Below are 61345 nucleotides of genomic sequence, written 5' to 3' on the forward strand. Positions count from 1 at the left end.
ATTGTGAATGTGCTGGTCTAATGAAACACAACCACTGGACATTAGTTGAAGTTTTCTTTTTGATTTTTCTTCTATGTCTAATTCTGATATCAAAGCTTGTGTATTATTTGGAGAAAGTCAACTTCACGACAACATTTGGTGATCAAGTGTCATTTGATGAGAATGGTGATGCCTTGCCAATATATGACATCATGAACTGGGAGTGGCTCCCTGATGGAAGAACTAAAGTTCAGAGAGTGGGTGAGGTTAAGAGGTCAGCCTTCAAAGGTGAAGAACTCACACTGGATGAAGACAAAATCTTCTGGAACTTTGAGTCCAAACAGGTACTTTTCATATTGTTTTAGACTTCACTACCCTACTCTGGGCTAAATATTTACTTTTCCTTGATACATTTGTAGAGCTTTGCTATGGTCAATCTGATGTGGTTGTTGTGACCCACCCATGTCCATGATGGTGCACTTAAACCCTAAATGAACACATGCATAAATCCTACATGTTGTGATAAAATGCTCATGCATCACATGCACAACACTTTCCATTACAGCGTATGGAGTTTAGTATCCTGACATCCTGATACATACAAAAGGGCGTAGGCTTCTAGCAAGAAATGGCTGCGACTGAGTGTGTTGAACATAAGACTGTCACAGACCTTCATTTTATAATGAATGGCACTGTGGACATGTATGCAAGCAAACATGAATAGTGACTCTCTGCAGATAAAGAATATGGAAAAGTATGAAGGAATATTTGAATATAATAGCAGCTGCTGATTTTTCTCCACACAGCCTCCTCTGTCAGTGTGCAGTGAGAGTTGTCCTCCAGGTACCCGCATGGCCAGAAAGAAGGGGGAACCTGAGTGTTGTTTTGACTGTGTCCCTTGTTCTGAGGGAAAGATCAGCAATACAACTGGTGAGTGTAAACTTTTAAACACCACAGTTCAGATATGTTGTTTAAACATGAATCTCATCACTTCTCCTCTTTTCTCAGACTCCATGGAGTGCACCAGTTGTCCAGAAGATTTCTGGTCCAGCCCCCAGCGTGACCACTGTGTTCCTAAGAAAACAGAGTTCCTCTCCTACCATGAGCCTCTGGGTATCTGCTTGACAACCACCTCACTGTTGGGCACATTTATCTGTGTTGTTGTTCTGGGCATCTTCATCCATCATCACAGCACACCTATAGTTCGTGCCAACAATTCAGAACTCAGTTTCCTTCTCTTGGTGTCACTTAAGTTCTGTTTCCTCTGCTCGTTGCTCTTCATTGGACGACCCAGATTATGGACTTGCCAACTAAGACATGCAGCATTTGGCATCAGCTTTGTGCTTTGTGTCTCATGTATCCTGGTGAAAACCATGGTGGTTCTGGCTGTGTTCAGGGCCTCCAAACCAGGAGGTGAATCCAGTCTGAAGTGGTTTGGTGCTGTACAGCAGAGAGGGACAGTTCTGTTTCTAACTTCTATTCAAGCAGCAATCTGCACTGTCTGGCTTGTCTCTGCTTCACCAATGCCTCATAAAAACACCCAGTATCACAGTGACAAGATAGTTTATGAGTGTGTAGTTGGGTCCACAGTTGGTTTTGCAGTTTTACTTGGTTATATTGGTCTACTGGCTGTCCTCAGTTTTTTGTTTGCTTTTCTAGCGAAAAATCTTCCAGACAGTTTCAATGAAGCCAAACTCATCACTTTCAGCATGCTGATCTTCTGTGCAGTGTGGGTGGCCTTTGTCCCTGCTTACATCAGCTCACCAGGCAAATATGCAGATGCGGTGGAGGTATTTGCCATCCTGGCCTCCAGTTTTGGCCTCTTGGTGGCACTGTTTGGACCCAAATGTTACATAATCCTGTTGAGACCAGAGAGAAACACAAAGAAAGCCATCATGAGTCGAGGCACAAAGTAACATCGTCAATATAGACAATAAGGATTTGTAGATTGAAAAAAAAAAAAAGCATGCCCTTTTCAAACCCATTTTTTTTTCATTTGCATTCACCGTATATGAACAGAGTTGAAAATTATGAGATTGAAAGCAATAAATAAACTTGTTTCATTGACAACATTTTTTCTAAAATGTGCTTAAGAAGAAGATTCAGTCGTAATCAACAGGTGCATTCAGCAGGACATACAAAACATCAGATAGAATATATTATTAATCATACTTCAGTCATTTACATTTTTCAGCCTTCATTTCATTAATAATTCAAAGTTCACTTCACTCAAACTAAATTAATAAAACAACCAAAACTAGTTCCAAATATTGAAAATCAAACTAATAACAACATTATAACTTAAAACAAATTAAAATGTATAATTTCAATTATACAAGATAAAAATCTAAATTAGCACCAGCGACAACTGCTGCTGAGAATACTGCTTATGTGTAGCAGCACAGGTGAAAATTGGCAATTAAATTGATGGGCCAACTCACTCCTTCTCATTTCCATGTGTATACATATGCTGTCTCCTTGGGTGCCGAAAAACCTTTTCACTACCTTCACTACATCATTTGTATTTGGCCAAGGCTTTTCTATTCATCACCCTTATCCTCAGGGCACACAAATAATGATATCTCTGGTAGATCAAGAGAGGCTTCTGAATGAACAATGATGAAGTTTATTTTCCCTTTGGTGACACTGTGTGCAACTCGGTTACATCATTTCTCACACAACTTGGCATGAACTCTCTACAGTGTGTTTAAACGTACAGGTAACAAATTGACTTAAGGTGCCACATAAACCCGCCCATATAACTGTCAACTCGCATTTACCACATCCCTCCCCTCCTAAGTAGGGACCTATAACTCTCACAGGAACATTACATCTGTCTTTCTTTTCTATACATATATTACACATGTATACCAACCAACACAACCAAGGAACATCTTTTTTTTTTAGTTCAACTGGAATTATTTACGGGCATCTGAGTCTCCCATTGTGTTTCCTCACTGGAGTTTCATATGCTACAGTACTTTGTTCAGTCTCTGAGGTTATTACAGCTTCAGTAGCTGCTGGCTCCTCCCACTTGTCACCACTGAGCACCACATCCTCAACTTCCAGTCATGCTTAATTATTAGTGTCAACCCGACTTAGCTGAGTTGAGGTGGTCTGTTGGTTCTCATTGCAGTTGTGTGGACGTTTGGTGGTGAGCATGAATATGGTCCACATGTCTCCTCACTATCTCCTCACCATTTGGGTCCTTGACTGTAGACTGCCGTTCGTCCCTTTGCCTTTTTGTCATGATCTTTTATTTGTCTTGTATGGTTTTTCTTTACTTTTCTGCCTAGTTCGGGATGGATTGCATCCAGTGTGCAATGCAGCTTTATCCCTTGAAGTAGCTATGATGGTGATAGACCTGTTGTAGTGTGTGAGGAGTCACTCTGTAACTAAATAGCCCTCAGGCTACCTTAACTGTCAGTCTGAACATTCTTTTCATCATTCTCTTGAATGTTTGTACCCCTCTCTCTGCTAACCCATTACTGACGGCATGGTAAGGTGCAGAGGTCACATGACAGATACCATTTTTTACTCAGAAAGTCTTTTTGTAAGTCATTATAAGAGGTCAATTGTGGTGGATGAAGTGGGAGAGTTCACTGGATACACATCCATCCATTTTGAATCTGCATCAATGAGCACAAAAAACACTTTTCCCATAAGCAGTCTGGCATAATCCACATGGATACAACTGCAAGGGCTTGTCGGACCATTCCCAGGGGTGTCAAGGAGCCAGGGCAGGGATGTAGCAGAGTTCTTGTGAGAGCAGAGTGTCTTCCACCTCTTTGTCCAACTTTGGCCACCGTACATAACTCCTTGCCAATGCTTTCATTCTGGGCACCCCCAGGTGGCGCTGATGAAGCGGTCTCTTCTTGGCCTGGTACAATCACTCTCAGTTCCCATAAAACACACCCATTCTGGATACTGAGTTCATGTTTCCTGATCTCATGGGGGCAAACCCCTCCCCTTTTGGTTTTGATGACCGGTCATTGAGTACCATCTCCTGCACCTTTGGGAGAACTGGATCTTTGTCTGTCCATGCTCTCACCTGATCAACTGTCACCAGTGTGATGTCTGAGCTCTCCAGCATGAGAACTCGGCCCTTCCACTTCAGGTTTCTCTGGGAGAGGAAGGCGTGTCTGTATTCCAATGATTGTTTCCTTCTTTATACACTATTTATACACTATTATGTATTCGTAGGCTCTCAGGATTGCTACCCACCTTTTGATTCTGGGTGAGGCCATTTGTGGTATGGCTTGCACTGAAAAGTGACAATAATGGCTTGAGCTTGTTCACTATTGTGAATTTCTCTCCATAAATGTATTTGTGTCCAGCCATGGAAGAACCAGAAACAAGTCTTCAGGGGGCATTTTGAGTTATTTATAGATTCTGAAAGTGTAGTTTCTAAGCTTTCCATCGATGTCTAAAAATATTTGAAGATGTGGCTACAACAATGTTGTCACTCCTCAAAATAGTTTTAGTGATAGTGTGTGGGGATTGTGATGCATCAAATTGGGTAGTGAAAATTAAGCTAACGGACTGGGTCAAAATTGGTAAATCATAATTGACTATTAATTGGTAAATAATCACATAATTGGTGCTTTCCACGGAAAGAGCTATTTTAACATCCATGTACATGCAGGCGAATCTCTTCACACTGAAACAAGGGTCTGTATCAGTCTAGCGTTCTACGCATAAATACTTGTATTCTTTGAGCGTTGATTTTTACATTTGTGAGTAGATAAGATAAAATAAACCTCCTCATCATCTCCAGCAAGTTTCCATGGTTACATTTACAAGTAGCATTTTATGCCCTGCCCCTACAGTTTCTGTCTGCCCTGGTAGGCGGTGTGCAAGACTAAACTATATTGTCATAAGTCAATAAAATTGGTGATGTGGTGATGGAACTGAACTCAGAAAAAGGATGAACCAGGTGGAAGTCATGAGGGTACATTCAGACACCAGCTACCTCATGCTTGTGTTGTCCTCCTGCTTTTCCTCCACTGTGTCTTCTTTTTATTCCTCCTCTTGTCAGTCACAGGGTCAGTTTCATTTAAATGGAATACACAAAACTGGAGATGTCATCCTCGGTGGAATTTTTCAAATCCACTTCTTTGCTGCCTATCCTGACCTGTCCTTTACCTCAGAGCCACATCAGCCGACCTGCTATGGGTGAGTCTAAGAGGGTAACAGAAAAATGAAGGTGTTGGAACTGTAACAATTTAGCAGGATTTTTTGTTCTGATTTTCTTATTATTAATGTGTAATAATTATCAAATCTTTTTGATGTGTTACAGTCACACTTTGGGTGCTGATTTTGTTATTATTTAATAATAACAAAATCAGCACCCAAAGTGTGACTGTAATGTGATTGTAATGAATCGCATAATGCGACTGTAATGACATAACAATTTAAAATACATTTCAAAGCTACAGATAGTAGCTGTGAAATTGCAGTATCTGTAGCTTTGAAACATGTAGCTTTGCTCAATTACAGTATAAAACATTTTAAATCGTAAACAGTTATTTTTTTGTCAGTTTTGATGTAACAGGATTCAAACAGGCTCAGACCATGGCCTTTGCTATTGATGAGATCAACAGAAACTCCAACCTACTGCCGAATGTGACTCTGGGATACAGTCTGTATGATAACTGCCTCCAAATAGGAATTGGTACAGCACTGACCTTAGTCAGTGGTCAAGAAGAGCAATTTGCATTAGAGGACAACTGTGTAGGAACTCCTCCAGTCCTAGGGATTGTGGGAGATTCTTCCTCTACTCGTACTATTGCTATATCCACAGTCATAGGTTTGTACAGAGTGCCTCTGGTAAGTTTCAACTCAGTTGTTGTTTAACATAAATTCAATTTGCTGATTAGAAAAATGAGAAAAAAACAAAGTTTTAGGAATTCAATACAGGAAAGTGAGTCAGGAAGGTGAGTCAGAAGACTATGACTTTTTGTTTTCTTCGACATATAATCTGATTTTTTGCAGGTGAGTTATTTTGCCACATGTTCCTGTCTGAGTGATCGACAAAAGTTCCCATCTTTCTTTAGGACGATCCCAAGTGATGCTTTTCAGGTGAAAATCTATCCGTAGGAAAGTTGTGTATCACTGTATCTTATGTTACATAATTTAGTTGTTGTGTGGTGTCAGATATACAACACTTAAAGTCAGTGATTGAACATGAGTCTTTGATGAACCTGTTTAGCAGGATTTCTAGTGAAAGATGACTCCAGTCTGTGCACTAATCCCTCTGCTCTGTGTCCACATAGGTGAATGCTATGATTCAGATTCTAAAACACTTTGGTTGGACTTGGGCAGGTCTGCTCATCAGTGATGATGATTATGGAGTCCACGCTGCCCGATCCTTTCACTCTGATCTGGGTCCAGCTGGTGGAGGTTGTCTGGCTTACACAGAGATTTTGCCCTGGGGTGACGACCCTGTTGAACTAAGGAGAATAGTGGATGTGATGAGGAAATCTACAGCTCGAGTGGTGATTGTGTTTGCACATGAGAGTCACATGATTAACCTCATGAAAGAGGTCAGTCCTGACACAGTATTGTTGGAAAAACCTTTTAGCCTGTAAACAATAGGTTTCATTGATGATGGTGCACATGCACTTTGCTAAAACTGCAAGTTTTAGAGTGGGACAAGTTCAATTTCCCTGTAATACTCTGGAAAACACACATTTGTATATGACATCAACTGTGGAAACTACACTTGACTTTACTGGTATAAAAGTAAATATTTATATACTTGTTATAATGCAATGTACAGGTGGTGAGGCAGAATGTGACAGGCCTGCAGTGGATGGCCAGTGAAGGCTGTTCATCAGTTGATGTGCTCCAGACTCCTCACCTCATGCCGTACCTGGGTGGAACACTGGGCATCTCCATCCGTCGAGGAGAAATACCAGGACTGAGAGACTTCCTGTTACAAATACATCCTGACCTACGTCACAACAACATACATGGACAGAGTGTAGTGAGAATTGACCTTTCAATCAGATCAGATATTTGCAAAACTAATATTAATAACAAATCAAAAATATAAAACCTTAAATATTTTCCAGGTGAATCAGTTTTGGGAACACACATTTCAGTGTAGATTTGCACCACCTCCAGCAGGTTGGGTGGAAGCTGGAGAAGAATTATGCACTGGACAGGAAGTTCTAGAGAATACGGAGAATGAGTTCTTGGATGTTTCAAACCTCAGGTCAGAGTATAATGTGTATAAGGCTGTGTATGCTCTGGCATATGCTCTTGATGACATGCTGCAGTGTGAGCCAGGGAGAGGACCTTTCAGCAACAACACCTGTGCTCATTTACAAAGACTGGAGCCATGGCAGGTGAGATAACAGTTTATACGCCATCACTTAATTTCACTTAATCCTTTGTATATCTTTTATAACTGAATTAAAGCATGCCTCTTTACAACTGGGTGAACATTTGGCCAAAGTTTGTATTCAATGCTAATGAGACTTAAATTGTGTGTATAGGCTAAATCTGAATATATAAATAAATTAGAAAATTAATTCATAATCATATTGGCGGTGGGAAAGACACAGCATTGACACACGACGCATGCAAATGGGCTTTGTGTTTTTTTTCGCTAGGTATCGCTATTTTCACAAAATACTTCAGTCCTAATGTGGCTTTAAGCACTGTTTTCTTGTCTGTCCATTCATATGTCCATCTGTTTTTCCTTTAGTCAACATGTTATCAACGAAAATTGTGACTCTGTTGGTCAGCCGAGGTAAAAAATTCACGTTGCCTTTTTGTTTTTCCTTACATGTCTAATACTATTATCCAAAGCTTTTGTATTACTTGAAACAAGTTAACTTCAAAACAACATTTGGTGATCAAGTGTCATTTGATGAGAATGGTGATACTCTACCAATATATGACATAATGAACTGGGTGTGGCTCCCTGATGGAAGAACTAAAATTCAGAGAGTGGGTGATGTTAAGAGGTCAGCCTTCAAAGGTGAAGAACTCACACTGGATGAAGACAAAATCTTCTGGAACTTTGAATCCAAACAGGTACTTTTCTTATTTTTAAGACTTTGTTGCTGCACTGATTGGGCTGAATTCATACTTCATACTGTTTCTAAAAGTCAGCAGAGGTCTACTTTTGTCCGTCAACTTGAATGTCATCATCTAGCCATGTCCATGGATGTTTGTGCTGACTTTTTGCTTCATGTAAAACAATGCAGGGATAAAACTCTAAACATGGGGGTTAACCAGGTAACCGCATTAATGTCCATTATAAGAGACGTCTGTTTCTGTGTCTTAAAAGAAAAGTCTTAAAAGCTTGTCAGACCGGGAGAATTGGGTCAAATGAGGAGGAGGGGTCCAGAGGCGGAGACTCGCGGCTGCGTCAGGTCTCTCTGGTGCCTCGGCTATTCCAGCGTCCTGGAAGCCACCTGGAGGAGACAAAAACACTGCCAGTACGGCCCTCCGGTAGCACAGCGCCCTAACATAGGGATGCACACGCCAGAGTGTTACTAATGCATACATATATTGAGTATGACGCTCTGCTGACATGGAACGTAAGAGGTATGAAGGGGCCTGCATGAAGGCTAGAATAACACATTTTAATATTTCTCCACACAGCCTCCTCGGTCAGTGTGCAGTGAGAGCTGTCCTCCAGGTACCCGCATAGCAAGAAAGAAGGGGGAACCTGAGTGTTGTTTTGACTGTGTCCCTTGTTCTGAGGGAAAGATCAGCAATATGACTAGTGAGTGAAGTTTTAAACGCCACAGTTCAGAGATGTTTTATAAACATGTATCTCATAATTTTCCATCTTTTTTCAGACTCCATGGAGTGCACCACGTGTCCAGAGGATTTCTGGTCCAGCCCCCAGCGTTACCACTGTGTTCCTAAGAAAACAGAGTTCCTCTCCTACCATGAGCCTCTGGGTATCTGCTTAACAACCACCTCACTGTTGGGCACATTTATCTGTGTTGTTGTTCTGGGCATCTTCATCCATCATCACAGCACACCTATAGTTCGTGCCAACAATTCAGAACTCAGTTTTCTTCTCCTGGTTTCGCTCAAATTGTGTTTCTTGTGTTCGTTGCTCTTCATTGGCCGACCCAGATTATGGACTTGCCAACTAAGACATGCAGCATTTGGCATCAGCTTTGTGCTTTGTGTCTCATGTATCCTGGTGAAAACCATGGTGGTTCTGGCTGTGTTCAGGGCCTCCAAACCAGGAGGTGAATCCAGTCTGAAGTGGTTTGGCACTGTGCAGCAGAGAGGGACAATTCTGGTTCTGACTTCTATTCAAGCAGCAATCTGCACTGCCTGGCTTGTCTCTGCTTCACCAGTGCCTTATAAAAACACCCAGTATCACAGTGACAAGATAGTTTATGAGTGTGCAGTTGGGTCCACAGTTGGTTTTGCAGTTCTACTTGGTTATATTGGTTTACTGGCCGTCCTCAGTTGTGTGTTAGCTTTTCTTGCAAGGAATCTTCCAGACAGTTTCAATGAAGCGAAATTTATCACTTTCAGCATGCTGATCTTCTGTGCAGTGTGGGTTGCCTTTGTCCCTGCTTACATTAATTCTCCAGGCAAATATTCAGATGCAGTGGAGGTATTTGCCATCCTAGCCTCCAGTTTTGGCCTCTTGGTGGCGCTGTTTGGACCCAAATGTTACATAATCCTGTTGAGACCGGAGAGAAACACAAAGAAAGCCATCATGGGTCGAGGCACCACAAATTAAAACCGTGAACACTGTTGTCTCTCTGTCTGATCGTCTGTATTTTTGAAGTCATAATTAACAGATCACAATACAGTTTAGAAGCGTGTCTCCAGACCATAGAGGCTAAGTCGATCCCTGTAGCTCCTTTACTTCAATCAGCTAATTTTTATTTACAAACAAAAAACATAAAACTATTTAAAACAAACACAAAAACGAAAAGGAGCAGTAAGAAGAATAATCTTATTTACTTTGCCCCTTTATTCCAATTAAACAATATACATAGTATTTAAAACAAAATTACAATAATTCAGTTTTTTGCTGTTCAGGGCAAAAAGAATCGTCCTAAGTAGAAGACACCAGTTCACCATGACAGTTCGCCAGTCCATCGCAGGGCAACATATAGAGACCATTCAACAACCATTCACTCTCACACCTAAGGTCAATTTAGAGTGACCAATTTACCTAATCCTCATATTGCATGTTTTTGGACTATGGGAGGAAGCCAGATAACCTGGAGAAAACCCACACAACTAGGGCTCGAACCTGGGTCTTCTTTCTTCAAAGACAAGAGTGTTAACGACACCAACTGTGTGGCCCATAAGCATAAATATGGTCAAAGTAAATGTCGGTATGTGCTAAAGACAGAGGTAAAGACAATGTCAGCCTCTCGAATTTTCTCTGGGTCCCTACCTAATGTAACCACTGACGACATGTATTGCCCCATGTTATCATTTAGCTGCTGGTTGTTGGTGTCCAGAAAACGATGTTTCCTTTGCAGATAACTGGAATAACTTCTGGGAAAAGCTGGTCTTATGAGGAGAGACATCCAGATTTGAGACCAGGAAACAGAGATGCAGTCCTACATGTTCCTCTGTGCTTTTTCTGCAGCAGTCACCCCCCCTCCCCCAACCACCCACATTATTTATAGTCAGAGAATAAGTATAAGAGAAGTGATTTACACAAACCTAATAAAAATCAATACCACCACTAAAAGTGAAATTCAAAATACTTCAATAAAATGAGAACTATTAAATATCAGGTCACTCTCCTCAAAGTCACTCTTAGTCACTCAACAGTCACTCCCCCTACTCATATTAATCCACATATTCCACAAAGCACAGACCAAGGAGGAGGGGTTGCAGCAATTTATAATGGGCTGGGCTGTTAGCCTGTCCTCTTAGCCTATAGCTTTTACCCACAGGGCATCAGGCTGGTGATCAGCTCGCTCATCAAGACCCCCGCCCCCCTCACATCCCTGAACTGACTCACACATCACAAATTGTGAAAGAGTGGTTCAGGGAGCTTGAGACATAATTTTCACACATGGATTGGCCACCACAGAGTCCAGACCTTAACCCCAATGAGAATCTTTGGGATGTGCTGGAGAAGGCTTTGCAAGATCTTGGTGAAAAATGAATGCAACACTGGATGGAAATAAATATTGTGACATTGCAGTAGCTTATGGAAACAATGCCACAGTGAATGAGTTCCGTAATCAAAGCTAAAGGCAGTCCAACAATGTGACCTTTTCTTTTTAGTTTTTTTTTTTTTGGTCAGGCAGTGTATATATATATATGAATATAAAAAGGGAGGGGGAGTGTCCACAGCTGCAATCCGCCCCCTAAATAGCAAGACAAGGAAGGACGCATTCCCTTTGCCTTGCATTGAGGCAAGCTTGGATGCACTTTTTGGGGCCTTACTGCTCCATCTGGACAACTTTGTTGTCTACTCTAGACTAGCAACATCTTCAGCGGCTGGAGATGGTGCTTGGCCGGCTCCAAAAGCAGGGCCTTTGAGAAGTGTGCCTTTTTCCAACAGGAGGTTGGCTATTTGGGCCTTTTCGAATCAGGGAGTTGTCATGGACCCCAAGAAGATTGAGGCTGTGGCTAACTGGCAATGCCCCACTCACGTTTCTGAGTTGCGTTCCTTTCTGGGTTTCACCAGCTACTACCGGCGTTTTGTAAGTGGCTTTGCCAAGCTGGCAGGTCCTCTGCATCAGCTGGTGGCTGAGTTAGCAGGCACAAGGTCAAAGAAAGGGCCAGGCTTGGCTCTGGGTGCTGCATGGACACCTCAGTGTGAGGAGAGCTTTGAGGGTTTGAAATCAAGGTCCAGTCCACCTACACTGACCTTTCACGGAGATTGCCACCAGCCACTGTGGCCTAGGGGCTGTCCTCTCACAGGAGACAGACAGCGGTGTGAGACCAGTGGCCTACGCCAGCAGAGGGCCATAACAGAGAAGTTCCGAGAGTATCTGTTGAGGCATAAGTGTATCGTCTTTACTGACAATAACCCATTGAGCTATCTCAAGTCTGCCAAACTGGGAGCCACTGAGCACAGGTGGGCTGCCCAACTTCCCGCTTTTGATTTTGATATCAAATATCGTTCAGGCTGTAGCAAAAGAAATGCGGATGCACTGTCGCAGCAGTATACACCCAGTTCCCACCAACTTTCAAACTCCTTGCTGGGTACTTCGATCCCCAGCAGCCTCCAGCAGCAGCTCTTTTGGCATCAGCCACCCAGTCTGTGGTCTTAGTTCTCCCCCTTCAGTCTGCTGCTGACCTTCATTCGCAGGGTTTTCCGTTCAGATGGGGGTGAAGAGTCTCTCCAGCTCATCTTGCCTGCCGCCCTTATGCAGGAAACTTTGCGTCAGCTTCATCAAGAACATGGCCATCAGGGGATAGAGCGGACTACAGAGTTAGTCCAGCAACGTTGCTATTGGCCAGGAATATCTTCGAACATAAAGCAGTGGGTCTTGGGCTGCCAGCGCTGCCAAGTCGCTAAGGACTGGGCACGGGTCACATAGCTTTATGGGCCACTTGCTTGTTTCCCGACCTAATGAGCTCTTGGCCATTGATTTCACATCGTTGGAGTCCTGGTCATGGCGGACATGTTCAGTAAATTTACAATGGCCATCCCCACTCGGGATCAATGGGCCTCCACCATGGCTCAGGTCTTGATCTCTGAATGGTTTTACGAGTTTGGTGTCCCGAGACGCCTGCACTCAGACCAAGGAGTTTTGAGAGTTTGCTGATTCATCAGCTCTACCTTTTGTACGGTGTTGTTAAATCCCATACCACCCCCTACCATCCGGTGGGTAATGGACAGTGCGAGTGGTTTAATCGAACTCTGCATAACCTTCTTCGGACCGTTCTGGTCTCCCGGATTGGGCTGCCTGTTTGCCACAGGTGCTCTATTGTTATAACAACAATTTGTACATTGCCTATTCATAATGTAGTGGTATGAGGCACCACTGACTTAGTTTGTTTGACTGCACTCCGGCCGCTCTGACTTATTAGCCAATCACTGCGCTTACCGAGGGGAGAAAAGTAGGCTGTGTCCCTCCTCCTGATCTCTCGCTCCCGCGTCGTTGTATGTGCCGCTAGCATCCGAGCACAGGTAAGCACATATTGCTGTGCTGTTTTGTGTATATTCGTCCGTGTTTCATTCAATTAAAACCGTTGCCTGATAGATCCAGTTTTTAAGAATAAATTGTTAGACATGATCATTGAACTCCGTCTCATTCCCTCCCTGAGTAAACGAACCTGAGTGTCTTTTTGTTCTGAAGGTATTAGTCAACCTTTACTATTGGTCCTTGGGCCATAACCCAAGGTGGCGTTGTCGGTATTTGGTGTATAACATAGTAATAACCCTTGTGTCGCCACAGTAACATAACACACATTATCTCAAGGCACTTTACATGTTAAGGTCAAGACCTTAAAATTATTACAGAGAAACCCAACAGTTCACACAATGAACAAACAGTTGGTGTCAGTGGAGAAAAAAAACTTCTGACAGAACCAGTCTCAAAGATGTGCAGCATCTGCCTTGACCAATTAGAGTGAAAGGAAAAATAGTCTATGTGATGAAAGCTTTACAATTAGGGATCATACCTACTCCCAAGGGAATCAAAAAAGTTAACTGCTCCTTTGCAAGAACTCATACATAGTACCTAATGGCAGCTCAGGATAAAACGGGCAAACCTGTAAAAAGCTGACCAGTTCATGTGTTTAAGCCGAAAACCAAAACCTGTGTGGTGAAAATTAGGCTAAAGGACTGAGTCACAATTGGTGCTTTGCACCGAGGGCTGCTTTGGATTTCAACATCCCTATACATGTCTGCGGATTTCTTTATACTGAAACAAGGGTCTGTGTCAGTGTTCCATGCATGAATATTCGTACATATTTGTGTATGTCCTTGTATTCTTTGAGACATAATTTCTACATTTGTGAGTAAAGATAAACCTCATATCATCTCCAACAAGTTTCCATGGTTACATTTACAAGTAGCATTTTATGCCCTGCCCCTACAGTTTCTGTCTGCCCAGGTAGGCAGTGTGCAAGACTAAACAATATTGTCATAAGTCAATAAAATTGGTGATGAACTAGACTCAGAAAAAGGATGAACCAGGTGGAAGTCATGAGGGTACATTTAGACACCAGCTACCTCATGCTTGTGTTGTCCTCCTGTTTTTCCTCCACTGTGTCTTCTTTTTATTCCTCCTCTTGTCAGTCACAGGGTCGGTTTCATTTAAATGGAATACACGAAACTGGAGATGTCATCCTAGGTGGAATTTTTCAAGTCCACTTCTTTGCTTCCTATCCTGACCTGTCCTTTACCTCAGAGCCACGTCAGCCGACCTGCTATGGGTGAGTCTAAGAGGGTAACAGAAAAATGAAGGTGTTGGAAATGTAACAATTTATTGTTCTGATTTTCTTATTATTAATGTGTAATAATTATCAAATCTTTTGGATGTGTTACAGTCACACTCTGGGTGCTGATTTTGTTATTATTTAATAATAACAAAATCAAAATGACTGTAATGCGATTGTAATGAATCGCATAATGCAATGTAATGACTTAACGATTTAAAATACAGCTACAGATAGTAGCTGTGAAATTGCAGTATCTGTAGCTTTGAAACGTGTAGCTTTGCTCAATTACAGTATAATACATTTTAAATCGTAAACAGTTATTTTTATGTCAGATTTGATTATTTAGGATTCAGACACGCTCAGTCCATGGCCTTTGCTATTGATGAGATCAACAGAAACTCCAACCTACTGCCGAATGTGACTCTGGGATACAGTCTGTATGATAACTGCCTCGAAATAGGAATTGGTACAGCACTGACCTTAGTCAGTGGTCAAGAAAAGCAAGTTGCATTAGAGGACAACTGTGTAGGAACTCCTCCAGTCCTAGGGATTGTGGGAGATTCTTCCTCTACTCGTACTATTGCTATATCCACAGTCATAGGTTTGTACAGAGTGCCTTTGGTAAGTTTTTATGTCATTCATTCATGGTTGTTTAAAATAAATTCCATTTGATTTTAATGCAGTATTTTTTAAAGTTGGTAAATATGAGGAATTTAATACAGGAAAGTTGCGAGATTCAGCAGAATACAACCATTTTAGTTTTTGTGCATACATGAACAGATTTGTTTTGCAGGTGAGTTATTTTGCCACATGTTCCTGCCTGAGTGATCGACAAAAGTTCCCATCTTTCTTTAGGACGATCCCGAATGATGCTTTTCAGGCGAAAATCTATCTGTACAAAAGCTGTGTATCTCTATACCTCAAGTTACATAATTTAATTTGAGAACCAATCAGCAGAATCACAATGCATGCAATAAATACTCTATAAGAACACTCCTGAATTTATTTCAGTAAGAGATATACAATATATTGCGTATCACTGGTCAAGTTATCTGTTTTATGAGTTTTGTGGTGTCAGATATTCAACACTTAAAGATTGTGATTAAACATGAGTCTTTGATGAACATGTTTAGCAGGATTTCAGCCTGTGCACTAATCCCTCTGCTCTGTGTCCACACAGGTGAATGCTATGATTCAGATTCTAAAACACTTTGGTTGGACTTGGGCAGGACTGCTCATCAGTGATGATGATTATGGAGTCCACGCTGCCCGATCCTTTCACTCTGATCTGGGTCCAGCTAGTGGAGGTTGTCTGGCTTACACAGAGATTTTGCCCAGTGGTGACAACCCTGCTGAACTAAGGAGAATAGTGGATGTGATGAGGAAATCTACAGCTCGAGTGGTGATTGTGTTTTCAAACATAAGTCGTATGATTATCCTCATGAAAGAGGTCAGTCCTTTAAGAGATATGTTGTAAAAATCCTTATAGCCTATGAAAAACAGATTTAGTTACTAATTGCTGCAAAGAAGGTTTTAAAGTAATTTGATTGACCTGGACAAATTCAAATGTGCCTGTAATAATGTGTAAAACACTTTTTTTGTGTATGACATCAACTGTGGAAACTACATTTTACTTTACTGGTATGAATTTATATACTCCTTTTAATGCAATGTACAGGTGGTGAGGCAGAATGTGACAGGCCTGCAGTGGATGGGAAGTGAAGCCTGGACATCAGTTGAAGTGCTCCAGACTCCTCAATTTATGCCGTACCTGGGTGGAACACTGGGCATCTCCATCCGTCGAGGAGAAATGCCAGGACTCAGAGACTTCCTGTTACAAATACGTCCTGACCTACATCACAACAACACAGAGGAGAATAGCATGGTGAGAGTTTCCCTCTGACTTGGTATTTGTGAGAATAATATACTGGCATTAATTCCAAAATGAATTGCGTTGCAGGTGAATCAGTTTTGGGAACACACATTTCAGTGTAGATTTGCACCACCTCCAGCAGGTTGGGTGGAAGCTGGAGGAGAATTATGCACTGGACAGGAAGTTATAGAGAATGTGGAGAATGAATTGGTGGATGTTTCAGACCTCAGACCAGAGTATAATGTGTATAAGGCTGTGTACGCTCTGGCTTATGCTCTTGATGACATGCTGCAGTGTGAGCCAGGGAGAGGACCTTTCAGCAACAACACCTGTGCTCATTTACAAAGACTGGAGCCATGGCAGGTGAGATATCAGTTTACACCCAACTCTTAATTTCATTTCATCCTTGTTCTCTGTTCATCCTTATGTAAATCGGACTTTCCATTTCTTGTTTGAAATCTCTGGTCATTTTTGGTTCAAATGTTTACTTTTACTCACCATGCAAATGTTATTAGAGAAATTGTGAATGTGCTGGTCTAATGAAACACAACCACTGGACATTAGTTGAAGTTTTCTTTTTGATTTTTCTTCTATGTCTAATTCTGATATCAAAGCTTGTGTATTATTTGGAGAAAGTCAACTTCACGACAACATTTGGTGATCAAGTGTCATTTGATGAGAATGGTGATGCCTTACCAATATATGACATCATGAACTGGGAGTGGCTCCCTGATGGAAGAACTAAAGTTCAGAGAGTGGGTGAGGTTAAGAGGTCGGCCTTCAAAGGTGAAGAACTCACACTGGATGAAGACAAAATCTTCTGGAACTTTGAGTCCAAACAGGTACTTTTCATATTTTTTTAGACTTCACTACCCTACTCTGGGCTAAATGTATACTTTTCCGTGATACATCTGTAGAGCTTTGCTATGGTCAGTCTGATGTGGTTGTTGTGACCCACCCATGTCCATGATGGTGCAGGTAAACCCTAAATGAACATGTGGCGAGCGTAAGGAGGAAACCTAACTAAGTGATAAATGTTGTTAAAGTTAAAGAGCCGACAACGCCACTTTGGGACTTTCACCCAAAGATTGATTTTACCCCAATTGAAGGACACGCAAGTAAATTCTACTCAAAAATGCAGGAGACGTGATTCAAAATGTTAAATAATGCACACTTTAATAAATCTTTTAAAAGCACAATGTGTTCATTCAAACCAAAAAAATAAATCTGTTCGGGCTTAGGCTTGTGGTGAAATGAAGCTAGTGAGAGGAGGAGTCTAAATTAAAAATTCTCAAATCACCAGGTTATGTGAAAGGCACACACACACAGTGAATACCCAAATCCCAGGGTACACAGCACACAGGAAAAACGGACACCTCCATCCAGGTCACCAGCACCACCACCGGCCTTGGAACTAAAACAAGATACAGAAATGAATTACAAAAATGTTATATTCAAACTAAACAAAATATAAATTGCCCAGAATAGGAAAAAAACATAGAAAATACCACGAATAACTCAGTCATCATGTACCGCTTTATCCTCCACCAGAGGGTCGCAGGGGGTGCTGTGCCGATCTCAGCTACATCGGGCGATTGGCGGGGTACACCCTGGACAGTTCGCCAGGCCATCGCAGGGCCACACACACACAGATAGAGACAAACAATGATTCACTCTCACACTCACTCCTATGGTCAATTTAGAGTGTCCAATTTACCTAATCCCCACATTGCATGTTTTTGGACTGTGGGAGTAAGCCGGAGAACCCGGAGAGAACCCACGCACACACGAGGAGAAAGGCCCTTGTTCCAACCGGGGCTCGAACCCACTCTGCAGTACAACAAAACAAAACGCCATAAGCCCACAGGTGAAGCACGTGAAGCAGAGCACAGTCTTACTCACCGAGAGCCAAACACTCCGACCGGAAGTGACGTGTTGCACAGGAGTGCAAGACACGGTAGAATCTGCCGCATTTTAGTCCTGTCCACCTACAATGCATAGCTACGATTGGTGTTCAAATTAAGGCCGTCATACTGCATGAGATGGAGCACATCCATGCTGCTACAAACACACGCATAAATCCTACATTTTGTGATAAAATGCTGATGCATCACATGCACAACACTTTCCATTACAGCGTATGGAGTTTAGTATCCTGACATCCTGATACATACAAAAGGGCGTAGGCTTCTAGCAAGAAATGGCTGCTACTGAGTGTGTTGAACATAAGACTGTCACAGACCTTCATTTTATAATGAATGGCACTGTGGACATGTATGCAAGCAAACATGAATAGTGACTCTCTGCAGATAAAGAATTTGGAAAAGTATGAAGGAATCTTTGAATATAATAGCAGCTGCGGATTTTTCTCCACACAGCCTCCTCGGTCAGTGTGCAGTGAGAGTTGTCCTCCAGGTACCCGCATGGCCAGAAAGAAGGGGGAACCTGAGTATTGTTTTGACTGTGTCCCTTGTTCTGAGGGAAAGATCAGCAATACAACTGGTGAGTGTAAACTTTTAAACACCACAGTTCAGAGATGTTGTATGAACATGTATCTCATCACTTTCTCTCTTTTCTCAGACTCCATGGAGTGCACCAGTTGTCCAGAAGATTTCTGGTCCAGCCCCCAGCGTGACCACTGTGTTCCTAAGAAAACAGAGTACCTCTTCTACCATGAGCCTCTGGGTATCTGCTTGACAATCACCTCACTGTTGGGCACATTTATCTGTGTTGTTGTTCTGGGCATCTTCATCCATCATCACAGCACACCTATAGTTCGTGCCAACAATTCAGAACTCAGTTTTCTTCTCTTGGTGTCACTCAAATTGTGTTTCTTGTGTTCGTTGCTCTTCATTGGACGACCCAGATTATGGACTTGTCAACTAAGACATGCAGCATTTGGCATCAGCTTTGTACTTTGTGTCTCATGTATCCTGGTGAAAACCATGGTGGTTCTGGCTGTGTTCAGGGCCTCCAAACCAGGAGGTGAGTCCAGTCTCAAGTGGTTTGGTGCTGTGCAGCAGAGAGGGACAGTTCTGGTTCTGACTTCTATTCAAGCAGCAATCTGCACTGTCTGGCTTGTCTCTGCTTCACCAATGCCTCATAAAAACACGCAGTATCACAGTAACAAGATCATTTATGAGTGCGCAGTTGGGTCCACAGTTGGTTTTGCAGTTTTACTTGGTTATATTGGTTTACTGGCTGTCATCAGTTTTTTGTTTGCTTTTCTAGCGAAAAATCTTCCAGACAGTTTCAATGAGGCCAAACTCATCACTTTCAGCATGCTGATCTTCTGTGCAGTGTGGGTGGCCTTTGTCCCTGCTTACATCAGCTCACCAGGCAAATATGCAGATGCAGTGGAGGTATTTGCCATCCTGGCCTCCAGTTTTGGCCTCTTGGTGGCACTGTTTGGACCCAAATGTTACATAATCCTGTTAAAACCAGAACAAAACACAAAGAAAGCTATTATGGGTCGATGCACCACAACACATCAAAGTTAAAACTGCTGTCTCTCTGGCTGCTCCACTTTGTATTTTAAATTTGAGTCATATTTACCAGATCACAATGCAGGCAATAAAGATAAAAAAAATACAGAATTTCCTGTTGGATTTTTTTTTCTTTCTTAGCTGAGATTCAGCTGATATTGGCACAGCAGTGCAGAGAAATGGAGCTTTGCACCCATATACTTGTCATTATAAGTAAAAACGGTTGGATAACTGCCTTGATTGTCGTAAGAGGGTTAAAATTAAACATGTAGAAATGGACCGTAAACAAACACTAAATTCAAAATGGCTGACTTCCTCCTGGGGTAGGTAATGGCACCAAAAGGCATTTTTGGATGGCTTTTTTTGTGTATTTATTTTAATTGTTTTCGTAACAAAGGAATAGATACATATTAACAGTAGTTGGTGGTGCAGTACAGAACAGTACAGGCTACTCGACAGAGGATTTTAACATGCAGTAGCAGGACATAAGACAAAAATATGCGACAGAAAAGCACAAGTTCAGTTCTTAGACATTAAATCGAAAAAAGGTTGCCAGGTTTTAGAGAAACATTCCTCTTTAGCAGACATATGTACATGTACCTGATATTCTCCAAATCCATTCTCCAAAATACATTTCCCAGCTCTCTCAACCACATTTCAAATGTAGACCTTTCAGATTTCCAAGATTGTAAGATTAACTTTCTGGCTAATAGTGTTGAAAGGGAAATAGCCTAGGCTTCACAACTACTCTTCACACTATCTGGATTGTCCACCCCGAACAATACAGTGAATGGGTCTGGGTTACATGGATGATTAAAGGCCTTAGTGAGAAACTCAAAAAAGGAACCCCAGAATGATTGTAGCTTATGACATGACAAAAATAAGTGGGATAATGTTCCCTCTTCACTTCACTTCACTTGGGATGACATATCCGGGAATATTTTCTGCAATCTGGAGGGAGAATAGTGTAGTCTATGCACCACCTTGAATTGTATCAGTTTATGTCTTGTGTAACCCTCACAGGTTTACTGAAGTGTAATCCTTTACTCTGCCAGAGGGTGGCGTATAGACCCCTGGGAATTTTCAATGAGCACTCACCTTTTCTTTTCTTCCGGTGGAGACATTGCCAGAGAGCATTAAGAACTGGTATGGAAATATCCTCTGAGGGACAAAAATTCATAAAACCTTGTACCAGCTATTAAAATAGTGTCTGTCCATTAGGTTGGAAGCTGTGAGAGAGAGAGACGAGCCGCACAAATTTGCGAGCTCCTCAAGATAGCTCCGGTAAGGATGCTAATGCTAACCGAGCATCATACTAACTATGCTCTATTATGTTATGAAACACTGTTCTTTTAAAACCAATCGGAGTTGTGACCTTAAACCTTAATACATAGTGCTTGAAATCATATAGACACAGATTCAGATTGTTTTATGTTGTTGGAAATGTTTATAAAAGATCGCTAATCGCGTTAGCCGCGGGCTAATCGCGCTAGCCACATGCTAATCGCTAGCATTTAAATGTGAGTTTTGATTTTTGTAGGAAATGTTGGTAGCATTCACACTGCCAAAGGTGCCTGTATAGTTTGTTTTGTTAACTTAAAACCATTTAGTAGTATTTAATAGTTCATATTAATAGTATTCACTCTCTTTCTTGTCATATTGTAAGATAATGGTGATTTAGTTATTTTAATTGCCGATATACATGTTCAATGTGGACATGAGAGACAGAAGTTCATCTTAACTGTTAAAAGAATTCATATATTTAAATGGTTGATTAAAATGTGATGTTTAAAATGTTATTAAGATGCATAAATAGATTTAAAAGGGTAAAAAACATAAATATCTGGTTTCAGAACTTTCTTGATTTTATTTTTATGCTGTAAGACGGGGAGTACCTGATCGATTTATTACTTGTTTATCAGAACTGACCTATTTTATGTGGTGTGTCTATTCATGTATATAATGATTAGAGTCTTTATATCCTTTGCAAATGGTTGTTAATTGATTTGATAGAGATGAGTTTTTTGGATTTCAATAGAAATGAGACAATAGCAACTAATGCATTCTGTACTGTATGCATAGATTGTTTTTTTGGATGAGAGAGAGACATCATCTGAACCTGACCCTGATGGTCAGGCCAGCTGTGGCATCTTTGGACCGTCATCATTCCGCTCCTTCACCTGAGATACAGATAAGATCATACCTAAACCTACACGGGTAGTAGAAAAAGAACATTCATACTCCAAGAAAAACACACACATCAAGATCTTCCATGAACTCCAAAGGCAGCAATTTTTTCTTTTTTTGTTTTGAAATTACTTATCTTAAGTCCATTATTGTGCGCCTGTGCACTTAGGAAGCCGACTTAGATAGGCAGGGAGTGTAAAATATTGTTAATAATTTTGTACAGTACATATTTCAAACACGGTGGTATAGTGGTTAGCACTCTTGCCTTGCAACGAAAAGACCCGGCTTCTAGCCCCGGTTGGAACAAGGGCCTTTCTGCATGGAGTTTGCATGTTCTCCCCGTGTGTGTGGGTTTTCTCCGGGTTCTCTGGCTTCCTCCCACAGTCCAAAAACATGCAATGTGGGGATTAGGTAAATTGGACATCCTAAATTGACCATAGGTGTGAGAGTGAATGGTTGTTTGTCTCTATGTGTGTGGCCCTGCGATGGACTAGCGAACTGTTCAGGGTCCCGCCTATTGCCCGATGTAGCTGAGATTGGCACAGCACCCCCCGCGACCCTCTGGTGGAGGATAAAGTGGTAGATGATGACTGACTGACATATTTCAAACTTACTGTTTTACTATTTCAGGCTCCATAGTCAGCCTAGAACTTCGGATAATAACCTAGCTTTAATTCGAAGTTGACTAAATTAATTATCAGTTGTACTCACTTAGAGACACTGGTTACACTTGCATTGATTGAGCTATTATGGATGTTCTTAATACAATTCTCCCACATCTCATCTGAGATTTCTCTATCCAGTTCTCTCCCCCAAGCCTCTTTAAATGGGTCTGACACTGTGTCATTCAAATTCTGTATGATTCCATAGTTTAGATATAGCCCCTCTCGTATATGGCTTGATTTGAAAAAAAACTGTCTAATGCTACATGCTGTGGTTTACATTCATATTGTGGAACATGAGTTCTCACAAAGTGTCTCAATTGTAGGAAACGAAAAAAATGAGAAGCTGGTTGCTGCTGAAAGGAGGCCAAATGACCTCGATTTAAACATTTCTCAAAGTGATAATGCCCTTCCCTCTCCAGTTTGAGAAAACTACATCCAGTGCAGGTACAAATGCATGGTTACAGCAAATAGAATCCAAATAAACTTTCTGGGTTTTCAGAGTTGTTACCTGCTTACATATCTTCAAAGAATTATAAAATTACCGGGTTATCATTATACACGTGCTTCTTTATCTTTACTGGGCTTTTAATGAGTGCTGGTAGAGAGTTGCATTGACATGAGAGGTGTTTGTAACCACGCAGACATCTCCTCCAGGTTATTGCCTGGTAAACGCCCCAACCAAAACGAAACAATATTTAAATGTGCGGCCAAATAATAAGAATTAAATTGGGGCAGGCCAAGACCTCCCTTGGACCAACTCTTAATAAGGTGTTTCTTCGAGACCCTAGGTATTTTGCCAGACCAAATAAAAGATGATGCGATTGAGTCCAGCTGTCTGAAGTAAGTTTGAGGGACGCATACTGGTATTGATTGAAATATATAAATGTGCCCTACCATTGATATAGGTAAGGTGTTCCAAAATTGTATGTTCCTCTCCAACTGAACAATTTTCTCATCCCAGTTATGTCGCAGGAGCTGACTCAACTTCCTTGGGACTATAATACCCAGAGTATTGTGAACTTATCTGATACAATTCTAATTGGAGTTGTCTTGAGGAATGTCCTATCTACTAAATTTGACAAAGGCATCAGTTTACTTTTCCCCCAATTTATCTTGTATCCTGAAAATGAGCCAAATTAAGAGATATAGAGGCTTTGGGGTCTGAAATAAATAATATAACGTCATCAGCTTAGGCCGAAATCTTATGTTGAATTCCCAGATTTGTTATAGGGAGTATTTCAGGGCTGGAGCGTATGTAGGAGGCTAAAGGTTCCAGAGCAAGAGCAAAGATAAATGGGGACAGAGGATCCCCTTGTTTGGATGGCTTTTGGGGCAGATTTGACAAATATCAGTCAAGTAACAGTAATCTTGTTTGTCCTGGCAAAGGACTGAGATTTACTGCTCTGCCAGTTGCTGAAAACTTTCAATCAAGTATCAGGTCAACACACAGAGAGAAGTACTGTATCAAAGGCCCCGAAGCTAATATAATGAGTAAATGTATTCCCATACTTGTTTGTTTATTACAGCCACCTTGTTATATCATGTAGTTGAGAGAATCAGGTACATGCTAGTTTTGATAATAACTAATAATTTGATAATTTGATACCCAGAGTGGTCTGGGTGTGATTGATAAAGTGAGTATTCTTACCTCTACTATTTTATATTTATGTTCATTTACCAGTTGTGGGGGTTTTAATGAGAAGGAGTGATGGTATAATCATGTTAATAGCAGAAGTAACCTCATTATAATGTATGAGAATGTCACCTAGTGTTTCTTAAGAGCTGATTTTTCCAGTTTAAAGTTCAATTATATTACATTACGTTTAGTCTACGATATTTTATTATGTTTTTCTTGCTTCAGAGAAAACCACATTACCACAGTTGATAACTGGATTATGACTGTATGTGAAGGCAAAGGAGAAAATAAATGTTCCAACTGTAGCCATCTCTCATCTCATCATCTTTCTACTCTGGATTTATTGGCCTTAAATGGTGTTCTGACTGACACACCAATGTGAATCTGATGATAAATACAGAATCAGTGATCAGCGTTAGAAACCAGCAAACTCTGCACAGCATATGATGGTCCTTCAAGTCAGATCATTGGATTTACATCAGAGATGTCAGAATATCCAGAGTTACTTGGTGTATGACCCAGACAATAGATCCACCCACCTGTATGCTGTGCAGATTATGAGGTCGATCACTTGGAGTCCATCACTCACCGAGAGGAAGTAGAGACTACCTAACTGGACGGTACGGCCAGGAAGATCTCTCTCACCTCCTCCCATGAGTCTCCCTCACTGATAATTGGCCTGTGCCGCCACCTTGACCAGAGCCAGAAGACTTGGTGCTTCATGACCAACCACTGTCTCATAACAGAGCAATGTATGATGTTCCACATGCCAAGGAAGAGGCCATTTCTATACCCATAACCAGGTTGTTACCAGGTATGCCACAAGCTCCAAACTCAGCACAAGCTCTCAGTCCTGCTACAGGGCCATGGGATGACGTTGAGCCTATCCCTGGCTCCCAGTCAGTGTGGAGCTATGGTTGGCTCAAGACAAAACAGATGCCCAAGAAGTCACCCTGGGGTTAAGCTGGCTCTTCCACACCGATGTCCTCAGTTACAAGCATTGGCAAGTGGATTATGGCACAATACTGTATATACAAGATTCTAACAAGTCAGTATGACCCCTTGGGTTTCATTTTACCCTATACCACCAGAGCCAAAACACTCTTTAGGCACCTTTGGGACAAGCACTGAGGAAGGGATGAACCACTTTTGCCTCAAGAGCTTCTGCAGCAGTGAAAAGGACTAAAGATGCTACGGCAGGTCACCCTGCCCCTAGCATATTTGTCAAAGGGGGTGGAAATAAACAGTCTGCACAGAGAGGTGCACATCTTTTGTAATGCTTTTGAGGAAGCTTATGACTCCGTAGCATACCTCCGAACCACGAACAAACATGGTAGCATATGTTTCCTTCCTAAAGCCCACTACAGAGTTCCTCCCAAGCAGGTCTACTCAGTGCCTTGACTGGAACTCTATTCTTCACTTACTGGTACGCAACTTTCACAGATGCTGAAGAGAGAGCTGACCATCACCACTTATTAGATAATACTATGCAGATGTAAAGTTTGTTGTCGGCACCCGAGATGTGGCCAAGGAGCTGACCGGTGGCTAACCCTGTGTTTACAACATATACTGTGTATTTTCGTGCGAGAAGTAATGCAAGGAAACCTAGTCCCAGGACTCCAGCTGTCCACCAGTGCGGAAGCAGGTGGACATGAGATGCAAGCCGTGTTAATTGGAGTAGCTGTACGGATCTGAGTGCAGTGCATCCACTCTGCAGCGCATCTGTTCTGCAACCAGTGTATTTTGGGGGTTATACTACAAAAAAACATTTTCTGTCTCTACTCAATGTGTGCGTGCTTGTGCTTGTGACGTGAGCACATGTCTTTGTATTGTTGAAGAGCAGTATTGTACTTAAAAGGGTGTTATTTGATTAAATAAATGGGTTGGGGTTAGGGTTAGATCAACTTTTAAATAATATCTGTATATCACCGTTGTGTTAACTTAACATTAGGCCAATTTCAAGTTTATAATTGTATCTTTAGTTTGATGTTACAATTTCATCTATCAATTAAGTATGATTTAAATCAGTCCCATATTTCCCATTCTTTAGACAGTTTAGACAGAAGGACTACTGCAGGTCACCCTGCCCCTGGCATATTTGTCAAAGGGGGTGGACATAAACGGTCTGCACAGAGAGGTGCACATATTTTGTAATGCCTCTGAGGAAGCTTATGACTCCGTAGCATACCTCCGAACCACAAACAAACATGGTAGCATACAGCGTAATTGGCTACTACAATGGGACAATTTCAAGTTTATTATTGTGTATCTTTAATTTGATGTTACGGTTTCATCGACAAATTAAGTATGATTTAAATCAATTCCATATTTCCCATTTTTTAGACAGTTGGAGGTGTTAGCTGTTTTGTCAGATGATTTTGGGACCAGTCAGTACCAGTCCTGTCACTCCTCAACAGCACACAAAAGTGAAGGGAGTCTCAATCCTCTAACAATGTGATTATAGCCGTCATGCAATTGCTATACATAGTTTATCTCAGCCAGTCTGTGGAAACATTTACAGTGAGTGAGCTCACATGACATACTCTGTATTGTTCTGCCTATAGTTGAAATAATTCCCTCTAATATGTATTGAAAGTAAACTGCGGCTGAACCCCAGTATGCTACTGTTCATCAATTCATGCAAGTTATGGCGTAGCTTCATCACTAGTCTGTTTTTTTTGGGCTCAGTCTTGGTCTCTCAACTTGGTCTTGGTCTTGGTCTTGTCTCGGTCTCAACACCCTCTGGTCTTGGTTTTGGTCTGGTCTTGTCTTTGTCTCAATACCCTCTGGTCTTGGTCTTGTCTTGGTCTCGGTTTAGGCGGTCTTGACTACAAGTCTAACACACATACATAAGCATTCACAAATACATTTTAGGCCCTGCCCATACAGCTTAATGTTCTGCCCTGATAGGTGGTATGCAAGAATAACTAATATCACAAGTCAATATAGTGGGTGTTGTAGTGAAGGAACCAAACTCAAAAAAGTGATGAACCAGAGCAAAGTCATGAGGGTATTTTTGGATAACAACTTGCTCTTACCGCTGTTGTTCTGCTTTTCCTCTGCTGTGTCCTCCTCTCTTTTTTCCTCCTCTTGCCAGTCACAGGGGAAATTTCATCTAAATGAGATGCACCAGACAGGAGATGTGATTCTAGGTGGACTTTTTGAAAATAACCTATTCTCTGCTGATCCTGATCTGTCTTTTATTTTAGAACCACATCAGTCCAACTGCTATGGGTGAGTATGTAAGAGAAACAGAAAAATGAAGAAGCTGAGAGAAATTATGTCACTAAGTGTGACAATGTTATGATTATCTTGTTGTTACTATGAAAACATTACATCACTCCCTTATTAAAGCATTTACATTTTATTGTGGGTGAAGATAATGATGAATTAAATAATAAATTGCAGTAGCTGTGAAACGTGTAGCTTTGCTCAATTACTGTATAATGTATTTTGAATACTAAACACTTGTATTATGTATCAGTTTTAATGTTATAGGATACAGACATGCTCAGACCATGGCCTTTGCTATTGATGAGATCAACAGAAACTCCAACCTGCTGCCTGATGTGACTCTGGGATACAGTCTGTATGATCACTGCAACCAACTACGAATAGGATTTCGTGCAGCACTGACCTTAGTCAGTGGTCAAGAAGAGCAAGTTACATTAGAGGAAAACTGTGTAGGAACTCCTCCAGTCCTAGGGATTGTGGGTGATTCTTCCTCCACACGTTCTATTGCCATATCCACATTGTTAGGTTTGTACAGAGTGCCTCTGGTAAGTTGATTTGCCTCTGAAGTCAATCATTGCTTAAAATGATTAGCATTTTATTTAACTGCAAATTTAAAATAAGTTGTAAAGATGCAAGTGACTATGACTGATATTAGAATACAAGATTTAATATTTTTTGCAGGTGAGTTATTTTGCCACATGTTCCTGCCTGAGTGACAGACAAAAGTTCCCATCTTTCTTCAGGACGATCCCCAGTGATGCTTTCCAGGTGAAAATCTGTCTGCAAAAAAATGAAAATGAAAAAAATTAATCACTAGCCATGTTGTGTCTCATTTTCATAGTTGTGTGATGTCAAATATTCAACACTTAAAGACTTGATTAAACATGAGTCTTTGATGAACCTGTTTAGCAGGATTTCTAGTGAAAGATGATTCCAGCCTGTGCACGAATCCCTCTGCTCTGTGTCCACATAGGTGAATGCTATGATTCAGATTCTTAAACACTTTGGTTGGACTTGGGCAGGTCTGCTCATCAGTGATGATGATTATGGAGTCCACGCTGCCCGATCATTTCACTCTGATCTGGGTCCAGCTGGTGGAGGTTGTCTGGCTTACACAGAAATTTTGCCCTGGGGTGACGACCCTGCTGAACTCAGGAGAATAGTGGATTTGATGATAACATCTAAAGCTCAAGTTGTGATTGTATTTGCACAAGAAATTCACATAATTAACATCATGAAAGAGGTCAGTCCTGAAAAAAGTTACGTGACCAAAACCTTTTGGCCTTTTAAAAATAGAATTGATGTTAGAACTGTAATTTGTACTTCAGTTTTAAAGTAAGTTTGCTTATGAGAACATAATACATTTGCATGTTACACTCTGTTACACATGTGTTCATGACTTGGAGACTTACATACACTTCCTCATAAGAAAGTATAAATGTATATACTATATACATTCATTTGACATAATATAACATACCTGTAACTTTTTTTTAGAATGCTGCTAAGTTGTTGGAGTAAGATTGCTTGGGAGAACAAATAGTCCCTTGTTATACTGTTTGTGTAAGGGTTTGTTTTTGACTGAGGGAACTATATCATGTTTTACTGCTATAATAGTATGAATGTATATATTTAAAATGCAATGTACAGGTGGTGAGGCAGAATGTGACAGGCCTGCAGTGGATGGCCAGTGAAGCCTGGTCGTCAGCTGCTGTGCTCCAGACTCCTCACCTCATGCCATACCTGGGTGGAACACTGGGCATCTCCATTCGTCGAGGAGAAATACCAGGGTTCCGGGACTTCATGTTACAAATACGTCCTGACCTACATCACAACAACACAAATGGAAAAAGTGTGGTGAGTCTTTCCCTCTGATTCGGTATATGTGACATTAATATCCTGGCATTAATTAAGAATTGTATTTACTCTCAGGTAAATCAGTTTTGGGAACACACATTTCAGTGTAGATTTGCACCACCTCCAGCTGGTTGGGTGGAAGCTGGAGGAGAAGTATGTACTGGACAGGAAGTTCTAGAGAATGTGGAGACTGAGCTCCTCGATGTTTCAGACCTCAGGTCAGAGTATAATGTGTATAAGGCTGTGTACGCTCTGGCATATGCTCTTGATGACATGCTGCAGTGTGAGCCAGGGAGAGGACCTTTCAGCAACAACACCTGTGCTCATTTACAAAAACTGGAGCCATGGCAGGTGTGATATCAGTTGACACTCGACTCCTAACTTTGTATATTTATATATATTAGTGTACGAAATATATATTTTTATTTTGGAAGAGCTGACAGAACAATAAAGATATGATAGATAAATTAAGCATGTCACTTTCCCTTAAGTGACATTGGATTTTAATCATTTGAAAAAGTAAGTGAAATATGGTATGTGATAGTTTGATTTTTAATTCTAGGTACTGCTGAACATACAACATATAATAGAACAAATAGAAGGTATTCTTTCGGTCTCTTTTATTATATTTGCATGCTTCTGTGCTAGTGAAAGATACAAGTTATTACAGGCTTTCAAATTTGCAGTTCATCCATACATTCTAAAGTTTTGGTTGGCTGCACATTTTTGTCCAAACCTGAGCCCTAAAAAATACTGACCAAAAGAGACCCAGACCTGATACAGTTATTGTAAGCTGAAGCATACTTGTTATATGTGGTTATGGCAAATGACAGAATTATGGATCATCTAATATCTAAATCTGTCTTTCCCATTCTTGTATGATATATTAGGGGAATTATTTCAATCTGTGTACAAAGGCTAACTTGAAGTCACAATTAACTTCCTTTTTGGCTAACTTTAAGTCACAATTAACTTCCTTTTAAGTCGATATTGGCATTAGGAATTTGTTCCACGGTTGTTCAGCTGAAGCAAGCAACCACTGGGCACTAATTACAGTTTTCTGTTTTTCTTCTCTGTCTAATTCTAATATCAAAGCTTGTGTATTATTTGGAAAAAGTCAACTTCACCACGACATTTGGCGATCGAGTGTCATTTGATGAGAATGGTGATGCCTTACCAATATATGACATCATGAACTGGGTGTGGCTCCCTGATGGAAAAACTAAAGTTCAGAGAGTGGGTGAGGTTAAGAGGTCAGCTTTCAAAGGTGGAGAAGTCACACTGGATGAAGACAAAATCTTCTGGAACTTTGAATCCAAACAGGTTTCTCCTTAATTTTACTACTATCTCTTTGCCCAACTTATTGGGTTGAATTCTTACTTTTCCTCTGTGACTCTGCATTAGATTGCTGTAACACATTTTCAATGAATGTTGTCACCCACCCTAGTCTATGTTGGTACAGGCAAACCCCATGTGAACATATGTGTGCAACCCTACATTTTGTGACTATTGACCGTACTCAGCAAATGCTCATACATTGGATCCACAATCCTTTCCATTACAGCTGGTGGTATATATTTGTTTTGGGTGAAGGGTCAACAAAAGTTATGATAAACATGAGCGGCTTGTTTGAAGTTTTTTGGGGAGGTGTGTCGGTACAAACACCTGTACAACCCATCATTCAAAGACTGCAAGGATATAAAACCTTTTTTTTTTAAATTGCATGTACATTTAAACAGACATGAGCAGCAACTCTCTGCAGAAAAGTATGAAAAAGTAAGATATGATAACATATTGATCTTTCTCCACACAGCCTCCTCGGTCAGTATGCAGTGAGAGCTGTCTTCCAGGTACCCGCATGGCCAGAAAGAAGGGGGAACCTGAGTGTTGTTTTGACTGTGTCCCTTGTTCTGAGGGAAAGATCAGCAATATGACTGGTGAGTGTAAACTTTTAAACACCTGAGTTCAGAGATGTCGAGGCAGATGTTCTTACACTCAATCGACAATCAAGGTGTTAAGTCCTGTTTAACAGGTTTTTTTGCTCTCCACTATTGCCAAGTGCAATACTCAGTCAAGTCTTGACATTACCATGTAAAAGTGTGTGCATGTTATGAATTGGCAGTATACAGATAAAATTGAATTGCACTCTACCTTGACTAAGACGACAACGACGAAAAAAAACAAAAACAGAAAACTTATACATAGCACTTATGACTAGCACTTCATAGTTTGGCTTACTTGAAGCTCTTATTTACTTCTAGCTCTTCTTTGTACCTAAATGTTTAAATGCACTTATTGTAAGTCGCTTTGGATAAAAGCGTCTGCTAAATGACATGTAATGTAATGTTATGAATTGAATTGAGTTGTATAAACTTGTATCTCATTACTCTTTTCTCAGACTCCATGGAATGCACCAGTTGTCCAGAAGATTTCTGGTCCAGCCCCCAACGTGACCACTGTGTTCCTAAGAAAATAGAGTTCCTCTCCTACCATGAGCCTCTGGGTATCTGCTTGACAACAACCTCACTGTTGGGCACATGTGTCTGTGTCGTTGTTCTGGGCATCTTCGTCCATCATCACAGCACACCTATAGTTCGTGCCAACAATTCAGAACTCAGTTTTCTTCTCCTGGTGTCACTCAAATTGTGTTTCTTGTGTTCATTGCTCTTCATTGGACGACCCAGATTATGGACTTGTCAACTAAGACATGCAGCATTTGGCATCAGCTTTGTGCTTTGTGTCTCATGTATCCTGGTGAAAACCATGGTGGTTCTGGCTGTGTTCAGGGCTTCCAAACCAGGAGGTGAATCTAGTCTGAAGTGGTTTGGTGCTGTGCAGCAGAGAGGGACAGTTCTGGTTCTGACTTCTGTTCAAGCAGCAATCTGCACTGCCTGGCTTGTCTCTGCTTCACCAGTGCCTCATAAAAACACCCAGTATCACAGTGACAAGATAGTTTATGAGTGTATAATTGGTTCCACAGTTGGTTTTGCAGTTTTACTTGGTTATATTGGTTTACTGGCTGTCCTCAGTTGTTTGTTAGCTTTTCTAGCAAGGAATCTTCCAGACAGTTTCAATGAGGCCAAACTCATCACTTTCAGCATGCTGATCTTCTGTGCAGTGTGGGTGGCCTTTGTCCCTGCTTATATCAGCTCACCAGGCAAATATGCAGATGCAGTGGAGATATTTGCCATCCTGGCCTCCAGTTTTGGCATCTTGGTGGCACTTTTTGGACCTAAATGTTACATAATCCTGTTAAAACCAGAGAAAAATACAAAGAAGGCCATCATGGGTCGTGGCACCACAACATTTCAAAGTTAATACAGCTGTCTCTCTGGCTGCTCCACTCTCTATTTTAGAATTGACTCATATTTACCAGACAACAATGGAGGGAATAAAGATAATAAATAAACAGATTACATTATTTATTCTGTTGTTTTTCTCGAACCACTTATATGTTAATGGACCATATTTAGTCATGCCATATTAAAATCAATTTATAGACATGAGAACGAGGACCAATTATGAACAATTTACACGTTACATCCTGTTTTGTGACAAAATGGCAGCTAAATTCAAAATGGCTGACTTCCTGTTGGGACAAGATTGTGTTAATAGACATGTTCAGGCTCAGTCTTTTGTGTCACGTATGAAGTTTTGAGGTGATCGATCAATGTATGTCAAAACAGTAGGGATCTTCCTTTTTCGTGGCAAATGGTCGAAACTCACCAGGATTTCCGTAGTCACACCCTTTTGAATCCACGAAACCTATCAATAACATTTTGTCTTTGATGTGATTAGATTTCAAATGTTGGTACAAAAACCACACATTTACGAAGCACGCCAAAATGAACACAGTATTCCCACCAAGTTTCAGGAAATTTGGGAAATTCTGTGGAACGTAATTTGAGCTTTTTTTTGTGCAAAGTTTCTAGAGTTTGTATGCACGTTATTCACCTCAAAAAATGACCACAAGGTCTCTGAATAATAATAATAATAATATTTCATGACATGTCAGAGTTTCATATAATACAATAATTCAGAAATGACACAAGTGAAACACTAATTATATATAATGGTTGACCAGTAAAGTTCACTTACTTGAATGAAGATTAGCAACATCCAGAAACTAGGTTTAAATGTGTGGGGAATGAGAATTAGTTGTTCTATCTTTGAATAAATGATAATTACAAAGATGGTTGCAAGCTCATCATTAAAATTTTGCTTACTACTGATTCGCTTATAATAATGTCAAAATTAAGAAAAGATGGCCAATCACACATGTTCTGTAGAGGGGGTGTTCAAATGTTCCAAAGTGACTATTTAGATAGTTGAAGGTGTCAAGATATTAGTCAATTGTAAGCAAAAACATTTATATGAAATAATTTACTCTTGAGTTATCATATCTATTCATCTATTTATAGTTTTCAGCGTGTCCATTTACAAACAATTTAAAACTTGAAATACAAACAGTTGCACTGTGAAGACAAAAGAATGATATGTAATTGACACATGACGTTGCTGAGGACCTGCCCCTACTGCTAGTTATTCTGCTCTGATAGGTGATGTGCAAGAATAAACATTATCATGAGTCAATAAAATGTGTGATGTAGTGAAAGGACTGAAGAGAAAAAGTCATGAGGATATTCTCAGACAGCAAGTTGCTCTTGCTAATGTTCTCCTGCTTTCACTCCACTCTGTCCTCCTCTCTTTATTCCTCCTCTTGTCAGAATTAAATTGAGTTTAAAAAGACTAAACAGACTCAACTGTAAACATAACAGATGCTAATTGCCCATAATTACCTGAATGAAGGACATTATTTTTTAATAAGAATAAGGTAAACTGTGAACATTTTCAACTTCACATTCAGTAAGTCTGACAGTCTCAGTTTGTACTCAGATTCATTCTGTTTTCAAAGCACACATCTTTCTTTGTTAAATATGAATGTCACTCTCAAATTCTTAATACTGCTTTAATGTCAGCTTTATCTGCATTTGCACAGATTTTGCACCTTTCCTTGTACCAATGTTATCCACAGGTGATAGTTATCATGTTTGGTGTATCACCAGGGGCACAGCCAATTTCAGCTGAACAGTGATGTCACATTGTCTTTGTCTCCGTTGCTGCTGTAGTTCACTGGGAAACCATAGTTTTTCCAAACAGCAGACCTGAAGGAGCTTGGTGGCTCCTCAGGCTCTGGCTTCTCACTTGCATTCTCCATACAAGGCTTGTCTGTGCTAATGTTAGATGTTAAACTCCTCTTAAACTGAAGGCGTTTGCTTTAACTGCTTGACGAAAACATGTGAGAATGGCCATAATGTGACATCTTTGGGGGGAATGAGGAAGGTTCCACTCTGCATAAGCGTGTTTACTGCTGAACATACATTTTTTTAAAGTTTATATGTGTGTACCAAAAAACTGGTTGGTACAAGTGTGTATTCATCCCGAAAGTCCTGTACTGAATGAGTCTTTGATGAACTAACAGGATTTCTCGTGAAAGATGATTCCAGCCTGTGCACTAATCCCTCTGCTCTGTGTCCACATAGGTGAATGCTATGATTCAGATTCTGAAACACTTTGGTTGGACTTGGGCAGGTCTTCTCTTCAGTGGTGATGATTATGGAGTCCACACTGCCCGATCCTTTCACTCTGATCTGGGTCCAGCTAGTGGAGGTTGTCTGGCTTACACAGAGATTTTACCCTGGGTTGACGACCCTGCTGAATTAAGGAGAATAGTGGATGTGATGAGGAAATCTACAGCTTGAGTGGTGATGTCTACTTGCCTTAAGTCAGCACATATTGCCACATATCCATGACATCCTCTGTCTCTGTATTGTTCTGCCTGTAGTTGAAATAACTCCCTCTAATATGTATTGAATGTAAACTGCGGCTGAACCCCAGTATGCTGCTGTTCTTCAGTTCATGCAAGTTTTGTGTAGTGTAACTTCAACACTAGTCTGTTTGTTTTTTTTCTGGGCTTGGTCTTGTCTTGACCTGGTCTTGGCCTTGACTTGGTCTGTCTTGGTCTTGTCTCGGTCTCAATACCCTCTGGTCTTTGTCTTGTCTTGGTCTCGGTTTAGGCGGTCTTGACTACAAGTCTAACACACATACACAAGCATTCACAAATACATTTTAGGCCCTGCCCATACAGCTTAATGTTCTGCCCTGATAGGTGGTATGCAAGAATAACTAATATCACAAGTCAATATAGTGGGTATTGTAGTGAAGGAACCAAACTCAGAAAAGTGTTGAACCAGAGCAAAGTCATGAGGGTATTTTTGGACCACAACTTGCTCTTAATACTGTTGTTCTGCATTTCGTCTTCTGTGTCCACCTCAATTTTTTCCTCCTCTTGCCAGTCACAGGGAAAATTTGATCTAAATGAGATGCATCAGACAGGAGATGTGATTCTAGGTGGACTTTTTGAAAATAACATGTTCTCTGCTGATCCTGATCTGTCTTTTATTTTAGAGCCACGTCAGTCTAACTGCTATGGGTGAGTATGTAAGATAAACAGAAAAATGAAGAAGCTGAGAGAAATTATGTCACTAAGTGTGACAATGTTCTGATTATCTTGTTATTACTATGAAAACATTACATCACTCCCTTATTAAAGCATTTACATTTTATTGTGGGTGAAGATGTGGGTGATGAATTAAATAATAAATTGCAGTATCTGTAGCTGTGGAATGTGTAGCTTGGCTCAATTAGAATATATTTTGAATACTAAACACTTGTATTTTGTGTCAGTTTTAATGTTATAGGATACAGACATGCTCAGACCATGGCCTTTGCTATTGATGAGATCAACAGAAACTCCAACCTGCTGCCTGATGTGACTCTGGGATACAGTCTGTATGATCACTGCAACCAACTACGAATTGGATTTCGTGCAGCACTGGCCTTAGTCAGTGGTCAAGAAGAGCAAGTTACATTAGAGGAAAACTGTGTAGGAACTCCTCTTGTCCTAGGGATTGTGGGTGATTCTTCCTCCACACGTTCTATTGCCATATCATCATTGTTAGGTTTGTACAGAGTGCCTCTGGTAAGTTGATCTGCCTCTGAAGTCAATCATTGCTTAAAATGATTAGCATTTTATTTAACTGCAAATTTAAATTAAGTTGTAAAGATGTATGCAAGTGGCTATGACTGGTATTAAGATACAAGATTTAATATTTTTCGCAGGTGAGTTATTTTGCCACATGTTCCTGCCTGAGTGACAGACAAAAGTTCCCATCTTTCTTCAGGACGATCCCCAGTGATGCTTTCCAGGTGAAAATTTGTCTGCAGAAAAAAATGAAAATGATAAAAAAAAATGAATCACTAGCCATGTTGTGTCTCATTTTCATAGTTGTGTGATGTCAAATATTCAACACTTAAAGACTTGATTAAACATGAGTCTTTGATGAAGCTGTTTAGCAGGATTTCTAGTGAAAGATGATTCCAGCCTGTGCACTAATTCCTCTGCTCTGTGTCCACATAGGTGAATGCTATGATTCAGATTCTTAAACACTTTGGTTGGACTTGGGCAGGTCTGCTCATCAGTGATGATTATTATGGAGTCCACGCTGCCCGATCCTTTCACTCTGATCTGGGTCCAGCTGGTGGAGGTTGTCTGGCTTACACAGAGACTTTTCCTCGGGATGACGACCCTGCTGAGTTCAGGAGAATAGTAGATGTGATGAGGAAATCTACAGCTCGAGTGGTGATTGTGTTTACAAACCAGATTGATATGATTAACCTCATGAAAGAGGTCAGTCCTTAAAGAGATATATTGTGAAAACACATTTAGCCTTTGAAAAACAGATTTTGTTACTAATATATAAATTGTAATTTGCTTAAGTTGCTGCAAAGAAGGTTTTAGAGTAATCATATTTACCAGGGCTAATGGAAAACTGCTGAACTAAGGAGAATAGTGGATTTGATGATAACATCTAAAGCTCAAGTTGTGATTGTATTTGCACAAGAAATGCACATAATTAACATCATGAAAGAGGTCAGTTCTGAAAAAAGTTATGTGACCAAAACCCTTTAGCCTGTAAAAATAGAATTGATGATGTTACAACTGTAATTTGTACTATAGTTTTAAAGTAAGTTTGCTTATGAGAACATAATGAATTTTGCATGTTACACTCTGTTACACATTTGTTTATGACTTGGAAACTGATATACACTTGCTCATAAGCAATGATACACCTATGTTCATACCTGTATTTTAAGAATGCTGCTAAGGTTTTGGAGTAAGATTGCTTGGGAGAACAAATAGAATGTCACTTGTTATACTGTGTGTAAGGGTTTGTTTTTGACATCAACTGAGGGAACCAGAATGCAGCAGCTCGACTGGTCTTCAATTTACCAAAGTTCTCCCATACTACACCGCTCCTCCACTCCCTTCACTGGCTTCCTGTAGCTGCACGCATCCGATTCAAGACTAGTGCCTTCATTCCATGCTACAAATGGATCCAGTCCAGCCTACATCCAGGACATGATCAAACCCTACACCCCAGCCTGCCCAATCCGCATCGGCAAACTGGCTTGCTGCCGCCTCACTAAGAGGATCGCAGAGGCATTCGCCGAGCTCATGACTGTTCTCCGTCTCCCCATCGACATCCAGACAGCTGAAAGCCCCCACATCTTCCGCCACCGACTAAAAACACATCTCTTTCAACTTTACCTCAACTAAGACGACGATGACAAAAAAAAACCTTACTTGTACATCTCACTTATGACTAGCACTTTATAGTTTGGCTTACTTAAAGCACTTACTACTTCTAGCTCTTGTTTGCACCCAAATGTTGAATGCACTTGTAAGTCTGCTAAATGAAATGTAATGTAATGTAACTATATCATGTTTTACTGGTATAATAGTATGAATGTATATATTTACAATGAAATGTACAGGTGGTGAGGCAGAATGTGACAGGCCTGCAGTGGATGGCTAGTGAAGCCTGGTCATCAGCTGCTGTGCTCCAGACTCCTCACCTCATGCCATACCTGGGTGGAACACTGGGTATCTCCATTCGTCGAGGAGAAATACCAGGGTTCCGGGACTTCATGTTACAAATACGTCCTGACCTACATCACAACAACACAAATGGAAAAAGTGTGGTGAGTCTTTCCCTCTGATTCGGTATATGTGACATTAATATCCTGGCATTAATTAAGAAATGTATTTACTCTCAGGTAAATCAGTTTTGGGAACACACATTTCAGTGTAGATTTGCACCACCTCCAGCTGGTTGGGTGGAAGCTGGAGGAGAAGTATGTACTGGACAGGAAGTTCTAGAGAATGTGGAGACTGAGCTCCTCAATGTTTCAGACCTCAGGTCAGAGTATAATGTGTATAAGGCTGTGTACTCTCTGGCGTATGCTCTTGATGACATGCTGCAGTGTGAGCCAGGGAGAGGACCTTTCAGCAACAACACCTGTGCTCATTTACAAAAACTGGAGCCATGGCAGGTGTGTTATCAGTCTCTTTTATTTTATTTGCATGCTTCTGTGCTAGTGAAAGATACAAGCCATTAGAGGCTTTCAAATTTACAGTTCATCCATACATTCTAGAGTGTTGGTCGGCTGCACATTTTTGTCCAAACCTTACTGAGCCCTAAAAAATACTGACCAAAAGATACCCAGACCTGATACAGTTAGTGTAAGATGAAGCATACTCGTTATATGTGGTTATGGCAAATGACAGAATTATAGATCATCTAATATCTAAATCTGTCTTTCCCATTTGTGTACAATATATTTGGGGAATTATTTTATTCTGGGCACAAAGGTTAACTTTAACACAATTAACTTTCTTTTAAGTTGATATTGCATGTTATATGAGGAATAATATAATAACGGTTGTTCAGCTGAAGCAAACCACTAGGCACTAATTACATATTTTCTTTCTGGTTTTTCTTCTATGTCTAATTCTAATATCAAAGCTTGCGTATTATTTGGAAAAAGTGAACTTCACCACGACATTTGGCGATCAAGTGTCATTTGATGAGAATGGTGATGCCTTACCAATATATGACATCATGAACTGGGTGTGGCTCCCTGATGGAAAAACTGAAGTTCAGAGAGTGGGTGAGGTTAAGAGTTCAGCTTTCAAAGGTGGAGAAGTCACACTGGATGAAGACAAAATCTTCTGGAACTTTGAATCCAAACAGGTTACTTCTTAATTTTACTACTATCTCTTTGCCCCACTGATAGGGTTGAATTCTCACTTTTCTTCTGTGACTATACATTAGATTGCTGTAATACATTTTCACTGAATGTTGTCACCCACCCTAATCTATGTTGGTACAGGCAAACCCCATGTGAACATATGTGTGCAACATTTTGTGACCATTGACCATACTCGGCAAATGCTCATACATTACATCCACAATCCTTTCCATTACAGCTGGTGGGATACATTTGTTTTGGTTGAAGAGACAACAAAAATTATGATAAACATGAACGGCTTGTTTGAGGTTATGTGGCGAGGTTTGTTGGTACAAACACCTGTACAACCCATCATTCAAAGACTGCAAGGTTATAAAAAAAAATTCTGCCAAAAATTTAAATTCTACCAAGGTCACTGAAATGAGTTGGGAGAACAGTGGGCAATACATGCAAACAGACATGATCAGCAACCCTCTGCAGAAAATAATGAAAACTTAAGATATGATAACATATTGATCTCTTACACAGCCTCCTCGGTCAGTGTGCAGTGAGAATTGTCCTCCAGGTACCCGCATGGCCAGAAAGAAGGGGGAACCTGAGTGTTGTTTTGACTGTGTCCCTTGTTCTGAGGGGAAGATCAGCAATACTACTGGTGAGTGTAAACTTTCAAACACCACAGTTCAGAAATGTCGAGACAGATGTCTAACACTCAATCTACAATCTAGGTGATAAATCCTGTTAAAAGGGTTTTTGTTATTTTTTGCTGTCCACTATTGTCAAGTACAATACTCAGTCAAGTCTTGACCTTACCATGTAAAAGTGTATTCAGATGATGCATGCTATGAATTGGCAGTATACAGATAAAATTGAATTGAGTTGTATAAACTTGTATCTCATTCCTCTTTGCTCAGATTCCATGGAATGCACTAGTTGTCCAGAAGATTTCTGGTCCAGCCCCCAGCGTGACCACTGTCTTCCTAAGAAAATAGAGTTCCTCTCCTACCATGAGCCTCTGGGTATCTGCTTGACAACCACCTCACTGTTGGGCACATGTATCTGTGTTGTTGTTCTGGGCATCTTCATCCATCATCACAGCACACCTATAGTTCGTGCCAACAATTCAGAACTCAGTTTTCTTCTCTTGTTGTCACTCAAATTGTGTTTCTTGTGTTCATTGCTCTTCATTGGACGACCCAGATTATGGACTTGTCAACTAAGACATGCAGCATTTGGCATCAGCTTTGTCCTTTGTGTCTCATGTATCCTGGTGAAAACCATGGTGGTTCTGGCTGTGTTCAGGGCCTCCAAACCAGGAGGTGAATCTAGTCTGAAGTGGTTTGGTGCTGTGCAGCAGAGAGGGACAGTTTTGGTTCTGACTTCTGTTCAAGCAGCAATCTGCACTGCCTGGCTTGTCTCTGCTTCACCAGTGCCTCATAAAAACACCCAGTATCACAGTGACAAGATAGTTTATGAATGTATAGTTGGGTCCACGGTTGGTTTTGCAGTTTTACTTGGTTATATTGGTTTCCTGGCCGTCCTCAGTTGTGTGTTAGCTTTTTTAGCAAGGAATCTTCCAGACAGTTTCAATGAGGCCAAACTCATCACTTTCAGCATGCTGATCTTCTGTGCAGTGTGGGTGGCCTTTGTCCCTGCTTACATCAGCTCACCAGGCAAATATGCAGATGCAGTTGAGATATTTGCCATCCTGGCCTCCAGTTTTGGCCTTTTGGTGGCACTGTTTGGACCCAAATGTTACATAATCCTGTTAAAACCAGAACAAAACACAAAGAAAGCTATCATGGGTCGAGGCACCACAACATATCAAAGTTAAAACTGCTGTCTCTCTGGCTGCTCTACTCTCTATTTTAGAATTGAGTCACATTACCAGATAACAATGGAGGGAATAAAGATAATAAATAAACCAATTACATTATTTATTCTACCATTTTCTCTACCAGTTTATTTGTTAATGGACCATATTTTGTCATGCCATATTAAAATCAATTTATAGACATGAGAAAGAGGACCAATTATGAACAAGTTACATGGCACTTACTGTTTTGTGGCGAAATGGCGGCTAAATTCAAAATGGCTGACTTCCTGTTCGGTCAAGTTTGTGAAATTCACCAGGATTTCAGTAGCCACACCCTTTTGAATCCACAAAACCTATCAATAACATTTAGTCTTTGATGTGATTAGATTACAAATGTTGGTACAAAAAAAATACACTCAGAGGAGTTTCTTCATTTACAAAGCACACAAATCGCCGAAATGAACACAATATTCCCACCAGGTTTCAGGAAATTTGGGAAATTCAGTGGAACTTAATTTGGGCTTGTCTCGGAATAATAATAATAATTATAATATACTGTATATGAAAACAATTCCTCGCACAAATTCATGCCAGGACCAGATTATAATACTAATCATAATAGTAATTCCAATACAATAAAGATACATACGCTTAGATACATTTGCAAGTAGAATAGTGACAGTCAAGCCATGGCGTGCCAAGTCGTGCTGGAATTTTACCATAGTGGAAAAGGGCCATTAGCAAACTGAAGTGGATCTAACAGTTCTATAGCTAGTGGTAGAAGAAGTCAGGAGACAGGAGGAAGGAGAGCAATATGCCAAAACTGTATCAATGGCCAAGCAAGGGAGATGGACTTACTGGGAGGGCCTAGGGAAGAAAATGCTCAGCTGGCGTGACATCTGGCAGCATCCTTCAATCAGCGCTGGATTGGAAATTGGAAGTGGACCTTGATAAGAAGCTTGTGTTTCCCCCAGAAATGGTCGCTACGACACTCCGGCCAGACATGGTCCTGTGGTCTCCAACAACAAAGCTAGGATATGTTGTGGAATTAACAGCACCATGGGAACTTGGGGTTGAAGAGGCTTATGAGAGGAAAAGTAACAAATATTCCGACCTGGCAGCTGAAGCATCCCAGAACGGCTGGAAGACCAACATCTTCCCAGTAGAAGTGGGATGCAAGGGATTTGTTGCCACATCTACCACCAGTCTGCTGAGAAAAATAGGGGTGAAGGGTCGCTCTCTTCAACAGGCCATCAAGTCCATGTCAGGTGCTGCTGAACAAAGCAGTAACTGGCTCTGGATCAAGCGTAAGGACCCCTATTGGGCAGGCTTAGGCCCGACTCAGGGAGAAGGACGCCCCTGCCATGCAGAGCCCATTAGGGATATGGAGGGTATGGCATGGAGGGGGGTGTACCTGAGATGCTGGGTACACCGTTGAGCCCTCGGGAGATGTTGTGGGCTCCAATCAATGAAACGTCGATGAAGCAGGGTGTCCACCTGATGACCCTACTGACATAGCTTACCCTCCTTTTCACCACTCCACACCGACTGCTACTGTCAAGAGTTTCCAACTCAAGGGATTGAAACATCTAGTTCTATTAGCTTTACTACCTGCAACAATCTTCCGCTTGATGAGCTTCTAGAAATATTTCATGACTTGTCAGAGTTTCATATAATACAATAATTCAGAAATGATACAAGAGAAGCACTAATCTTCACTTGAGTGAAGATTAGCAACATCCAGAAACTAGGTTCCTTCCTGTACGCACCATGATGCCTGCTGATGCAACTCTTGAGTCCTTAGAGCCTCTGAACTCCTCGTCAAGGCTGCTGATTGGGAGCTGGAGCTTATTGGTGTAATTAGTGTAATTTAAAACTTGAAATACAAACAGTTGCACTGTAAAGATCAATGACAAAAGAAGGATATCTAATTGACTCATGACTTTGCCCCTACTGCTAGTTATTCTGCCTTGATAGGTGATGTGCAAGAATAAACATTATCATGAGACAATAAAATGTGTGATGTAGTGAAAGGACTGAAGAGGAAAAGTCATGACGATATTTTTAGACAACAAGTTGCTCTTGCTAAGTTCTCCTGCTTTCTGCTCTGGCTTCTCACTTACATCCTCCATACAAGGCTTGTCTGTGTTATGCTTTTAGACACGAGACTGGAGGACTCAAATGCACGACACAACGGCAATGTAAAGTTTAACAAAAGTTACTTGATAATAATATCAAAAAAACGCTCACAAGGAGGATCAAAAACAGGCGGTTGCTTTACTAGTCATGTCAGTCTTCAACAGCACACAAAAGTTAAGGGAGTCTCAATCCTCTAATAATGCAGTTACAGCCGTCATGCAATTGCTACACATAGTTTATCTCAGCCAGTCTGTAAAAACATTTACAGTGAGTGAGCTCATATGACATAATCTGTCTCTGTATTGTTCTGCCTGTAGTTGAAGTCATTCCTTCTAATTATGTATTGAATGTAAACTGCGGCTGAACCCCAGTATGCTACTGTTCAGCAATTCATGCAAGTTATGGTGTAACTTCAACACGAGTTTGTTTGTTTTTTTCCCGGGCTCGGTCTTGTCTCGGTATTGTCTTGAGCTGGTCTTGGCCTTGACTTGGTCTGCCTTGGTCTTGATCTTGTCTTAGTCTCGGTTTAGGCGGTCTTGACTACAAGTCTAACACACATACACAAGCATTCACAAATACATTTTAGGCCCTGCCCATACAGCTTAATGTTCTTCCCTGATAGGTGGTATGCAAGAATAACTAATATCACAAGTCAATATAGTGGGTATTGTAGTGAAGGAACCAAACTCAAAAAAGTGATGAACCAGAGCAAAGTCATGAGGGTATTTTTGGACAACAACTTGCTCTTACTACTGTTGTTCTGCTTTTCCTCTGTTGTGTCCTCCTCTCTTTTTTCCTCCTCTTGCCAGTCACAGGGAAAATTTCATCTGAATGAGATGCACCAGACAGGAGATGTGATTCTTGGTGGACTTTTTGAAAATAACCTATTCTCTGCTGATCCTGATCTGTCTTTTATTTTAGAGCCACATCAGTCTAACTGCTATGGGTGAGTCTGTAAGAGAAACAACAATTATGAAGCTGAGAGAAATTATGTCACTAAGTTTGACAATTTTCTTAATATCTTGTTATTACTATGAAAACATTACATGATTCTGACCTCATTAAAGCATTTACATTTTATCATGGGTGAAGATAATGATAAATTCAATAATAAATTGCAGTTGCTGTGAAACGTGTAGCTTTGCTCAATTACTGTATAATATATTTTGAATACTAAACACTTTTTGTATTTTGTATCAGTTTTAATGTTATAGGATACAGACATGCTCAGACCATGGCCTTTGCTATTGATGAGATCAACAGAAACTCCAACCTGCTGCCTGATGTGACTCTGGGATACAGTCTGTATGATCACTGCAACCAACTACGAATTGGATTTCGTGCAGCACTGGCCTTAGTCAGTGGTCAAGAAGAGCAAGTTACATTAGAGGAAAACTGTGTAGGAACTCCTCTTGTCCTAGGGATTGTGGGTGATTCTTCCTCCACACGTTCTATTGCCATATCCACTTTGTTAGGTTTGTACAGAGTGCCTCTGGTAAGTTGATCTGCCTCTGAAGTCAATCATTGCTTTTATTTATTTGCAAATTTAAATTAAATTGTAAAGATGTATGCAAGTAACTATGACTGGTATTAAGATACAAGATTTAATATTTTTTGCAGGTGAGTTATTTTGCCACATGTTCCTGCCTGAGTGACAGACAAAAGTTCCCATCTTTCTTCAGGACGATCCCCAGTGATGCTTTTCAGGTGAAAATCTGTCTGCAGAAAAAATGAAAATGAAAAAAATGAATCACTAGCCATGTTGTGTCTCATTTTCAGAGGTGTGTGGTGTCAAATATTCAACACTTTAAGACTTGATTAAACATGAGTCTTTGATGAACGTGTTTAGCAGGATTTCTCGTGAAAGATGATTCCAACCTGTGCACTAATCCCTATGTGATGTGTCCCTGCTCTGTGTCCACATAGGTCAATGCTATGATTCAGATTCTAAAACACTTTGGTTGGATTTGGGCAGGTCTGCTCATCAGTGATAATGATTATGGAGTCCATGCTGCCCGATCCTTTCACTCTGATCTGGGCCCAGCTGGTGGAGGTTGTCTGGCTTACACAGAGATTTTACCCAGTGTTTATGACCCTGTTGAACTAAGGAGGATAGTGGATGTGATGAGGAAATCTACAGCTCGAGTGGTGATTGTGTTTTCAAACCAGAGTCGTATGATTAACCTAATAAAAGAGGTCAGTCCTTACAGAGATATGTTGTAAAAACCCTTTTAACATTTGAAAAACAGATTTTGTTACTAATATATTAATTGTAACTTAAATTGCTGCAAAGAAGGTTTTAGAGTAATTTTATTTACCAGGACAAATGGAAGACTCTGCTGAACTAAGGAGAATAGTGGTTTTGATGATAACTTCTAAAGCTCAAGTTGTGATTGTATTTGCACAAGAAATTCAAACCTGCTTGTTGCCCCCTCACTGAGAGGATCGCAGAGGCATTCGCCAAACTCACGGCTGTTCACTGTCCTGGCTCCTGTCATTTTTGTGAACAATAGGTGATGAGTTGATGATGCAGGAAGAAACCCCTCTGACACAGGACTCGTACTGAACAAAGGGATTTTATTTGGTTAGAAGTCAGGCATGAGATCAAGCTCTGCAGCAGCTCGGGAGAATGTGTTCCTGCCGAATCTCTGAACAATTCTGCCCCAGAGAAGCAAAACTAACCATATTTAGATGATCTAACATTTTCATTGTAGGCTTCACATGTTCCAACACCCGCCTTTCTCCTATTTCCATGGTGCAACATACTTGAAAAACAAGTCGGGTCTGGACATACCATACTGTCCCATGATCTATAAAGTTTGGACAATATTACCATTTAGTTAAACAAGAGACATCTATACTTCCTAACACACCATATCTAGGACAGACCCTCAAGCTTCCTGTCCTATACAGGATGCCTATTGTAAAGCATACGGTCTGACTGTCATGTGTCCAGGAGACCCTCTTGTCTCATGTTTACTTATTAATGTCAATCATCAATACATTTAAGGATTAAACATTAGCTGTGTTAATGTGTTCTTCTAAGTTCATATACTTCACTCCCCATCGACATCCGGACAGCAGAAAACCTGCACATCACCGACTAAAAAAACGTCACTTTCGACTTTACCTCGACTACGACAACAACGACGACAAAAAAAATATATACAAAAAACTGTTTCTTGTGCATCGCACTTATGACTAGCACTTTATTGTTTGGCTTACATGAAGCACTTACTACTTCTAGCTCTCGTTTGCTCCCAAATGTTGAAATGCACTTACTGTAAGTCGCAATCGTAAGTGTCTGCTAAATTACATGTAATGTAACTATATCATGTTTTACTGGTATAATAGTATGAATTCATAAATTTACAATGCAATGTACAGGTGGTGAGGCAGAATGTGACAGGCCTGCAGTGGATGGCTAGTGAAGCCTGGTCATCAGCTGCTGCGCTCCAGAGTCCTCACCTCATGCCATACCTGGGTGGAACACTGGGCATCGCCATTCGTCGAGGAGAAATACCAGGACTCAGGGACTTCCTGTTACAAATACATCCTGACCTACATCACAACAACACAAATGGAAAAAGTGTGGTGAGTCTTTCCCTCTGATTCGGTACATGTGACATTAATATCCTGGCATTAATTAAGAAATGTATTTACTCTCAGGTAAATCAGTTTTGGGAACACACATTTCAGTGTAGATTTGCACCACCTCCAGCTGGTTGGGTGGAAGCTGGAGGAGAATTATGCACTGGACAGGAAGTTCTAGAGAATGTGGAGACTGAGCTCCTCGATGTTTCAGACCTCAGGTCAGAGTATAATGTGTATAAGGCTGTGTACGCTCTGGCGTATGCTCTTGATGACATGCTGCAGTGTGAGCCAGGGAGAGGACCTTTCAGCAACAACACCTGTGCTCATTTACAAAAACTGGAGCCATGGCAGGTGTGTTATCAGTCGTTGACACTCGACTCTTAATTATGTATATTGTTTTTATTTTTGAAGAGCTGACAAAACAATAAAGATATGATAGATAAATTAAGCATATCACTTTCCCTTAAGTGACATTGGATTTTAATCAGGTGAAAGAGTAAGTGAAATATGGTATGTGATGGTTTGATTTTTAATTCTAGGTACTGCTGTGTTCACAAACGTACAGCATATAATAGAACAAATAGAAGGTATTCTATCTGTCTCTTTTATTTTATTTGCATGTCTCTGTGCTAGTGAAAGATACAAGCCATTAGAGGCTTTCAAATTTACAGTTCATCCATACATTCTAGAGTGTTGGTCGGCTGCACATTTTTGTCCAAATCTGAGCCCTAAAAGATACTGACCAAAAGAGACCCAGACCTGATACAGTTAGTGTAAGCGGAAGCATACTCATTATATGTGGTTATGGCAAATGACAGAATTATAGATCATCTAATATCTAAATCTGTCTTTCCCATTCTTGTATGATATATTTGGGGAATTATTTCAATCTAGGCTAACTTTAAGTCATAATTCATTTCCTTTTAAGCCGATATTGGCATGTTATATGAGGTAAATGGTTGTTCAGCTGAAGCAAACAACCACTGGGCACTAATTACAGTTTTCTTTCTGGTTTTTCTTCTATGTCTAATTCTAATATCAAAGCTTGCGTATTATTTGGAAAAAGTCAACTTCACCACGACATTTGGCGATCGAGTGTCATTTGATGAGAATGGTGATGCCTTACCAATATATGACATCATGAACTGGGTGTGGCTCCCTGATGGAAAAACTAAAGTTCAGAGAGTGGGTGAGGTTAAGAGGTCAGCTTTCAAAGGTGGAGAAGTCACACTGGATGAAGACAAAATCTTCTGGAACTTTGAATCCAAACAGGTTACTTCTTAATTGTACTACTACTACTACTTTATCTCTTTGCCTCACTTATTGGGTTGAATTGTTACTTTTCCTCTGAGTCTGCATTAGATTGCTGTAATACATTTTCACTGAATGTTGTCACCCACCCTAGTCTATGGTGGTACAGGCAAACCCCATGTGAACATACGTGTGCAACCCTACATTTTGTGACCATGGACTGTACTCAGCAAATGCTCATACATTACATCCACAATCCTTTCCACAGCTGGTCGTTTACATTTGTTTTGGTTGAAGGGTCAACGAAAGTTATGATAAACATGAGCGGCTTGTTTGAGGTTGTGTGGGGAGGTTTGTTGGTACAAACACCTGTACAACCCATCATTCAAAGACTGCAAGGTTATAAAAAGAAGATTCTGCCAAAAATTGAAATTCTACCAAGGCCACTGAAATGATTTGGGAGAACAGTGGGCATGTACATGCAAACAGACATGAACAGCAACCCTCTGCAGAAAATAATGAAAAAGTAAGATAGGATAACATATATCTTTCTCCACACAGCCTCCTCGGTCAGTATGCAGTGAGAGCTGTCCTCCAGGTACCCGTATGGCCAGAAAGAAGGGGGAACCTGACTGTTGTTTTGACTGTGTCCCTTGTTCTGAGGGGAAGATCAGCAATATGACTGGTGAGTGTGAACTTTTAAACACCACAGTTCAGAGATGTCGAGACAGATGTTCTTACACTCAATCTACAATCTAGGTGTTCAGTTCTGTTAAAAGGGCTTTTTTTTTGCTGTCCACTATTGTCAAGTGCAATACTCAGTCAAGTCTTGACCTTACCATGTAAAAGTGTCTACAGAAGATACATGTTATGAATTGGCAGTATACAGATAAAATTGAATTGAATTGAGTTGTATAAACTTGTATCTCATTACTCTTTTCTCAGGCTCCACGGAATGCACCAGTTGTCCAGAAGATTTCTGGTCCAGCCCCCAGCGTGACCACTGTGTTCCTAAGAAAATAGAGTTCCTCTCATACCATGAGCCTCTGGGTATCTGCTTGACAACAACCTCACTGTTAGGCACATGTATCTGTGTTGTTGTTCTGGGCATCTTCATCCATCATCACAGCACACCTATAGTTCGTGCCAACAATTCAGAACTCAGTTTTCTTCTCTTGGTGTCGCTTAAATTGTGTTTCTTGTGTTCATTGCTCTTCATTGGACGACCCAGATTATGGACTTGTCAACTAAGACATGCAGCATTTGGCATCAGCTTTGTGCTTTGTGTCTCATGTATCCTGGTGAAAACCATGGTGGTTCTGGCTGTGTTCAGGGCCTCCAAACCAGGGGGTGAATCTAGTCTTAAGTGGTTTGGTGCTGTGCAGCAGAGAGGGACAGTTTTGGTTCTGACTTCTGTTCAAGCAGCAATCTGCACTGTCTGGCTTGTCTCTGCTTCACCAGTGCCTCATAAAAACACCCAGTATCACAGTGACAAGATAGTTTATGAGTGTATAATTGGGTCCACAGTTGGTTTTGCAGTTTTACTTGGTTATATTGGTTTCCTGGCTGTCCTCAGTTGTGTGTTAGCTTTTTTAGCAAGGAATCTTCCAGACAGTTTCAATGAGGCCAAACTCATCACTTTCAGCATGCTGATCTTCTGTGCAGTGTGGGTGGCCTTTGTCCCTGCTTACATCAGCTCACCAGGCAAATATGCAGATGCAGTGGAGATATTTGCCATCCTGGCCTCCAGTTTTGGCATCTTGGTGGCACTGTTTGGACCTAAATGTTACATAATCCTGTTAAAACCAGAGAAAAATACAAAGAAGGCCATCATGGGTCGTGGTACCAGTTAATACTGCTATTTCTCTGGCTGCTCCACTCTGTATTTTAGAATTTACCAGACAACAGTGGAGGGAATAAAGATAATAAATAAACCAATTACATTATTTATTCTGTCATTTTCTCTACCTGCTTATTTGTTAATGGACCATATTTAGTCATGCCATATTAAAATCAATTTATAGACATGAGAACGAGGACCAATTATGAACAAGTTACACGGCACTTCCTGTTTTGTGGCGAAATGGCGGCTAAATTCAAAATGGCTGACTACCTGTTGGGTCAAGCTTGTGTTGATCGACATGTTCAGGGTCAAAATAGTAGGGAACTTCCTTTTTCGTGGCAAATGGTCAAAATTCACCAGGATTTCTGTAGCCACACCCTTTTGAATCCACGAAAGCTATCAATAATATTTTGTCTTTGATGTGAGTAGTACAAACTGTACAAATGTTGGTACAAAAAAACGCACTAAAAGGAGTTTCTGCATTTACAAAGCATGCAAATCGCCAAAATAAACACAGTATTCTCACCAAGTTTCAGGAAATCTGGGAAATTTCGTGGAACTTAATTTCCACAAAACCGAACTAGAGGGCTCGAGGGCTTGCGAGTCTTTGTGTGCCCACGTCGCCACGTGAGTCCTCGCGCTCATCTCCCGTTTATTCACTGCTTGTGGTACTAGTTATTTTCAGTCCTAGTTATTTTCAGCGGCGTCCCTGCGCAAAGTTAGATTTAATTTCTTATTTAAAATGGCCAACTTCCTGTGTTGGGTGTTCAGGGAAGGTCCCTTGACTCACATGAAGTTTCGTGCAGATCGGACATCTCGCATGCCATGCAACATTTTATTAAACTTTCAGCATTTTAAGCTCATCAACTTGTCCACAGTGACCTCGCCAAGTTTGAAAGTGATCGCCCAAAAGCTGTAGGAGTTGTTAGTTCAAATATCAAATGTCATATTGTCTGCCGTCACCAGGGGGCGCTGTTTTGGAAATTGAATATTTTCATACAGAGGTCTTCAGGGCCGGACTATCATCAATCCTAGCAAGTTTGGTTCCGATTGGACCAGGATTGGCAAGTTTGGTTGAGATCGGACCTTCCATTACAAAGTTATAAGAGTTTTGTTGTGTGTTGCGAGAAATTCAAAATTTTCGCCAACTTTGCCAGCCCTGTTCTCGTACGCCATGCGACATTTTAACTAACCATAAGCATCGTAAGCTCCTGAATTTGTCCACAGTGACTGCACCAAGTTTGAAGATGATCGCACGAAAGCTCTAGGATAAGTTTGTTCAAATACCATTGGTGCAAAGTGGCCAAAATCGCTTCCGTTTTGGCGTGAACTCCAAGATGGCGGACTTCCTGTAGGATTCACAGGAAAGTCGTAATAGACGTTTTTGACCGCCCCCACCTAATGAACGTGTGTACCTAGTTTCGTTCACGTACGTTAAACCCAACAACAGATGACCTAATAGGAGTTTTTCTCAGAACCACTTTCAGACAGAAATTTTCACCAGGTCTGATGCGATTGCAAAAATTGATGAGTTTCGGGGTATGTTCAAGGCCTCAAAAACGCGATTCACTTTGAGGAAGAATAAGAATAAAAAGAAGAATAACGCTTACGGTTTCAATAGGGTTCTTGCGCAACCTTGTTGTTCGAACCCTAATAATAATATATAGGAAAACAATAGGTTCCTTGCACAGATTCATGCCAGGAGCAGATAATAATACTAATAATAATAGTAATTCCCAATACAATAAGGATGCACATGCTTTGATACATATGCAAGTAGAATAGTGACAGTGACATCCCAAACCCAGTGGAGTCAAGCCATGCCGTGCCAATTCGCGCTGAAATTGTATAGTGGAAAAGGGCCATTAACAAACTGAAGTGGATCTAACAGTTCTACCTGCAATAATCTCCCGCTTGATGAGCTTCTCGAAAGATTTCATGACATGTCAGAGTTTCATATAATACAGTAATTCAGAAATGACACTATAGAAGCACCAATTATATATAATGGTTGACCAGTAAAGTTCACTTACTTGAGTGAAGATTAGCAACATCCAGAAACTAGGTTTACATATGTGTGGAGGACGAGAATACATTTTTCTATCTTTGAATAAATGATGATTACAAAGATGGTTGCAAGCTCATCATTAAAATTTTGCTTACTACTGATTCCCTTTTTCAATAATATAAAAATTAAGAATAGATGGCCAAACAATCACACATGTTCTGTAGAGGGTGAGTTCAAATGTTGATGTTTAGTGATCTACCAAATGACATTTAGTAATTTTTCCATTTTCTTTCTATTTTTTAAAGCGACTATTTAGATAGTTGAAAGGTGAGATATTAGTCAATTGTAAGCAAAAACATTTATATGAATTAATTTACTCTCCCATTTCAGCCTGTTCACTCAGCTGCAGTTTAAAATTGTTTGAGTTATCATATCTATTCATCTATTTATAGTCTTCAGTGTGTCCATTTACAAACATACTGATCTGAAACGGATCACAAACAGTTGCACTGTGAAGACAAATGACAAAAGAATGATATGTAATTGACACTTGACGTTGCTGAGGACCTGCCCCTACTGCTAGTTATTCTGCTCTGATAGGTGATGTGCAAGAATAAACATGATCATGAGTGAATAAAATGTGTGATGTAGTGAAAGGACTGAACTCAGAAAAGGGGTAAAGCAGAGGAAAGTCATGAGGATATTTTTAGACAACAAGTTTCTCTTGCTAATGTTCTCCTGCTTTTCTTCTGCTGTGTCCTCCTCCTCTTGTCAGTTACAGGAACAGTTTAATCTGAATGGGATGCACAAAACTGGAGATGTGATTCTAGGTGGACTTTTTGCAATCAACTTCTTTTCTGCTGATCCTGACCTCACTTTTACCTCAGAGTTACAGCTACCTACCTGCTATGGGTGAGTCTGACAGTATCTGTAGTTGTGAAATGTATAACTTTGCAGTTACTGTATGAAATATTTGCAATAGTAGACACTTACATCTTTGTGTTAGTTTTCATGATATAGGATTCAGACAGGCTCAGACCATGGCTTTTGCTATTGATGAGATCAACAGAAACTCCAACCTGCTGCCTAATGTGACTCTGGGATACAGTCTGTATGATAACTGCCTACAAATAGGAATTGGATTTCGTGCAGCACTGACCTTAGTCAGTGGTCAAGAAGAGCAAGTTACATTAGAGGAGAACTGTGTAGGAACTCCTCCAGTCCTAGGAATTGTGGGTGATGCTACCTCTTCAAATTCTATAGCCATTTCTACAGTCTTAGGTTTGTACAGAGTGCCTCTGGTAAGTTTTTAAGTCTTTCAATTTGATCATTATTGTGTTAAAAATTTTAATCGAATCGAAAAACAAACAAACAAACTGTATTTTAGGATATTTTTTTGTTCTGTTTTTTTTTGTAGGTGAGTTATTTTGCCACATGTTCCTGCCTGAGTGACAGACAGAAGTTCCCATCTTTCTTTAGGACAATCCCGAGTGATGCTTTTCAGGTAAATATCCACCCCCGCTTCCTCCCCCAAAAAGGGTATCACCATTCATGATATGTGTCTCGTTTATGGAGTTGTGTGGTGTCAGATATACAACATTTAAAGACAGTGATTAAACATGAGTCTTTGATGAACATGTTTAGCAGGATTTCTAGTGGAAGATGATTCCAGCCTGTACACTATTCCCTCTGCTCTGTGTCCACACAGGTGAATGCTATGATTCAGATTCTAAAACACTTTGGTTGGACTTGGGCAGGTCTGATCATCAGTGATGACGATTATGGAGTCCACGCTGCCCGATCCTTTCACTCTGATCTGGGTCCAGCTGGTGGAGGTTGTCTGGCTTATACAGAGATTTTGCCCTGGGGTGACGACCCTGCTGAACTAAGGAGAATAGTGGATGTGATGAGGAAATCTACAGCTCGAGTGGTGATTGTGTTTGCCAATAAGAGTCGTATGATTAACCTCATGAAAGAGGTCAGTCCTGAGAAAATATGAGGCAAAAACCTTTTAGCCTTTCAAAAAGTAATTTTATTCACAATGTTTCACCTGTAATTTGTTAATGTTTCTGGTTAAAGGTTTCAGAATACGATTGTTTACCAGGATTTGCCTGTAATTGTGTGAACACACAATTTGAGTGTGACATTAACAGTGGAAACTAGATTATACTTTACTGCTATAATAACAACAACAACAAAAAAAATTGTATTTGTATAGCACTTTTCAGGAACGCAAATTGGCTTTACATTCAATGAATATAGAAAAGAAAAAAAAAGATACAACTAATGTATGACGATTTATGAAAGCGGTCTTGAAAATATGTGTTTTGAGAAGTGATTGAATGATTGAATCAGAAAAGTCACAGGTGGGTTGTGGTAGTGAGTTCCAGAGAGAGGGGGCTGAGTGACTTTGAGCTGGATGAGAGATGGGAAGCCAGTGCAGGTTCTGGAGGACAGGGGTGATATGATTTCTGAAGTGGGAGTGAGTAAGTGAGTTGTTGGTGAACCGTAGAGGATGCTGTTGCAGTAGCCAATTTTGGAAGTGATAAATGCATTGATCAGGGTTTCAGCAGAATAGAAGGAGAGTGAACTGAGAAGAGGTATGATCTTAACAAGAGACCAGAGAGACCAGAGCCGGTGATGTTGAAGCAGGATTCCAGATGGAAGAGAAGGATGAAGGTGTCGAATGCGTCAGTGAGGTCAAGGAGGATGAGGATGCTGAGGTATCCAGAGTCAGAGGAGAGGAGGAGGTCATTCACGAGTGCTGTTTCTGTGCTGTTCTATGAGCGGAAACCGGATTGGAATTTTTGAAATAGATCATTAGTGGAGAGGTGGCCTTTGATTTTGATAGCTACATGTTCCAGAATTTTTGACAAATGAAGGGAGTTTGGAGATGGGCCAGAAGTTGGACATTTTGCGGCCAGGTGTTTTGAGGATGGGGTGACAACAGCCAGTTTAAGTGAATTGTGGATAGATCCAGAGCTGAGGGAGGAGTTGATGATTTGTGTAATGATTATGATGATGTGGTATGATTTTGTAAACTTGTGATAATTCCATATGTGCCCAGCCACGAGAAACCTAGGAACAAATGGGCCGAGGAAGAAGATTTGAATGAAAGTAGGCACTCCTCAAACTTGCTTGGGGAGAATTTTAGCCTCAAAGATTTACACTTTCCAGGAGCCAAGTGACAGTATCATCATATTTACATAATCCAACCCCATCAGTGACATTTGATATCTGTTCGCCCACAGGACTTAAAGTATTGCAGTAGTTCGAACAATGTTTATCAATAGCAGGTCTAGGGACCCCAAGAAATAGGTTTTTCTTTGTTTACTCGATTTGTGCTGGACTGACTTGTTGCTGGTTTTCTCATGGCTGGTCACATATGTAGGTGGTCAGGCAGAAGGTGACAGGCCTGCAGTGGATTGCCAGTGAAGCCTGGACATCAGTTGATGTGCTCCAGACTCCCCACTTCATGCCGTACCTGGGTGGAACACTGGGCATTGCCATCCGTCGAGGAGAAATACCAGGACTCAGGGACTTCCTGTTACAAATACATCCAGACCCACATCACAACAAGACAGATGAAAATAACATGGTGAGTTTCCACTTTGTATTGATATTTGTAAGAACAATATACTGTCATTAATTTGAAAATGAACTTCATTGCATGTAACATTCATTGCTAATTATTAAACTGTCATTAGTTAGTGGACAATAAGTCATTTATTACTCCACTTCAACAACAGTTCAACAATTACATACAGAACATGAAAAGGAATATTTCAGCTGCATTTTCCTGCTTAGCCTGCTGGCATGTTTGGCAAAACCATATCTCACTCTACCTGGTTATGCTTATTGTCAAATCATACTAAAGCAAAAGTAGCACGTCATGTAGCATAGCATTCTTCATAGATAGATAGATTAGACCAGTGATAATGGTGAGAAATTATATTCTGTATATCATATATTGTGTCATTTTATGTATCAACATCATTGTGTATCAACACTGCCATTGTTGGTATTGCTGGTCAAACATACAAAACTGTACGCAGGTAGGATATGGACTCATTAGAACAATTATTATAATTATTTTTAAACATTTGAACAGGGCTCAACACTGAAACTGTACTGTTTATTGTGTCCCCAAACAATGAAATGGGATTTTCTCACCCCTGCAGGTGAATCAGTTTTGGGAACACACATTTCAGTGTAGATTTGCACCACCTCCAGCAGGTTGGGTGGAAGCTGGAGGACAATTATGCACTGGACAGGAAGTTGTAGAGAATGTGGAGAATGAGTTCTTTGACGTTTCAGACCTCAGGCCAGAGTATAATGTGTATAAGGCTGTGTACGCTCTGGCATATGCTCTTGATGACATGCTGCAGTGTGAGCCAGGGAGAGGACCTTTCAGCAACAACACCTGTGCTCATTTACAAAGACTGGAGCCATGGCAGGTGAGATATCAGTTTCCACTCAACTCTTTTTGTCACTTAATCCTTTGACCTTCGACAAGAGTTGAATTTAGTATGTAGTATGTGATATATTCCTAAATAGTTGTTAGTGGTGGTTAGTCAAACAACCACTGTATAGTAATTGTATTTTTTTTGTGTGTGTTCCTTATATATCCAATTCTCATGTCAAAAGCTTGTTCATTACTTGGGAAAAGTGAACTTCTCCACAACATTTGGTGATGAAGTGTCATTTGATGAGAATGGTGATACCATACCAATATATGACATCATGAATTGGGTATGGCTCCCTGACAGAAGTACTAAAGTCCAGATTGTGGGTGAGGTTAAGAGGTCAGCCTTCAAAGGTGAAGAACTCACACTGGATGAAGACAAAATCTTCTGGAACTTTGAATCTAAACAGGTTACAACTTAATTGTATAGACAACCATTGCTTTGCCTCACTCATTTGGCTAGATTCATATTTTCCTCTGAGTCCACAGAGGGTTGCTATGGTCCATTTAATGTCTATGTTGTCATCCACCCATACTTGATGGTACTTTTTGAGTGTAGAGTCCATGTACATACATACATGTTCACACATACATTTTTTAGCTTGGGATATTACTCACCAAATGCTTAGGCTTCATCTAACACAACATGTTCCAGTCTAGTTGTTGGAACCCTCTAGTTTTGAAGAAAGTACATCAATATCAACATAACACACTAACCATTATTGATCCCCAAAGGGTAAATCATTTGCACCTCATCACATTTACATTACCTTCAGCCAGCCTGAACAATCTCACAACAGTCAGCATCAACAGATTGACAGACAATGAAGTAATGGGAACAGAGAAAATGTAAACAGTGAACAAAATAATTACAGTTTGACAATCAAAATTATAAATAACTGCATGTCAGGTTTAAATGCTAGATTAAGTGGCATAAATAACAGCTATCCTAGTTGAGCATCTTGACAGGTGATGGAATAAAATAATTTAAAAAGCGATTTGTTTTACACCGGGTGCATTGTATTGGCAACCTGAAGGCATCACCTCAAACTCATCTGCCATAATGTGTTGGGGTTGGCTGACAATGGAGATGGCCTTCTTTCTTGCTTGCCTCTCCCAGAGGGACATCCCATCTTTTTGTCTGACTCCAATGATCTTGGAGCAGATCTTTAAAATGTAACAAATGCTGTTTGTATCCTTAAATGATACATACATCCATCCATCTACCGCTTTATTTTCCACAAGGGTGTCACAGGGGGTGCTGTGCCAATCTCAGTTGACATAGGGCGACAGGCGGGGTACACCCTGGACAGTTTGCCAGTTCGCCAGTCCATCGCAGGGCCACATATAGAGACAAACAACCATTCACTGACAAATTCACACCTACGGTCAATTTAGAGCGACCAATTTAACTAATCTCCATATTGCATGTTTTTGGAGGACTGTGGGAGGAGGCCTGAGAATCCAGAGAAAACCTATGCACACACGGGGAGAACATGCAAACTCCATGCAGAAAGGCTGGTTGTTCCAACCGGGGCTCAAACCTGGGTCTTCTTACTGCAAATGCAAGAGTGCTAACCACTACACCAGCCATGTGGCCCTCCTCAAAAGATAACCAGCAAATAAAAGAGCTAAAAGAAATGTACTAAAATCAGGGCCTTCAGTTAAAAAAAAAAACACACAAAAAAAACGCACAAACACCGACTATATTCACGAGACAGTTGATCTGCAACAACCATAGCACACACGCACACCACTGCATATCTACTACTACTACTGCATCATTGCCACCACATCTTCCGTTAAGTCACTCAGCAAACGCAATTTCATAAGCCACTATATGACACAAAAACAAGCTTCCACATAAGCATAGGCGTCAGCTACGTGGGGAACACATCCCCGGCACTATTTTATGATCAACAGTTTTGTCCTCACCACTTCTAAAAAAATGTTATAAATTTATCATTAACACTCCAACTACCGTAAATGATGTACCTCTTCGGTGTAGGTCTTCCTCTTGAAATAATTTCCTTCTTTTCTCCAAACGATCGCCGTGAAAAGTGCACACGAAGGAGATCAGAAACATGATGGATCGGTGGTGTTAATGCAGTGATCATAACTTACTTCAAAACCCGCCAAAGGTTCAAACGTCGTTGATGACAACAGCGGTGGCTAGCACCAGACACATCGCTGGGCCTGGGGCGTTCTGTCACTATGATATCACATTTTGATTGGCTGACGACACACGTCAGTCAAAGTTATAACCAAATAGGAAACGGCAGCTTCAACGAAAGGCCAGCAATACTACTAGAGCAGGTCCACTGAGCTATGATGCGTTTAATAACATCCAGGAAAATCCAGCTCAGCTTTACAAAAAATAACCATATTCTTTCTGGAAATATATTCATAACATACTGAAAAAGTAATTGAATTTAGACATGTTCATACACACATTCATTTGATTATTGAATAAATAAATAAATAAATAAATAAATAAATAAATAAATAATAATAATAATTATAAAAAAAAATACTTTTTTGATATTTGATATTTTTTGTCAGGGCCAGCAGGACCTTCTCTGCTGGCCCTGACAGCCCACCACTGATTAAATCAATATGCACATTTCAAAAGAGTTCAGCTTCCTCACTTGGTAAATTCTCTGCTGGCTTGTTTTGTCTATGGACTAAGTATGGCAACTCTTTGTGTACATGGAACATGGAAAAGAGGGGCCCTCACCCGATATAACAACATATATTTCTCTCCACACAGCCTCCTCGGTCAGTGTGCAGTGAGAGTTGTCCTCCAGGTACCCGCATGGCCACAAAGAAGGGGGAACCTGACTGTTGTTTTGACTGTGTCCCTTGTTCTGAGGGAGAGATCAGCAATGCGACTGGCGAGTGTACATTTTTGAACGCCACAGTTCAGAGTTGTTAAACATGTATCTCATCACTTTCCCTCTTTTCTCAGACTCCATGGAGTGCACCAGTTGTCCAGAAGATTTCTGGTCCAGCCTCCAGCGTGACCACTGTGTTCCTAAGAAAACAGAGTTCCTCTCCTACCATGAGCCTCTGGGTATCTGCTTGACAACCACCTCACTGTTGGGCACATTTATCTGTGTTGTTGTTCTGGGCATCTTCATCCATCATCGTGGCACACCTATAGTTCGTGCCAACAATTCAGAACTCAGTTTTCTTCTCTTGGTGTCACTCAAATTGTGTTTCTTGTGTTCATTGCTCTTCATTGGACGACCCAGATTATGGACTTGCCAACTAAGACATGCAGCATTTGGCATCAGCTTTGTACTTTGTGTCTCATGTATTCTGGTGAAAACCATGGTGGTTCTGGCTGTGTTTAGGACCTCCAAACCAGGAGGGGAGTCCAGTCTGAAGTGGTTTGGTGCTGTGCAGCAGAGAGGGACAGTTCTGCTTCTAACTTCTATTCAAGCAGCAATCTGCACTGCTTGGCTTGTCTCTGCATCACCAGCACCTCATAAAAACACCCAGTATCACAGTGACAAGATAGTTTTTGAGTGTGCAGTTGGGTCCACAGTTGGTTTTGCAGTTTTACTTGGTTATATTGGTCTACTGGCTGTTCTCAGTTGTTTGTTAGCTTTTCTAGCGAAAAATCTTCCAGACAGTTTCAATGAGGCCAAACATATCACTTTCAGCATGCTGATCTTCTGTGCAGTGTGGGTGGCCTTTGTTCCTGCTTACATCAGCTCTCCAGGCAAATATGCAGATGCAGTGGAGGTATTTGCCATCCTGGCCTCCAGTTTTGGCCTCTTGATGGCACTGTTTGGACCTAAATGTTACATAATCCTGTTGAGACCAGAAAGAAACACAAAGAAAGCCATCATGGGTCGTGGCACCACATAGTAAAACAGTGAACACTGCTGTCTCTCTGTCTGACCACTGTATTTTAGATTTGACTGGTATTTATACAGTCACAATGCAGGCAATGAAATTGTTAATAAAATACTTAAATTAATGTATGATATTTTCGCTAACTTCTTTTTTTACCAATGTTGGGAGTTAACATAATTTTACATAGTAACAAAAAGTAACTTCTGGAGCTACAACTAAAAAGAAAATATACAGCTCGAAGAGAAAAGAGACAGAGCCAACCGGCACCACAGCTGAAGGACACCAATTGATTAACGGGGACACTGAAGTTGCTCTTTCTCTGCTAAACAGGTAGCTATGTTATTTGTGTATGTGCAATTTGAAGGGGCAGTTATTTCTTTATTCATATCAATTTAGTAATGTATTCAGTTACACAGCATGTTATTTTTGTAGTTTACTTGAGAACTTTTCCTACTTCGATGTACACTGAAGGCCAGAGCTCTCAAGTCTCAAACATTTAGCTAGGCTGACCTGGCTCACTATACAAATGAAATACTAGTTTCCATATCTATTTTACTCCAGTTTGACTTATGATGGGCCTATATTAAGGCACAAAAGTAGTTTTTTATAGAGATATGTAAGTGTACATCTCAGGTTATTAACATATGGATATAAAAACATTTGATTGTTTATTTTTTTATGTCAAAAAAAGAGCTGTGAAACACATACAACACTATAACATACAGTATACACAACAAGAAAAAAAGATATACTGTGGGTACGGAAAGTATTCAGACCCCTTTACATTTTTCACTCTTTGTTTCATTGCAGCCATTTGCTAAAATCAAAAAAGTTCATGTTATTTCTCATTAATGTACACTCAGCACCCCATCTTGACAGAAAAAAAACAGAAATATAGAAATGTTTGCAAATGTATTAAAAAAGAAAAACTGAAAT

The 61345-nt window shown here is 40.6% G+C and overlaps 7 protein-coding genes across 7 annotated transcripts in view; all 7 read left to right on the forward strand.

Annotated features, from left to right (window-relative positions):
* LOC122766203 (extracellular calcium-sensing receptor-like) overlaps positions 1–2051 on the forward strand; it is a 5607-nt gene extending 3556 nt beyond the window's left edge. Inside the window, exons 7-9 of the mRNA XM_044020884.1 lie at positions 96–323; positions 786–909; positions 988–2051. Of these exons, the coding sequence (XP_043876819.1) occupies positions 96–323; positions 786–909; positions 988–1895 (1260 nt within the window). The 3' untranslated portion in view covers positions 1896–2051. The remainder of the gene's footprint in view (positions 1–95; positions 324–785; positions 910–987) is intronic.
* Positions 2052–3542: 1491 nt separating this feature from the next.
* LOC122766197 (extracellular calcium-sensing receptor-like) lies at positions 3543–9728 on the forward strand. Its single transcript, XM_044020877.1, has 9 exons — positions 3543–5154; positions 5520–5808; positions 5974–6060; positions 6255–6524; positions 6761–6967; positions 7056–7331; positions 7798–8025; positions 8599–8722; positions 8799–9728. Exons 1-9 carry the CDS (start codon positions 4907–4909, stop codon positions 9707–9709), a joined length of 2640 nt encoding a protein of 879 aa, XP_043876812.1. The 5' UTR covers positions 3543–4906; the 3' UTR covers positions 9710–9728.
* Positions 9729–13519: 3791 nt separating this feature from the next.
* LOC122766196 (extracellular calcium-sensing receptor-like) lies at positions 13520–19809 on the forward strand. Its single transcript, XM_044020876.1, has 9 exons — positions 13520–14334; positions 14673–14961; positions 15134–15220; positions 15521–15790; positions 16019–16225; positions 16301–16576; positions 16828–17055; positions 18592–18715; positions 18794–19809. Exons 1-9 carry the CDS (start codon positions 14087–14089, stop codon positions 19711–19713), a joined length of 2649 nt encoding a protein of 882 aa, XP_043876811.1. The 5' UTR covers positions 13520–14086; the 3' UTR covers positions 19714–19809.
* A 7250-nt stretch (positions 19810–27059) lies between these two features.
* LOC122766192 (extracellular calcium-sensing receptor-like) lies at positions 27060–33507 on the forward strand. Its single transcript, XM_044020872.1, has 9 exons — positions 27060–27420; positions 27671–27965; positions 28102–28188; positions 28394–28663; positions 29071–29274; positions 29362–29628; positions 30373–30600; positions 31091–31214; positions 31676–33507. The coding sequence occupies exons 1-9, from the start codon at positions 27080–27082 to the stop codon at positions 32593–32595; spliced, it is 2736 nt and encodes a 911-aa protein (XP_043876807.1). The 5' UTR covers positions 27060–27079; the 3' UTR covers positions 32596–33507.
* A 1855-nt stretch (positions 33508–35362) lies between these two features.
* LOC122766191 (extracellular calcium-sensing receptor-like) lies at positions 35363–41357 on the forward strand. Its single transcript, XM_044020871.1, has 9 exons — positions 35363–35770; positions 36025–36319; positions 36460–36546; positions 36758–37027; positions 38176–38379; positions 38467–38733; positions 39207–39434; positions 39961–40084; positions 40344–41357. Exons 1-9 carry the CDS (start codon positions 35430–35432, stop codon positions 41261–41263), a joined length of 2736 nt encoding a protein of 911 aa, XP_043876806.1. The 5' UTR covers positions 35363–35429; the 3' UTR covers positions 41264–41357.
* Positions 41358–44020: 2663 nt separating this feature from the next.
* On the forward strand, positions 44021–50175 carry LOC122766199 (extracellular calcium-sensing receptor-like). Its single transcript, XM_044020880.1, has 9 exons — positions 44021–44330; positions 44585–44879; positions 45005–45091; positions 45311–45580; positions 46772–46975; positions 47063–47329; positions 48023–48250; positions 48791–48914; positions 49175–50175. Exons 1-9 carry the CDS (start codon positions 44083–44085, stop codon positions 50080–50082), a joined length of 2631 nt encoding a protein of 876 aa, XP_043876815.1. The 5' UTR covers positions 44021–44082; the 3' UTR covers positions 50083–50175.
* A 1568-nt stretch (positions 50176–51743) lies between these two features.
* LOC122766202 (extracellular calcium-sensing receptor-like) lies at positions 51744–60533 on the forward strand. The gene is made up of 9 exons (XM_044020883.1): positions 51744–52992; positions 53087–53381; positions 53498–53584; positions 53789–54058; positions 55472–55678; positions 56262–56537; positions 56728–56955; positions 59316–59439; positions 59514–60533. The coding sequence occupies exons 1-9, from the start codon at positions 52775–52777 to the stop codon at positions 60419–60421; spliced, it is 2613 nt and encodes an 870-aa protein (XP_043876818.1). The 5' UTR covers positions 51744–52774; the 3' UTR covers positions 60422–60533.
* The last annotated feature ends 812 nt before the right edge of the window (positions 60534–61345 follow it).

The sequence above is a fragment of the Solea senegalensis genome, linkage group LG3 (genome assembly GCF_019176455.1).
Source record: "Solea senegalensis isolate Sse05_10M linkage group LG3, IFAPA_SoseM_1, whole genome shotgun sequence".
Classification (NCBI taxonomy): Eukaryota; Metazoa; Chordata; class Actinopteri; order Pleuronectiformes; family Soleidae; genus Solea; species Solea senegalensis.

What these genes read in the sequence shown, in the direction of transcription:
- LOC122766197 (XM_044020877.1), top strand. Translation starts at nt 4,907, where the DNA reads ATGAACCAGGTGGAAGTCATGAGGGTACATTCAGACACCAGCTACCTC. An exon ending in CATCAGCCGACCTGCTATGG is followed by an intron (nt 5,155 to 5,519) that starts GTGAGTCTAAGA and finishes TTTTTTTGTCAG; the next exon opens with TTTTGATGTAACAGGATTCA. An exon ending in GTTTGTACAGAGTGCCTCTG is followed by an intron (nt 5,809 to 5,973) that starts GTAAGTTTCAAC and finishes GATTTTTTGCAG; the next exon opens with GTGAGTTATTTTGCCACATG.
- LOC122766196 (XM_044020876.1), top strand. Translation starts at nt 14,087, where the DNA reads ATGAACCAGGTGGAAGTCATGAGGGTACATTTAGACACCAGCTACCTC. An exon ending in CGTCAGCCGACCTGCTATGG is followed by an intron (nt 14,335 to 14,672) that starts GTGAGTCTAAGA and finishes TTTTTATGTCAG; the next exon opens with ATTTGATTATTTAGGATTCA. An exon ending in TGATTATCCTCATGAAAGAG is followed by an intron (nt 15,791 to 16,018) that starts GTCAGTCCTTTA and finishes TGCAATGTACAG; the next exon opens with GTGGTGAGGCAGAATGTGAC.
- LOC122766192 (XM_044020872.1), top strand. Translation starts at nt 27,080, where the DNA reads ATGTTCTGCCCTGATAGGTGGTATGCAAGAATAACTAATATCACAAGT. An exon ending in TCCCCAGTGATGCTTTCCAG is followed by an intron (nt 28,189 to 28,393) that starts GTGAAAATCTGT and finishes GTGTCCACATAG; the next exon opens with GTGAATGCTATGATTCAGAT. An exon ending in GGAACTTTGAATCCAAACAG is followed by an intron (nt 30,601 to 31,090) that starts GTTTCTCCTTAA and finishes TTCTCCACACAG; the next exon opens with CCTCCTCGGTCAGTATGCAG.
- LOC122766191 (XM_044020871.1), top strand. Translation starts at nt 35,430, where the DNA reads ATGTTCTGCCCTGATAGGTGGTATGCAAGAATAACTAATATCACAAGT. An exon ending in GTTTGTACAGAGTGCCTCTG is followed by an intron (nt 36,320 to 36,459) that starts GTAAGTTGATCT and finishes TATTTTTCGCAG; the next exon opens with GTGAGTTATTTTGCCACATG. An exon ending in AAAAACTGGAGCCATGGCAG is followed by an intron (nt 38,734 to 39,206) that starts GTGTGTTATCAG and finishes CTAATATCAAAG; the next exon opens with CTTGCGTATTATTTGGAAAA.
- LOC122766199 (XM_044020880.1), top strand. Translation starts at nt 44,083, where the DNA reads ATGAACCAGAGCAAAGTCATGAGGGTATTTTTGGACAACAACTTGCTC. An exon ending in CATCAGTCTAACTGCTATGG is followed by an intron (nt 44,331 to 44,584) that starts GTGAGTCTGTAA and finishes ATTTTGTATCAG; the next exon opens with TTTTAATGTTATAGGATACA. An exon ending in AAAAACTGGAGCCATGGCAG is followed by an intron (nt 47,330 to 48,022) that starts GTGTGTTATCAG and finishes CTAATATCAAAG; the next exon opens with CTTGCGTATTATTTGGAAAA.
- LOC122766202 (XM_044020883.1), top strand. Translation starts at nt 52,775, where the DNA reads ATGAGGATATTTTTAGACAACAAGTTTCTCTTGCTAATGTTCTCCTGC. An exon ending in CAGCTACCTACCTGCTATGG is followed by an intron (nt 52,993 to 53,086) that starts GTGAGTCTGACA and finishes TCTTTGTGTTAG; the next exon opens with TTTTCATGATATAGGATTCA. An exon ending in AGACAGATGAAAATAACATG is followed by an intron (nt 55,679 to 56,261) that starts GTGAGTTTCCAC and finishes TCACCCCTGCAG; the next exon opens with GTGAATCAGTTTTGGGAACA.